The following is a 71,075-nucleotide window of genomic DNA, read 5'->3' on the forward strand; positions in this document are numbered from 1 at the left end:
TTTTGCAGCCATTCTGACATTTTGTGGATGTTGTTGTATCCCATGCATTCGGGCTTTAATCAGTAAATTAATCACCACAGCCATAACCCCCATGGAGAACCGTATGGAGCTGATGTATCCATTACTGTTTGATGATAAAGATAATGATGATGATAATGATTTTGCTTTAACTGATTTGTTTCCTGATCCAGATGATTACGATGTTTAAACTACAACATTCATGTATGACAAATTTACTCTGAGTGTAAATGTATTTGTTTCATAAAAATGATTCTACAGTTAAAAATCGAAATGAAGTGACTGTAAGATGATATGAGAATTTGATAAACAGGAAGGAAATGTTGGATATATTGTAGAAGTTATCATTTATTTGCTTAGCTTGCATTAGTATTATGGACAATTTTTAGAAAGAAAGATGTCTCGCCTTCAAGAAGATGACTCAGCAGGAAACATCTGAGAGAAGGACGTGGCAGGTGTTGGTGCCATGTTTTCACCTTGAAACCCTCCCCTTAGTGTGTTGTGTCTTGTAGCTTAGTACGTTATGTCTTGTAAACTTAGAAACCTCCCTATTTTCAAATAAATGCAGGAGCGACGGGAGAGATTGTTTAGAGCGTGTTGAGAGGCTGTAATCTGAACAATCTCCCATGCGCCCTCCTCATGAGAAAAAGAAACCAGCGTCTTCATTCCTTTTGTGTCTATTTTTTATAATGTTGGGCAAGATAAATCCAACAATAATCCACTGTGCTCGCCAACCATGGCAGGTGCGCCATCCGTAATAATCCCCGTGATTTTATTCCACTTTAATTTGATGTCATGTACGGCGGAACAAACAGAAGCAAATAAATCTTTCCCTCTTGTTTGGTCCTGAAGGCTCTGGAGGTCAAGTAGCTCTTCACGCATGTTCATTTCACTGTCCACTCCTCTCAAAAAAATCAGTAACTGAGCGCTGTCGGATGCATCCGTGCTTTCATCACAGGCTCACGAAAAGAATTCTAACTCCACTCCTTTTGCATCCAACTGTCTCTTAATATCAGAAGAAACTTCTTCGATCCTTCGTGCCACAGTGCTACAAGCCAGGAAAACATTGGCGAACTGTTGCTTTTTCTCAGGACAAATGTTCTCCACCATTTTCATCACACAGTCTTTAATAAATTCACCCTCAGTAAAAGGTTTGCAGTGCTTGGCAATCAGCGTTGCCACCTCATAGCTTGCCTTTGTTGTATTTCCATTTGACTCACTGGCTCTTTTGAAAAAGTGTTGCTGTGCCGTTAAACCAGCTTCCAGTTGCTTCAATTTTTCACTGCGTTCGTTCCCAGTTAGCTTGTCGTAATTAGCATGTGATAGTGCCTCTTTATATTGAACTCCTTGAACACAGCCACAGTCTCTTGGCAAATTAGGCAGACGCAGTTGTTTCGAAACTCAGTGAAAAAATATTCAGACTTCCATTTGTCCTGGAAACGTCGACCCTCGCTATCAACTTTCCTTTTCTTACTTCCAGTTGCCATTTTAGAAATGGGCAAAAAACAGATCATGCGCAAAACGCGAGAGTTCAGCTACAAGTTTACTGCCATCCTGTGGTGAAATATAAAATTGCGCGTGTATTTTGCATTGCCGGGCCACATATTATTGGTTTTATGACAGAGGCTTCGGGCCAGTGGAAATATGAACACGGGCCGGATTTGGCCCGGGGGCCGGACTTTGGGCATGTCTGTGTAAAAGCAAAGTAGTAACACACAGGTCACACAGACCAAATCGTGAGTATATTCAGAATCAGAATCATCTTTATTCGCCAAGTATGTCAAAAACACAAAGCATTTGTCTCCGGTAGTTGGAGCCGCTCTATTACGACAACAGACAGCCAATTGACAGAGAATACTTTTGAGGCATAAAGACATTGAGTAAAAAAAAAAACAACAATCACTGAGCAATAAATGGTTGCTAGTTATCTGGTAATGCCGGTACAATGTTTTATTTATTTATTTTTGACAATTATGCAAAATGATGCAGAGTCCTCTAGCAATTAGAACAGTTTGAAATGACTAATAGAACAATAGTCCGGTGCAATGACCATTGTGCAAAGGCCCCCGAGACTTCAAGAAATGTATGGCGTTTAAAGTGACTAGTAGTGCGATAATCTGGGACAATGTCGATTGTGCAAATGTTGCAGATGCTACTCAGTCGATTGTACAAATGGTGCAGATGCTACTCAGGCACATGAGTGGCCGGTATTGGTCAACAACAGAAATACAAATGGTGCAGCGTGGCGAAACTACTACAGTGAGTGCACGAGTATGTATAATTGGCCCGACAGAAATGTGACAACAAACTCAAGACAAAAAATTAAGGGAAGGAGCTGGAAGAGCTGGTGACCAGGATGTGGAGGGTCCAAGAGGATTTTGCATGTTCTTGCCTGAGTTCAGGCAGCGTGTTTTGATTGTCAGTTGCAGTGGGAGTTTGTCCTTTTTTTGGAGCATCACCAAACCAGACTGTGATGGAAGAACACAGGACTGATTCAATGACCGCTGTGTAGAACTGCCTCAACAGCTCCTGTGGCAGGCCGTGCTTCCTCAGAAGCCGCAGGAAGTACATCCTCTGCTGGGCCTTTTTGAGGATGGAGTTGATGTTGGTCTGCCACTTCTGATCCTGAGAGACTGTAATTCCCAGGAACTTGAAGGTCTCGACACAGGGCAGCTGGACAGCGTGAGGGGCAGCTGTGGCGAAGGATGCCTCCTGAAGTCCACGATCACCTCCACAGTCTTGTTGTTGTGTCGGCCGGACCAAAGCTCCAGCCGCTCCACTTCCTGCCAACACGCCGACTTGTCACCATCTTTGATGAGGCCGATGACTGTGGTGTTGTCTGCAAACTAATTTATTCTTTAAGAGAGCTAGAGAGCTAGCCAAATGTTTTTATTTTTCTTTCCTCTGAGATGAAATACTCATGTTGTATTCATACTGTATCAAAAGGTGTGAGTTTTTCTGACAATAAATTAGATTTGTATAATGTATTGAATAAATAGATATAATAATAATTATTAGTAGTAGTAGTATATAATAATAATTATTATTATTATTCCACGGTGGACGACTGCTTAGCACATCTGCCTCACGGTTCTGAGGACCCGGGTTCAAGTCCGTCCTCGTCTGTGTGGAGTTTGCATGTTCTCTGCTTGAGTTTCTCTCTGTTTCCTCCCACATCCGAAAAACATGCATGGTAGGTTAATTGAAGACTCTAAATTGCCCGTAGGTGTGAATGTGAATGCGAATGTTTGTTTGTCCATGTGTGCCCTGCGATTGGCTGGCGACCAGTTCCGGGTGTCCCCCAGCGCTCGCCCAGATTGATTGGTGGATGCAAAGTGGCCTTGCTAGGATTCAGGACGAGCCTATTCGAACGCAGCCAATGTTGTCCTGGAGCTGCGCAACACAAGCGGAAGTTGCGTCGGGTAACATGGCGGAAGAAAAAGTTGATCGTCCCTCTGCCACTGATTCTCCAGCAACATCCAATTCAAAGCAGTCATCAGAAGATAAAAACTCCAAGTCCGGCAGTTCTGCACTTGAATACAACCCAGACCTTCGAAGCGTCCTTGTTACCAGCGTTTTGAACGTGGAGAAGCTCGACGAAGACCTGTACAGGTAGCTTGGTTGTGGGCTAGTAATACGTCATATGTAAAAGTAATTTTTTATGAAAGTATAAATACAAGCATGTTAATGTGTCGTTGGCTCCAGTTTAAGAAATCTCGTTTTAATAGGTGGCGCAGATTTAGATTTATTGAAAATATCACAAATGGTCAAATACATAGTGTTGTAATTATGGCAAGGCTGATATTAACAGCAGACTCGATATGGAGGTATGTGACTAAAAATTTCAAACCACCTGCATATTGAAATAGAGGATATTATTGGACAGAGGTTTGAAACGAATAAAATGAGCCGTAGTTTGTAAGAATCAGATAAGGATTAAGCATTTTTACAACCCCAATTCCGATGAAGTTGGGACGTTGTGTTAAACATAAATAAAAACAGAATACAATGATTTGCAAATCATGATCAACCTATCTTTAATTGAATACACTACAAAGATATTTAATGTTCAAACTGGTAAACTTTTTTGTTTTTAGCAAATAATCATCCATCCATTTTCTGAGCCGCTTCTCCTCACTAGGGTCGCGGGCGTGCTGGAGCCTATCCCAGCTGTCATCGGGCAGGAGGCGGGGTACACCCTGAACTGGTTGCCAGCCAATCGCAGGGCACATGACAAACAAACAACCATTCGCACTCACAGTCACACCTACGGGCAATTTAGAGTCTCCAATTCATGCATGTTTTTGGGATGTGGGTAATCATTAACTTAGAATTTTATGGCTGCAACACGTTCCAAAAAAGCTGGGACAGGTGGCAAAAAAGACTGAGAAAGTTGAGGAATGCTCATCAAACACCTGTTTGGAACATCCCACTGGTGAACAGGCAAATTGGGAACAGGTGGGTGCCATGATAGGGTATAAAAGGAGCTTCCCTGAATTGCTCAGTCATTGACAAGCAAAGATGGGCGAGATTCACCTCTTTGTGAACAAATGCGTGAGAAAATAGTTGAGCAGTTTAAGGACAATCGTTCCCCAACGTACAATTGCAAGGAATTTAGGGATTTCATCATCTACGGTCCATAATGTCATCAAAAGGTTCAGAGAATCTGGAGAAATCACTGCATGTAAGTGGCAAGGCTATTGAATGCCTGTGACCTTCGATCCCTCAGGCGGCACTGCATCAAAAACCGAGATTAATGTGTGAAGGATATCACCAGATGGGGTCAGGAACACTGCAGAAAACCACTGTCAGTAAATACAGTTCGGCGCTACATCCGTAAGTGCAACTTGAAACTACTCTGCAAAGCAAAAGCCATTTATCAACAGCACCTAGAAACGCCGGCGGTTTCTCTGGGCCCGAGCTCATCTAAGATGGACTGATGCAAAGTGGAAAGGTGTTCTGTGGTTCGACAAGTCCACATTTTAAATTGTTTTTGGAAATTGTGGACCTCGTGTCCTCCGGACCAAAGAGGAAAAGAAACCATCCGGACTGTTATGGACGCAAAGTTCAAAAGCCAGCATCTGTGATGGTATGGGGCTGTGTTGGTGCCAATGGCATGGGTAACTTACAGATCTGTGAAGGCACCATTAATGCTGAAAGGTACATACAGGTTTTGGAGAAACATATGCTGCCATCCAAGCAACGTCTTTTTCGTGGACGCCCCTGCTTATTTCAGCAAGACAATGCCTAACCACATTCTGCACGTGTTACAACAGCGTGGCTTCGGAGCAAAAGAGTGCGGGTACTAGACTGGCCTGTCTCCCATTGAAAATGTGTGGCGCATTATGAAGCGTAAAATACGACAATGAAGACTGTTGAACAGCTGAAGCTGTACATCAAGCAAGAATGGTAAAAAAATCCACCTACAAAGCTTCAACAATTAGTGTGCTCAGTTCCCAAACGTTTATTGAATGTTGTTAAAAGAAAAGGTGATTTAACACAGTGGTAAACATGAGCCTGTCCCAGCTTTTTTGGAATGTGTTGCAACCATAAAATTCTAAGTTCATGATTATTTGCTAAAAACAATAAAGTTTATCAGTTTGCACATTAAATATTTTGTAATTGTAGTGTATCCAATTAAATATAGGTTGAACATGATTTGCAAATCATTGTATTCTGTTTTTATTTATGTTTAACACAACGGGCAGCACGGTGGATGACTGGTTAGAGCGTCTGCCACACAGTTCTGAGGACCGGGGTTCAATCCCTTAACACAAGGTCCCAACTTCATTGGAATTGGGGTTGTACAATATCTTTGTGTTATCCAATGCTCTTGCAGTCGCTCAATATGTTATAATACTGTATGTGTTTAGGCCTGTCATGATAACAAATGTTTTTGGACGATCGATATATATTCCCCCCAATGACAAACACTAGTGTGGTTAGGTTTTATGCCACTGATAGAATGATATTAAAGCATAATAATACAAGTACATCCTTTTTAAGGACAATTCACTTTTAATTCTAAGAATAATGAACATTGACATTGTAATATGGAACTATAAATAAAATATCTTTGATTTAAAAAAACTAATAAATAAATACAAATAAAGCAGACTCAGACAGAAAATTGCGCTAAAACCAATATTAAACATTTGGCACAGAGAGATAAGCAGTCATTAATGCCTTAAAGGGCAATATACTGCAAATCAAGTTTCCAGTTTGTTAAGAAAAAATGCCAGGTAGCAGCATAAATAACAACACAATTATAGGATAGGATATGGTCGAAAATTAAATCTGACGCTCTCACTGCACCCTGAGAGTGCAATGTTTAGAGAGGCAGAGCGCGCTCCATTTTCTATGAATTTAAGTGTGTTGGGCTTTAGCAGGGATACATCAGTGCGTGCGCCATATTGAATGTGTCAGTTCTGCCTGTAAACATCTCTTCCTGCCTGACAGCGGCGGGAGTGGGCTTCGGCACTCCCACAGTTTTGCACTCCGAATAACCGAACGGCACACTCCAACAATGCTCTGAGTTTCCGAACGTTCTGGAGTTTATAGAGCCCGCTTGGACTGAATTTCTGAATGTACACATAGATTCCATTCAGTGCACTTTTAGGATGTTGAATAAATGCTCAAACAACTTCCCATACAGCATGTGAAATGGCTTTACAGTATTTAATTCATGATCCATTTTTCTCCTCAGGGGGACACATCACTGGGTGCCCCGCACTCAGCGCTTATTTGGGGGACAAATCATTGGTCAAGCTCTTGTTGCTGCTGCCAAATCAGTCAGTGATGATCTTTATGCTCACTCTCTACACTGCTACTTTGTAAGAGCAGGTAAGCTGTAGCCTGATATTAATGTGCAAAAGTATATTGTAACTGACGTTTTGGTTCTCCGACAAAAGCGTGGGAATGACAAGACATAAAAGCAAATCATAGTAGCTCCCATTTACCCCGTAGATATGGTTCTAAGTAGTGATAGATCCGGCAACAACTACGCGTCGACTGAGGTGCCGAGCTCTTCGGATGAAACCCCTTAAGAAAGTCACGTGACCAATGCATTACAAGTGACAGACAGTTGGTCAAGAAATATGGCACAAAGAAAGGAGAGCTACAAGCTTAGTGAGGATAAAATGTGAATCTATCAAACCATTGTCTCCAGTTATCTCTGCGAGACTCGCTCCAATCGATATTAGATCACTGTGTCATAAATCAGTGCTGATTAATGATATCATTACAACCCATGATCTCAACTTTTTACTACTAAATGAAACAAAGTTAACAGAAAGTAGCTGTAATACCATTTTAAAAGAGGCGACACCAGCAAATTTTAATTTTATGAACAAGTGTCGTATTGGAAAAAAAGGGCGCTGTTTACACCAATCTAGCGCTAGTGACGTTTAAGTCTAGTTCACCAATCAAAGGACAAAAGAAAGTCACATGACCTCTTACAACGTCTTCTATTGGGCTTCCCAGGCATAGCTATTAACACTAGATAAACCAGCCCGGCTGATCGTCGTGCCTGAATGGCCGCCATTTTGGGAAGGTCGTCGTTACCATGAAGTCAGCGGCGCGCTACTCTTTTTTAAATTTAGATGAACAAAAGCAACAGCTTTCATGTATTGTAGTAGAGTAATTATTTCACTGTGTACGTTTACATCATACTCAAGTATTTTTTTGGAGGACTACTTTTTACTTGAGTAACACTATTGTGGAATAACAGTACTCTTACTTGAGTACAATATTTGGCTACTCTACCCACCTCGGGAGCAGACATCCTCCATTGCTACTCTTACGTTTAAGCAACATTTTTTGCTCGTCAGATCATCCAGTGTCGTATTTGTTGCACTGGTCTTTTGTATTTTCACGTTGAGGCGCTGCGGGTCGTGGCCCTGGTTGTGGTCCCAGCGGACCCGCCAAGCACACATAACGTTGGCGACAAGAGCTGATCCGCTTGTACATCTTGTATTAATGAGGAAACGCGCCTACAATTATCTAATTAGTTTACGGATGTTAATGTGAAATGTATTAAGCGACGGAGCGATGTTAGGGATTATGTCACAACACAGAATGAACTAACTTCAAATTCAGAAATGGCCAATAAAAACAGAAAAATATTGTACTTAATATTTTCCTGGAGGATGCATTTGGGATTAGCCTTTAAAGTTGGTAATAGTGAAAAAGGAAGTGAAACAGACAATTATTTTAGCCAATTATTTTCCAGAATGAGAGTGCTTAATGAGGAGGATGCTATTCATGTGGCACAGTTTGAAGCAGGCATCAGGTGCAGGTGGAGATGGGCCTGGCTCAAGTTGGGGGCCAAAACAAAAAAAGCAAAGAAATGAGGCAAATTTAAATTTGTACATCATTGTACTTGAGCGGTAAAAAGAAAATAATTGTTTTTGATGTTGCCTTATTATCCTCTTCAGAGTCTTCTAGATTGCTTAATTTATGTTAAAATCAAAAACATTCTCTGCAGAGTCCTGGGGGATCTCCCCGGACCCCCTACAATGTTTTTTTTTTTTTTTTGGAACCTTTTTCATGACTTTGGTGTTTGCATGTCTGATTTCAGTGTAAATCAACTATACTGGCTGAATTTAGCTCTTTTGAATATCTCAGTTTTTTTAGTAAAAGGTGATCCAAAGGTTATGTGTATAGTTTTAATTATTTGTTTTATTTTCTGAAGGTTTGTCGCATTTGTTCAACTGACCGTCAAAAGTAAATTCAAGCACCTCCCCGCACAACGCAATCGAGGCATGGAAAAGAAGTCACAAATACAATTAGAATAAACACAAGTGTATAGAGATTTTACATCTTCCTTGTGGCCGCTTTATTAATGATAAATATTTTTCAAAATTAGCCTATTTTATTTTTTAACCTCATGTTTCCAGGAAACCTGCGTTGGACCAGGTAGAGCTCAATCGCATTATGAGCCATCATGTTTTGGAAGGTTTGTGTAGAAAATGTTTAGAGTTTATAAATTTAATTAATATTTTATGTAAATATATATAGAAACCTCTTTTGGCAGTCTCTCCAGTTTTTAGGCACACAAGCCCCATCAATGCTTCGTGTGGGAGAGAGTTCTCCAAAGCTCGAGAATTTGCTTTAAAAAAAAAAAAAGGAATCACCTGAATGCCAAAACACTAGAATTTCTTTTTAATAAACATACAGTATGTGAAAAAAGATTTGCCGCCCAATATCAATACAATACAGTTTGCCCAATGTGCCGTAACACTTCACGAGGCCTCATCTACCCATCACTAGTTATAACGGTCAAATGAGGATGATAGGGATGACATCATATTTAATAAGTGCTATGACTTTGCGGCAATGCCATGGCATCAATGCCTATCCGTATTAGTTTGACTTTGATCTTCTTTTGGCTCAATATTTCAGAATTGACTAATGCTTGAGTTAACAAAAATAATGGCAAACAAGCTGTATATTTAGTTCTTTGAGTTTAAATGAATTGCAAATTGGTCACGCCATTAAAAGGTTGAACATTAAGCCTTTCCTGTTTAGCATAACATTTGGTAAGCTGTGGATGAAACCATGACTCGATGGCCTTTTTTGTTTTGTTTTTTGGGCTGTATTCAATTCAGTCACTTAGTTTGTTCCCAGTTGACATGATCCTGTGTTTTATTTAAGGAGATCCTAAGGTTCCAGTGTTGTACCAGGTAGACCGCACAAGAGATGGTCGCAGTTTTACAGTGCGCTCCGTGAAAGCCCTCCAGCACGGACTTCCTATACTGATCTGCCAAGCGTCCTTCCAAATGTTACAGCCAAGCACGTTGCAACACCAGTTCACCATGCCAGTGGTCCCTAAGCCTGAAGAGCTCCTTACTGCAGAGGCACTTATCCACCTTTATCTCAGGTAGAAAATGTAATTATTAAATTCTACATTTAAAAAAGGGATTTCATGAAGGTCTTGTGCAAAATATGTCCAAAACATATGTGGCGAATAAAAAGCTACAAGGCAAGTACAATGGAAAAGGTGGAGGTGACTGTTATTGTACTTTTACAAAGGTCAGATTCCATTAAATAACATTTCTTTTTAGAAATATGTATACTGTACACTCAAAATAGACATGAATGTTAAGGAAATATTTTAAGTAGAATGATTGAAGTACATGTATACATGAAAACAGGTTTGGTTTATTGTATGATTTGACCAGTTTACTTTTGCAGTAAACCTGGCCTGGCTGAAACTTTAAAACAAGCTCTTAACAAACTGCTGGCAATTGAAGTCCCAATTGAGATCAAGCCAGTCAACCCTCCACAGTTTCACAGGCTTGCTGGAGCAGAGCCAAAGAAACTGTTTTGGGTGCGAGCTAAAGGATACATTGGTAAAGTTGTCTAATCCGTTTGATGATGATCGAAGCAGTTTCAGTGTTCAGTGAATTTAAAGGGAACACTTAATTTGCGTTTTTGTTTGTACACAGGTGAAGGCAACATGAAGTTGCATTGCTGCGTGGCTGCCTATGTATCAGACTTTGCCTTTCTGGCTACTGCAATGCTGCCCTACCCCACCTACAGGGTCAAGTTCTCAGCCTCCCTGGACCACGCCATGTGGTTCCACAACACTTTCCGCAGTGATGAATGGATGTTGTACGAGTGTGAGAGCCCATGGGCAGGTCAGCATTTTCATCGCTTACCATTATTTGTGACTCTGGTGGGCACACTAAATGTATACATGCATTAATAATAATTCTGGTGAACAATGAGACTTTGTGTTACTGCTCTCCAATTAATGAATCACCACACATGTTCAGGAGAGTCCACAACTGCATACTATTTTAGTCAGAAATGTTGCCACAAATGCTATCTCGGTGCTTTATGTAATGGAGTTGTGATTTTCCTCTTTTGTTTCAAGGACATGATACCAATGTTTTTGACTTTTGGTCTCACAGGGGGCAGTAGGGGACTGGTTCAAGGCAGACTGTGGAGAAGAGATGGCGTGCTGGCTGCCTCGTGTGCACAGGAAGGGGTCCTGAGAGTCAAAGTAGTTCCTGAGCCCAGCAAACTATAGGCACCTTTCTCACAAGGTTTTAGACGTATTTGTTGATTTACATCAAAGCAGTTTGATTGTTATTCCCCATTTGTTTACAACATTTTGTGCAGCTACTTTAATTCCAGACAAATATTTTTGTAAAGTATTTATTTTGTCGTGTTTAGTATAACATAAAAGCATTAGCTTGGGAAGTTTTCACTTATAGAAACATGTTTTAGACAAACACTGTAACTGCTGTAAAATATTTCATCAATGGCTCCCAGATTCTAAGATTTGTCAATGGTAAATGGCATTGCATTTATCTTTATACCACCTTTGAACAGACTTGTGAATACTGTACATCACCATTTTTCTTGTCAACCACAATTTAACACTACACAATGCAAACAGTATTTGTAATGCAACACTCCTGATTAAGGGGACGTTTGGCTCTTGTACGGTAACTATAAATTCAGAATGGCAGAAATGAAATGGTGTAGATCAAATAAGTAGGTTCAAAGGTTCCATGCATCATCATGCATGGTGAGCTTTCCTTCTAATGGGTTGTGCTAGGAAATAAAAAAAAAAAAAAAACATTTAAAATGACAGTCACTTTAATGGTTCTACACAAAGGTCCTGATGATGTGAATGTAGTGAAATTATTCTGAATGTTACTGAGCTAAAAAAGGTACACAAAACACATTTATGGTCAAACTTGCGGAGCTAAACTGAGGCCTCATCTATGATTTTGTTTCCTTAAGGTATAAAGTCAACAATGATACCTTCATCCACAGTTGAAAATCAGTAATCTGATTTTAGAGAACTGTCACAGATAACCATTTATATTACCCGCAGAGTGATCACTTATTAAATCTATAAAATAAAGAGATGACATGCAATGTCTTATAAGAATGCATGCTTAAAATTAAGATTTTGAAGTGCCAATTATTTTGACCCCATCACAGTCCCACCTGTTTTGGATTATACCATTTAAAGGGAATGTCAACTTCTTGTATGAGAAGTTTTGAAACTTTAAATATTTTGAAAATCCATAGCGCTGAACACGAATATGCACTTACCAATCAGTTCAGATTTGCTGAGTGATGAAAACAGACACTACCATGACTACACAAATGTGAGGAGGCAGTGTTAGGACCTCAAAAAGGGCCAGGTGTGTCATATTTTAAGAAGTTTCACAATTTAAGTTGAGCAAAATAGATTTATTACCACTTGTTTAAAAACATTCCCCCCTCCCACCCAATTGTAAGTATATATATATATATATATATATATGAAGAGTTGATCGGGTCAGGGAGAAACTTCAGACCTTGAATGTGGCCCACATTGCAGTTTTGGGCTCCACAGCTCTAGGGTGCTCGACTCCATGAAGGGTTTTGGGCTGTTGCCGTCCGGTTTAATCACAGACACATCCAAAGACATTCGAGAGACTGCGAGGTCACTGTATGAGTGGTCCAAATGAGCTTTCTTTTGCACGAGGATGTAGGGAGTGGATGAGTTGACCTGTAATGGCAATAATGGGTGACAATTTTCAGTCTCTTGGGTGTTCAAGTCATTGACCTGAGACAGAGATGTTGGAGCAGTTGACACGCTGAGAGAAGGCTGGATCAATGGTTTGACATCAGATCCGTCAACGAAACCATCAGACGAAACTCTTGATCTTGACAGTTGGTCCAGCGACAAAGTAGATGGAAAACTCTGCTCCCCAAAGAACTTCCTATCAAGTTCCGATGGTGACAAACAGTCAAAACTGCTCATATCTAAAAGAAAAGAAAAAAAGTTACATATCTAATTAGACTACTGAGCTCCACTAGTGAACAAAGATTCTAACCTTACCTTTAAGAAGAACCACTTTTTCCATGTTGGTAGGCAGTGAGTGAGTGCGACATGGGCTCCAGATGGCTCTTAAACTGTTAAGGATACTCGCTAATTGACCCAGCTGGATGCAAAGCAAGTCATCAAGAGGGGGCGGAGAAGAGAACCCTACCCTTAACCAATACTGTACATGGGTCCTTCAAGAATTGAAGGGCAATATAAGCACTGACATTTTTGGGGGGGGGGGGAAATGAGACAATTTTATTTATTTTTTTGTAAAAAAGCGGGTAATTGATCATCAAACGATTTAGTTTGTACAGTTCAACAATCAACCATAAACATGTTATGAGATTTTTTAAATGTGTTATATCACATTTTTGCTCTTACATCTGAAATATATAAATCTTTTCTGATTGAACAAACTTAAATTTTATGTCAATGCTCCAATACTTAATTTTAGTATTACTTTAATTAACGTAATAGGGCTGCAAGTAACAGGGTTGCAAATCAATGCTGAAGTTTGCTCCACAGACATGAAGTGACGACTAGACAAGCCAGCGCGCTATAGCGGCCTGACTAAATGACGTGCCTACATGGCGGCCATGTTGGCAGAGGCGACGTTCCAATCAAAGGCAATGCAGGAACGTTGAAGTTAAGTTGTAACGTGCTCTTTTCGTAACCGATTTTCATGAGGTTTACTATTTTTTTTGTCAATGGCAAACCGTGAGCTATCAATACAGAACATTTAAAATTATGTTTTACCTGTGAAAGATTATTATGTCTTGACAATAGGGTTACGTTGTCCATGCTAGAACAAAATGTTTTAATTACAAGATGTATCAAGAAAAGCCGAATTAAATCTTATTTTATAAAGTTGGTCATCAAGAGGAAGGGTTAAAATAAAAATTGCCATTTGGGTAGTGCTTGTAATATAATATCTAGGAATCACTTTTACTTGAGCGACAGTTACATTTTGTCTCAGAACAACAAGCGCATGTTTCTGTATTTTCTGCATTAATTATTTGGAACTTAATGGGGGTTAGAGTACCAAAAAAACAAATGTCCTCCAATTCTGGAACCTATGTATGACATCGATGGCAGACAGTGAATTTATTCTTTGTTGACTTAAAATCAAATACTTCCAAAAAATGGGGTCGACGGTTTTACAGACGTTTGTGCATGATATGTATTGAATAGTGTAACACTGCTCACGTTTCATGCCAGTATTGTACTTTTTTAATGGTTGCTATGACACCATCATTGTGCAGCCCATCGACGTCCTCTTGGGGATATTAAGAGTTGTAGTCGTAGGAGACGGTTGTGTGTCTGGCTATTTAGTGCAGTTGTCACCTGTTCTTCTCATGTAATAGTTTTACGACGACTTTAATATGATTTTCTAGAGAGATTGTGATTCTCGCCATTTTTATTTTTTTTTTTTTTTTTTTTTTTTATTGCGTTAGTGGGTTTTACGTTTTATTTCTAGTGGAAACTTGAACGGATGTGGATTGTGTAAACCCGGGGATGAGACGAAGAAGAAGCGGTAGCGTACATGGTAACCGATTTCTCCAACAGTTTCTCCTTCTCTAGAAGCAGTGAACTCCTTTGGATACATATATACTTACCGATAAACGCGTGTTCGCGTAAGTGAAACTGTATCGTCGCCGTGTTGATGATTTAGGTGGAATTTAGCAGATACGTCGGTGAGGAGCATCGGAAGCGAACGGATGGTAACCTATTAGCTACACAGCTAATCATGATTTACACTTAGATTTAGCACGGCTTTTTTGTTTTTGTTTTGCTAAACTGTAGCTTTTGCTTCTTGTGGAATGTTCACAAAAAATAATCGAAAGAAAGCTAACATTTAAGCAACCCTTCGCTGGCGGACAAACGTGCTAACTTGATACAGGCTGGCGTTGTATAATAATAATAATAATAATAATAAGCAGTAAAGGTAGAGTCGGGCTTGTCGAGACTCAATTGTGGGTATATAGAGTCGTACAAGAACGAATGTTTAGTGGTCGAACCTTGTTATTATCATCATGGAGAAGGAACAGCACAATACGGTTGTCTTCAACGCGTCAAAAAGAGAGTGCTTTACCACAAACAGTGGATACAAATCCATGCAGAAGCACATTAGGACTCAATGGAAAATTCAAAGGTAAGGGGGTCAGACTTTTGGTGTTGTGTGTAAAACTACTGGCTTGAGTTAATCTGTTTTCTGTGGGAAATGTTTCTTCCAGTATGAAGGAAGAGCTGTCATCAGACAAACTAAAAGGTGTCAAGTTGTGGATAACTGCAGGGCCAAGGGAGAAGTTTACAGCATCAGAGGTGAGATGTCAAAAGAAAACTGGTAATTGATTACACAGTAAACATTGTTTTGCTGTGGGGGGATAGTGGAAATGGTAGGGTTGCCCGCACCAAATTATACTTGCTGCTTGACCTGCATAGGCAGGATCTCACAACTGCTGTCTCATTTTCTTTTAGCTGGAAGTTCTGAAACACTACCTGGATGATGGAGGAACTGTCCTGGTCATGCTTGGGGAAGGAGGAGAAAAGAAATTTGACACAAACATTAACTTTCTCCTGGAAGAGTTTGGAATTATGGTTAACAATGGTGCAAATGAATATAATATTCCTCATTACTGTTGGAATTGTCAGTTGATGTTATTATTAAATACTGGTATGTGTGTTTTTGTTTATTTGCCATATGACAGATGCCGTTTTTCGGACCCGGTACTACAAGTACTATCATCCTAAGGAAGCTCTTGTGTCTGATGGTGTGTTGAACAGGTTAGTTGCTGTTTGATCATACAAATGTATATTGTCTATATCATCCCTATTTATTTGAATGTTATAGTGATAGATGACTTCTCTTGTGACACACAATTATCTGCATTGTTCTTGTTTAGGGAGATCAGCCGGGCTTCTGGCAAATCAATGTCTGGAATAAGTGAAGATGACAATGTTGGAAATAATACACAGTAAATTGTTTATTTTCATATGATTCTTCTCAGTTGAATGCTACATTTTACTCTTTATTATTATTATTTTTATATAACCCTGAGCATTTCTGTATTCATGCAGGGCTCTCTCATTTGTGTACCCATATGGTGCCACCCTGAATGTGATAAAGCCAGCTGTGGCTGTTCTTTCAACTGGCTCTATCTGCTTCCCCCTCCACCGGCCGGTCGTGGCCTTTTATCAAGGAAAAGTCAGCATTCTAAATAGTCATTTTGTACTCAATGCAGTAAATACTCATGTTTTACTTGAGGGGTGACATTAAAACAATGTCTCATGTCTTATTTAGGAGACGGGCAAATTGGTTGTAGTTGGTTCCTGCCACATGTTCAGTGATCAGTTCATCGACAAAGAGGAGAATAGTAAAATCCTGGTGAGTATGGCTGTCTATATACCTTACCATGTATCCTCAAAGAGTGGCCTCTACTCTTGGTAGCACCTCACCTTCAGGTCGAGGAAAAAGGTTACAGGCAGTACCACAAGGTTGCTGTAATTACTTTAACTACGGCATCTTATACATTACACCCGCAAGTCATTGAAGCATACACTCCCTGCACAGCACGCGTCATCTGTACAGCTGAAGTTTACAGTGGAATTTAGGCAGCACAGCGATTTCCAGAGGAAACCTGCCAAACATTCTAACATTGGGCCTCATTCACTAATAAATGCGTAGAAATGTTGTCACTCTGCGCACAAGTTGAACATATACGCAAAGTCACCATCAAATTCAGGACACTTGTGTAGCGGTCCGTTGTCTTTGCACCTCCGTGCATGTTCGTAAATCAGAATTAATTCTAAAGACAAGCTTGTGTCTGCAATCTGCGCAAACCGCTTCTCTCCCTATAAAAGGACACATCTAAGCCAATGTATGGAGGTTTATAGGCACAAGAGATATGAGGCCCCAGAACTTTAATAAATTTCCCAATCATTATCCTATTTAAAAAAGATTGGTATCATTGGAAAGCTTGCGCTAAAAACAGAAACCGACAATATATAATAATAATTTTTAATTCATTCCTAAGTCAAATTAGAGCGTGTGGCACAAAACATACATATACATAAAACAATTTAAGAGCTTAGCATGAACAAAGACAGTATATGTTGTTCAAATGCATAATAGTAAGTAAGCCTGTCACGATAATTACTATCTCGTCTTATCGTTTGATAAATAAAATGCACACGATAGTTTTTCCGCACTCGATAAATTGCCATTGTTGTGGTGAGCCGACAGAGGTGAACGGGTGTGTCATTAGCCACTAGTGGGCTGATGGAACGCCGGCGGACCAGTACACTCTTGGCGGTGTTGGCTCCGTCCAATACTCCACAATTTTGCTCTATGTGCAGCACATAGATTCACCCAACAGAGACACTGAAGGGAAGGCTAACGGTTTGTTATGTTCGCTAGCCTGGCGTGAGCTAACGAGCTAACCTGCAAGCTAAGCCGCTAAACAGCTCGCTGCATCGCGGCAAAGTCGTTTAAAACGTCAACGCCTCTCCGAGTTGTTGTGTGTTAGTCCCCAATTAACACAAACACTCGAATGTTAAAGGTTTATTAAGCATAGCCTCAGTAGCACACATCATTCAGCCAGTAGTTGACTACAGCGAAAATCAACTTATATTTGATTCACAAGCAAAGGGCTCATCTTCAGCGGACCATCCACACATTAGCGGGGTTTACATGGAGACTTTTTTGTCATTCAGATTGAAATCATTTTGATTCAAGATCTCTGTTGAAATTTTTGCAGTTTTATTAAAAAAGTAAAACTGTAAGTATTCAGACCCTTTGCTGTGACACTCATATTTATATATTTAACTCGGGTTCTGTCCATTTCTGCTGATCATCCTTGAGATGGTTCTACACCTTAAATGGACATCAGCTATGTTTGATTATACTGATTGGACTTGTTTAGGAAAGCCACACCTGTCTATATAAGACCTTACAGCTCACAGTCCATGTCAGAGCAAATGCAATTATGAGGTCAAGGCAACTGCCAGAAAAACTCAGAGAGAGAATTGTGGCAAGGCACAGATCTGGCCAAGGTTACAAAAAAATTTCTGCTCCACTTAAGGTTCCTAAGAGCACAGTGGCCTCCATAATCCTTAAATGGAAGACGTTTGGGACGACCAGAACCCTTCCTAGAGCTGGCCATCTGGCCAAACTCCGCAATTGGGGGAGAAGTGTCTTGGTGAGAGAGGTAAAGAAGAACCCAAAGATCACTGTGGCTGAGCTCCAGAGATGCAGTCACGAGATGGGAGAAAGTTCTAGAAAGTCAACCATCACTGCAGCCCTCCACCAGTCGGGGCTTCATGGCAGAGTGGCCCGACTGAAGCCTCTCCTCAGTGCAAGGCACATGAAAGCCCGCATGGAGTTTGCTTAAAAAAATAAAAATAAAATGCCTGAAGGACTCCAAGATGGTGACAAATAAGATTATCTGTCTGATGAGACCAAGATCGAACTTTTTGGCCTTAATTCTAAGCGGCATGTGTGGAGAAAACCAGGCACTGCTCATCACCTGTCCAATACAGTCCCAACAGTGAAGCGCGGTGGTGGCAGCATCATGCTGTGGGGGGTGTTTTTCAGCTGCATGGACAGGACGACTGGTTGCAATCGAAGGAAAGATGAATGCTCAGGATCTCAGACTGGGCCGAAGGTTCACCTTCCAACAAGACAATGACCCTAAACACACAGCAAAAATATTGGAGTGGCTTCAGAACAACTCATTGACTGTTCTTGAATGCCAGAGCCCTGACTTAAACCCAGTTGAGCATCTCTGGAGAGACCTGATAATGGCTGTCCACTAACATTCACCATCCAACCTGACAGACCTGGAGAGGATTTGCAAGGAGGAATGGCAGATGATCCCTGAATCCAGCTGTCAAAAACTTGTTACATCACTCCCTAAAAGACTCATGGCTTCATTAGCTCAAAAGGGTGCTTCAACTAATTACTGAGCAAAGGGTCTGAATACTTATGGCTGTGTGATAGTTTTCCTTTTTAATAAATCTGGAAAAATTTCAACAGTTCTGTTTTTTTCTGTCAATATGAGGTGCTGTGTGCACATTAATGAGGGGGAAAATGAACTTAAAATGATTTTAGCAAATGGCTGCAATGTAACAAAGAGTGAAAAATTTTTAGGGGGTCTGAATACTTTCCGTACCCACTGTATACTTTATGTACAGTACATTTAATCAGAAGAACCATGAGACATGCACACTTCGTCGCGAACGTCACGTCATTTATCAAGATGGAGGTCTGTGCTCTATTCAGCACAGTCGCTGGGATTGTTTTTGTTTATTAAAAAAAAATGCTCGGTGAAAAAGTGTGTTAAGTGTTAAAAACAAGATCTCAATTGCACACGAGGTCGGTCGGGAGCAGCCATATTTACACCGTGTGTAAACGATGACATCACTGCATTTACGTCTAGACGAAGCATATGCTGACAGCTTTTTCTTTTTAATGTTTTCAATAAAGATTGGGGGAGCTTTTCCAAGCTCTTCCGAATGACTCTATACATGGCAAATACTTCTTATTGGTTTGGCAAAAGGAATATTTCGCCCCTGTGAAACCAAATGAAATTCCATTTGGATTCGGCCCGTTTATTCCAATTAAAGTGTTTGATATGGAGCATTTTCGTTTGGTGTGGGATTCTATACGGATTATAATCAGAATTGAAGGCTCCATATAAACCAGGCTAGTCTTGCAGGGCTTTATTCTTCATTTCAGACCCAGGAGGATCCATATCACAGAGTAAAGAAGTACAATTTAACAGAGAAACGAGAGGAAATTAGAACAACAATAATAATAAAAACAACAATACTGATTTAAAAGCAAAAAAAAAATGCATAAAAGATAATAATGGCGGGCCTTATTTTTCATGATTTCAGAGGCATTAAAAACATATATCCATCCATACATTTTCTGACCGTTTATCCTCACTAGGGTCGCGGGCGTGCTGAAGCCTATCCCAGCTATCTTCAGGCGAGAGGCGGGGTACACCCAGCCAATTGCAATCATCTTGAAAAATAAATTCTCGTGACAGGCCTAATTATTTTATTCCTTACTACTAGTAAGGAATAAATATAGGACAGCAGCAAAGCATTTGTAGTTGATAAAGTTCATGAAATTTGTGTTGGACGTGACAGAAAATAGATGAGCCATGCCGATTTGAGTTACGTCACTAGCAACCACGGCAGTGGCAGTGTGTGCCTGAATCGATCTATTTACACACATCACATTTGCACATACAAAGTCAAAGAAAAATATATCCTAAATCAGATTATTGTAGGGATTTGAAAGAATAAATGGATGAAGCCTTGGATATACTAGGGAATGCAAGCGGTCGCATTTCCTGCTTGTTGAGAGACAACATCGTATCGCACGCAGCATGATAGATCAATGCACATACAAGCACTTGAACGGAACATGGGTAAAGGTTTAACAGTTATTTAGGACGTTAGTCAACTCATTAGCAAAGTCCTAGTTTAAGTCATTGTCATTAAAAAATATTATTATAGTTTTTATAAATGACTGTAGTTTCAATACATTGGGCATCTTGGATAAAAGATGTTTGACGTTTTTTCGAAAGCTGATCCTTCATTGTTTGTGCATATGCATGATCTGAGGAGGTTCTAAATTTGGTCGCAGACAACGCACAAATACAAGTTTGAACATATTGATGAATCATGTATTTCTGCATCAAACGTGCGTACGTCCACAAATCTCTGCATACGCACTGTTAGTGAATGAGGCCCATGGACACAAAAATAATTAGGAATTGGTAAATCCAAACAACCACAAGGAGAACATACAAACTCAACAGAAAGGCCAGGGATGAGATCTGAACCCAGACATACATTCAAACCACAACCCTCTGTGCTGCTCCACATCCAAACTCCTCACACAGACATTCCAATGAGATTCAAACATGGATCTCCTGACTTTGTGACAGACGTGCTAATCACTGTATCACTGTGCTGCTGCATAATATCGATATTATTTTAATTATTTATTATTTGGCTGCGCTGCAAAAAACAAACTTTATTTATTTATATATTATATTATATATTATAAATATATATTATTTATTTATATATTATATTATATATTTTTTTATTATTATTTATATATTATATTATATATATATATATATATATATATATATATATATATATAAAACTCTACATTGTCACTGCAGGGTGTTGTGCTCCAGTGGCTCATGACTGATACTATTCAGCTGAATCAGATTGATGCAGAAGACCCAGAGGTGAGGCTGTGCAATTTAGTGGAAAAGGGCACTGACAAGCAAGTAGACCCTTTAAAACAGCTGTTCTTTATACTATCTAGATCACAGATTACACCATGTTGCCACACATTGGGTGTTTGTCAGAACAACTCACGCAGTACTTCCAAGAGGGTGACGAAAACCCCAGGGACTTCACTTCTCTTCTGGATGTTTCTTTTTTCAGTCTGTCAACAGACACTTTACCCCAAGTCCTCAGGTAAAATGGTAATTCATTGGGGAGCATTACAGTGTTAACAGTGTTACAGACTTCCTTTTGTCTTTGTTTTCCTTAAGGATGTCCTGTTTTCCACAGTGTGTATAAGCATCTTAATGTCAAAGATGAACCACTGCAGCTGATCGCACCACAGTTTGAGACCCCCCTGCCTCAGTTGCAACCTGCTGTAAGTATCTGTTCTACCTTCCTCTGTATTATTTCACAACAAATAAAATCAAATAAAAAGCCATGGCTTAATCTCACATAAGTTTTATTTCATGAATAATGATTCAATGTACTGTACACTTGAAAAATAGACAGCATAGCCCTATTTTAAGGTATTGGGAAAATCCTACCTCCCAGTATGCTCTTGCAGTGGTCCTCAAACTTGTTACACCAAGTACCACTCCAAAGAAAATGATTGGCTCTCCAAGCACCACTATAATGACCAACATTAAAATATAAGAGCATAGTTGGCCCAAAATATTTATCAAAAAGGTTTTATTCCTAAAGTTTTAATATTAGAAGATAAAAAAGCATTTCCAAGAATAAAGTCCAAATTTAATGTGGAAAAACTTAAAATTACGCATAGTCCTAACATTATGACAAAAAAACTAAGTATGACAAAAATGTGATATTATGGGGGAAAACAACACCACAAGGTTTATAGAAATAAAGTGAAATAATTATGAAAAACATATGAAGATGGGATACTATAAGAAATATATATTTTTTAAATTACAACAATAGAAAAAAATTAAACAACCAGAAAGTCATATTACATGAAAACCATTTGTAATTCATGAGCAATGACCTGTGTTTACAGACGTGTGCATGTATATACCTACTCGTAGGGCACAGCACCATATCAAATTAGCACATGGGGAACATCAACAACAGTCTAACGACGTGTTTGTGTCCCTATGTGTACTGTCTGCCTTCCTCCCACACACACAGATGCGAAATAAGTAAGTCAATTTGCTGGTTAAACCTTATCACCCCTAGGTGATAAAAGGACAATTACTTGAGACAGAAACTACAACTTGCGCGCTTTGAATTTGATTAACTATGATCCTGAAGCTCACTAACTGCTCAGTTTATCTGGCATTTTCCTGGAATTATTTATAAAGTGTGTGTCTGTCTATCAATCGGTTGGTCGGTGGGAATAAAGTTTCTATTGCCGTAGCGCTACCTCTCTAATCTGGTGTTTTGTTGGTTGCGCCCTTGGCCTCCAACTATGGAACTGAATACCAAAGAAATATCAGGCTGCAATGGTGCTGATCATGTTCAAGTGGAACCACAAGCCACTTTTTAGGAAGACTTTTCATGAATTAAAATTGATTTTATGTAGTTTCCTATGTTTGCTATTTTTTTTTTACACTGTTGTATTATGCACTTTAATCATGTCATCGTTCATTAAGTGCCCGACTCAATAGTAGTGAAGTATTTTTCTTGTCCTAGATAACTAATAATTGAAAGTTGATGTTTTTTTAATTGAATTGTGTCATATAACATTTTTAGCAAGGCAACAGTTTTAAACTACAGTTCTACTTTCCAGGTCTTTCCTCCAATCTTGAGTGATTTGTCCCCACCAATGCTGGACCTGTTTGATTTAGATGAAGCTTTCTCTTCAGAGAAAGTGCGCCTAGCACAGCTCACCAATAAATGTAAGTTCAGTCTTTGAAATAAAAGGAGTGGACGGTTTATGTTTAAGGGATAATCTTGACATTTTTGCCTGGCCCTTCTTACAGGTACAGATGATGACCTTGAGTTTTACATCAGGAAATGTGGTGAAATTCTGGGCGTGACTCCCAAGTTGGACAAAGATCAGAGGGATGCAAAACACATATTGGAACACGTTTTCTTCCAACTTGCAGAGTTCAAGAAACTGAATCAAGTGAGAACTCTTAAAAATATAGATTTACTCTACATTAATGTATTCAACTAAATCTAAATTATTTTCTTCCAGGAGCATGATGTCAACACTGAGGCACGGTTCATCCCATCTTGACTTGCATTAAATATTACTTTTAATATTCCAGACTTTTTGATAAACACTACCATTACTGTCCTGATGTTGGCATATTTGTTGTCAACTGCAACAAGCACGATTATAATGTTTTTGGAAGAGCTCAATATTTTATATATATTAAAATGCTCACAATGTTGTAAATATATTAAGTCATTGGTACATTCCATAAATCCTGAAGAACATTTTGTGTTGAACTCCTTTCTCATATTTAGCTTTTGATGTCAAACACAAAGCAGAACATCCATCCATCCATTTTCCGAGCCGCTTCTCCTCACTAGGGTCGCGGGGGTGCTGGAGCCTATCCCAGCTGTCATCGGGCAGGAGGCGGGGTACACCCTGAACTGGTTGCCAGCCAATCGCAGGGCACATAGGAACAAACAACCATTCACACTCACAGTCATGCCTACGGGCAATTTAGAGACTCCAATTCATGCATGTTTTTGGGATGTGGGAGGAAACCGGAGAGCCCGGAAAAAACCCACGCAGGCACGGGGACAACATGCAAACTCCACACAGGCAGGGCCGGGGATTGAACCCGGGTCCTCAGAACTGTGAGGCTGACGCTCTAACCAGTCGGCCGCCCAAAGCAGAACACTACAGCAAATAATAAACACAAAGCAAACACTGCAGCAGAAATAATGGCATAGTCACTGTCCAATTTTTTTGAAGAAAAATGGGTACTGTAATAACACTGAATGTGGTCAAATCTGTGTTTTTCCACTTGGTACCAGATAGTCTGCATGAAGAACACAGGCACAGCACTCACAATTCTATGGAAAACCATTTGAGCATTTATTCAATATCTGAAGGTACCATGTACTTGTATGCTCTTTGTCCTAAAAAAAAAAAAAAAAAAAAGCACAACACTAATAAAACGATGATGGCGCTCTAGATATTAGAATGTCTTCCTTACTAGTAATATTTTATCCAATACTACTGCCACTTTTGGCCTACTAGCATGCAACTAAACCTTTTTAGTAGACTACTGTGCTGTACTAGTAATATTACTAGGCCCATCTAGCGCCTCGTGCGCTAATAGCCTCCTTATCGAGGTTATTGAATTATAACAAAAAGTAATAAAAAATATATTGCGCATTTATTATGAGATAGCCTTGATATTATAGACTAGTATGCTCTTTGTCCTCACTAGTTGGAAAACTTTGGCATATTAGTAGGACACCTGTTACTTGTGAGGCAAAACTGCACTAGTTGACAAATGTGTGCTACCAGTACTAGAAATTCAGAAATTCTGATAGGAAACATCTTGCTGTTCTCTTCTTTTTGGCTTGTCCCGTTGGGGGTCTCCACAGCACGTCATCCTTTTCAATGTAAGCCTATCTCCGGCATCATCCTCTCTAACACCAACTGCCCTCATTTCTTCCCACACTACATCTATCAACCTTCCCTTTGGTCTTCCTCTAGCTCTCTTGCCTGGCAGCTACATCCTTATTATCCTTCTACCAATATACTCACTATCTTTCCTCCAGATGTCTCACTTTCAACTCCTCTGTCACACCTACAACTGTTGTGCTGCCCTCTGTCAAAGGCTTTCTCTAGCTCAACAAAGACACAATGTAGCTCATTCTGGCCTTCTCTCTTCTCCATCAACACCCTCAAGGCAAATCATGCATCTGTGGTACTCTTTCTAGGCATGAAACCATACTGTTGCTTGCAAATACTTCTGTCCTAAGTCTAGCCTCCACTTCTCTTTCCCATTTGCTATTGGCTTTAATTGCTTGTGCTGGGACCACTAATAATAACATATATTATATTAAGATATCAACTCACAGGTTCTTACAGGTGTTTAGACACGATAAAAGCATCCCACAGCCCCACTCATCAGTAGCACTGCCTTTCTCATTTCCCACATCCTGTCCTGTACTCCCTTTTTCTGTCTTTTCCCATCTTGTTCTGTTGGTTAGTTGTTGCATCCCCCGACCCCCCCATCCACAAATATGAACACGATTTGACTGCTGACCACGTTACTTGTGGTCAAATATCGATTGTTCTGCTGTGGTTCGCGCCCCTATTCCCCTTGGCCGTTCTATCCCTCTCTCTGTCCCTTAAAACCTTTTTCTGTCCACCTGCATTTTCAATAAACAGAATAATTAAAAATTTAAAAAAAATAAGCAGAAGGAGTATTTCAAAATTCCCTGCTGGACAGCAAAAATGTTCCAGCACAAAAGGCATAAAGAGCCACCATTCTGCATGGCCGTGCAGCTGAACAGGACAGGTAAAAAAAAAAAATAATAAATAAAAAAAAATATATATATATATATATATTAGCTATCGGATATGAATATATGATATGATATGATATGATATTATATTAATAAACGCTCAGATGACTATAGAAAGCCGTTTGAGCATTCATTAAGGAGGCTACTTGTGTGTTAGTGCTAGTTGGGCATGTTACAAGTGCTGCTTTACTAGTCATGTTTAATTGCGCAGTCTTTAGCACTACCACAGTACTAGCGTTCCAAAAGTAGCACTAGTAATAGGAAAAACATTTTACTATTAGTAGATAGCAGTAGTAGGAGATAGGCCTTCAACTGGGTACACTGATACGGAATAAATGCTCAAACTGCATTCTTTCAATTCTGCTGTTTGCCCAATATGTAAAGCGCTCAGTATTCAGTCCCCTCCCACCTCAATATTTCTACAGTTATTTCGCTGTTCGATAGTAAGATATAGTGGGCCAGATGTACTTTTATTTTGAAAACAATTATGGCATCCGGTAGCAGCCTCGCGCTTCCGGTATGACGATCGCGGTGAGCGGTACGGCGAGGGAACGCCATGGTGTCGACGCGCATATGTACTGCGCAAAGACGTCACTTCGCGAACGACGACGAGGGAAAGGCGCGAGATAGAAATCCAGGAGCGCGGACAGAGACAGGCGGGCGGAGGTACAGCTGGCTCGTTGCTAAAAGGCATTAGCAAAACAGCACCAAGCCTAAATCACAACAACATCCGACCGCTTCATCAAGGCAGTGCATTCCAAAACAACCGGGACATTTACGCACATGACGTGCAAGGGCAGCATAACAAGCCATCGGGTCCTAAACAACAGAAAAACGGGGAGCAATGTCCTGTTGGCCGCGCGGGTAAGATGCTGCTCGTTGTTATTTACATTAACCGCAGAAGCGACATTATTTGACCTCACCTAATTGTGTCGACGTTACAAGATTTACGACATCTGACTGACTAACGTAAAGTTTTGGTTTCTGTTGGAGAATATTGGACTTCATTGACTGTTGTGTATGCCGCCTTTTCCGGCTGGACCAGCAAGTATAACAGGCTCTCGTGTTGTACATTTCCGCGGTGATTCTTCTGTAGGTTCACAGAATTGTAAACCTTTGAACCTGTTTTTTCTTTGAAGGTGTTTGATTCAGTTGATCCCCCCCCCCCCCCCCCCCCCTTTAATGTTTTTAGAAAAAGTAGTTAGCCAGATCAAGCAGCAGATTCTCCTTTTTACTCTGTCCCTCCTCTCATTTTTTTGGTTGTTTATTTTTAAAAGGAGATTTTCCCTAGTACAGTGGAATCGGTTTTGGCTATTGAAGCAGTCTGTCATCTGGTGTTGTTCCCCAAAGTTTTAAACGTGCTATGGTGCAACCCCTGCTCAAGAAACCTGGCCTTGATTGTAGCGTGCTATTACATTTTACACGCATCTCAAAGTTACCTCTCATGTCAAAAATCCTGCAAAAAGTCGCACACACTCACTTGAAGGCATTACTGGATGAACTTTATGTCCTGAAGATCTTCCAGTCTGGGTGGTTTTAAAATGCTGCATACCACAGAGTCAGCTTTATTCAGAGTTTTCAATGACATTGTCCTTCCAAATAACTGAGGCCTATGTGTGTCTTTGTATCAGAATTTTTTGGGTGAAAACACTGTACGATCACACTGTGATTAATATAGATTTTTTTTTTGTGATATTATAATAGATAATTAATTTTGTTAATATGGTCAGCCAGAGCTGCGAGGAATGCAAAGTTATCAATGTCATTTCACCGTCATTCCCGTCATATTGTGTTGCCTGTTTTTGTTTTCATTTCTCATTAAAAAAAAACACTATTCAAACAACAAGTTTTTCCTCATGTTTTTCAGATTGTAAGGTGAAAGCTGCAGCTGGCTACTAGTGTGGACTGAATGGGTGGCAACATATTGGGGTGGGGGGGGGGGGGAGAACGACGAACTAGTTCGTTTTTGGACCGGCGAACTTACTATGAATTGAACTAGTTCATTTTTGGAACAATGAACTGAAATTTGAACTATTTTGTGTAGAACATGAACTTTTCCAACAGTGATCCTGTATTATTTCACATCGCAATATATATCGAAGGTTTAAAAAAAAAAACTCTTTCCAATATCGTGCAGCCTGAATCCATATGCGCCTGTCGTGTGCCTCTGACCAGCTGCTCAAGGAGGATCCAAAGTCTAAGCGAAAGCTTAGAAGGGATAGAGCCTTTTCCATTGCTGGTCATAAACTGTCATAAACTGTGGAATGACCTCCGAGTGCACATCAGAGAAGCGCCCGCACTGCCTATTTTTTTTACTGTTCCTAAATTATGTGATGATGAATTGTCTCATGTTCGATTTATATTTATGTACAACACTTTATTTCAGCTACATTTGGTCATAAAGTGATGTGTGAATAAAATTTTGTTGAGTTGAGGTCTGTCTGGTGCTTTTGTTTTTTCAGTGAGGAGGGGGAAGACAATCAGCATCCTGACACTGATTCGGATGTTGCAGAGCAGAAGGATGGTGGGAAAGTGAAAGTGAGGTGGACACAAGACGAGGTGATTTGACACAGCGTTTTCATTCTATGAATGGATTCACATCTTACTACAGAATTTAGGACTCTTTTGTGAGACTAAACATTCTTGATTCCCTACAGGATGACAAGTTGAGGACACTGGTTCAAAAACTGGGACAGAATGATTGGAGAAATGTTGCCATCCATATACCAGTGTGTTTGTCAAACATGTCTATTTAATACTTTTTTTTTTTTTTTAACACCATAGCCATTAGCCAATATTATTTAACGTGTGCAAGGTTTAGCTTGACATTTGGATCACTTTTGTCATTTCTTGTTTAGAATCGAACTGAACACCAATGTCAGCATCGTTGGCTGAAGGTTTTGGATCCAGAATTAATTAAAGGTCCTTGGACAAAAGAAGAAGATGAAAAGGTAGGTTGGTATTTGGTACACAGTTTGATGTCAGAAATAGGGATGCCTCGATCACCTTTTTTGCACCCAAGTCAGAGTCTTTGATTTTAAATATCTGCCGATAGTCCCAACCCGATACATTTAACTACCAAAACTCAAGTTTGAATATTAAAAAGATCAACCAAAAAATTAACTAGTAACAAGTAAAATAATATTTAAAAATAGAAAAAAAACAATATATATTTAGCAAATATAGAATAAAATTTGGTAATCCTTTTTGACCTAAAACGGGAAATTTCTGTCTGATTTCATGTCAGTCATTCAGAGGGTAAAAATCTGCTGTTTCTGCTGTGCGCGCCGTGGTCGCTAAGGTGCAGTGTGGTGCGATGCAAGCATGGAGCTTCACGTTTGTAGTAAAAAAGACTAGAAGAAGAACGTCGCAATAAAACAGTTTAACTTGTTTTATACAGATTAGGAAGAATATATGCCTGTAAGTATTGTTATATTACCGGTCTGTATGTGTTACTATGGAGTTTGTGTATAAATATTCGTTATTTGAAGGTAAATCCCACCAGTGATCTCATGCTAATCCTAGCTAGCACGTCAATGGGGGTTTGCATTGACTATTAGCATTAAGCTGGTGATTTCTCAAACGATGTCTGTCTTGTCTGGGGTGTCGTTAAACAGTTTAAAGCACGCTCTGGGAGGGCATAGACTGTGTTTGTGTCATGCACACATGCACCCACAGAGTCTGTATGTCACTTTCAGTCACTTATACGGTGGCCCTGAAGTGTAAAACACAACAGCAAATACAAAAAACAAGAACAAATAACTAAACGCAACAGCAAATCAAATAACTAATCACAACAACAAGTAACTTAACACAACAGCAAATGAAAAAACAAAAGGTGGTCGGGGGTAAGACTCATCGCTAATTGGACGAATCTACAGGAAGAGGTAGGTACTGCTGAGGGAGATACCTGTAAGACTCATCACTGATTGGACAAAAGAGAGAGCTGTCTGTGTAGCCCAACCTCTTTTAAATGCGTTGTCAGCATGCAAATAATTATTTGAATGTCGTGATTTAGTCCTGAGCATATCTAGCCACTATCACTTCATATGTATGTGTAACGGGAGCAAGCGAGGGGGTGCGGATGTACAACCCCAATTCCAATTAAGTTGGGACGTTGTGTTAAACATAAATAACAACATAATACAATGATTTGCAAACCATGTTCAACCTATATCTAATTGAATACACTACAAAGACAAGCTATTTAATGTTCAAATTGATAAACTTGATTGTTTTTAGCAAATAATCATTAACTTAGAATTTCATGGCTGCAACACGTTCCAAAAAAGCTGGGACAGGTGGCAAAAAAGAGAAAGTTGAGGAATGCTCATCAAACACTTGTTTGGAACATCCCACAGATGAACAGGCTAATTGGGAACAGGTGGGTGCCATGATTGGGTATAAAAGGAGCTTCACTGAATTGCTCAGTCATTCACAAGCAAAGATGGGGCGAGGTTCACCTCTTTGTGAGCAACTGCGTGAGAAAATAGACGAACAGTTTAAGGACAATGTTCCTCAACGTACAATTGCAAGGAATTTTAGGGATTTCATCTACGGTCCATAGTATCATCAAAAGGTTCAGAGAATCTGGAAAAATTACTGCATGTAAGCCGCAAGGCCGAAAACCAAAATTGAATGCCCGTGACCTTTGATCACTCAGGCGGCACTGCATCAAAAACCGACATCAGTGTGGAAAGGCTATCACCACATGGGCTCAGGAACACTTCAGAAAACCAGTGTCAGTAAATACAGTTCGGCGCTACATCCGTAAGTGCAACTTGAAACTTTACTATGCAAACCAAAAGCCATTTATCAACAACACCCAGAAACGCCGCCGGCTTCTCTGGGCCCGAGGCCATCAAAGATGGACTGATGCAAAGTGGAAAAGTGTTCTGTGGTCCGACAAGTCCACATTTCAAATTGTTTTTGGAAATTGTGGACGTCGTGTCCTCCAGGCCAAAGAGGAAAAGAACCATCCGGACTGTTACGGACGCAAAGTTCAAAAGCCAGCATCTGTGATGGTATGGGGCTGTGTTAGTGCCAATGGCATGGGTAACATCTGTGAAGACATACATGTTTTGGAGAAACCTATGCTGCCATCCAAGCAACGTCTTTTTCATGGAAGCCCCTGCTTATTTCAACAAGACAATGCCAAACCACATTCTGCACGTGTTACAACAGTGTGGCTTCGTAGTACAAGACTGCGGGTACTAGACTGGCCTGCCTGCAGTCCAGACATGTCTCCCATTGAAAATGTGTGGCGCATAATGAAGCGTAAAATACGACAACGGAGACCCCGGACTGTTGAACAGCTGAAGCTGTACATCAAGCAAGAATGGGAAAGAATTCCACCTACAAAGCTTCAACAATTAGTGTCGTCAGTTCCCAAACGTTTATTGAATGTTGTTAAAAGAAAAGGTGAAGTAACACAGTCGTAAACATGATACTGTCCCAGCTTTTTTAGAACGTGTTGCAGCAATAAAATTCTAAGTTAATGATTATTTGCTAAAAATGAAAGTTTATCAGTTTGAACATTAAATATCTTGTCTTTGTAATGTATTCAATTAAATATAGGTTGAACATGATTTGGAAATCATTGTATTCTGCCCCGACTTCATTGGAATTGGGGTTGTACGTTAAGAAACCCCACTTCCCAATCCTGAAAAGAAGGTGACGCACGGGCACTCGTCTCCCAATAGATTATACGGTGGCAGCGTGGGTTCAAACCCCGGTGTGGTCGACTGCGCAGGAAGTGTCGCTGTAGTTATGTAATGCAGAGCCACAAAATCAATAGGTTTGAATCACCAGTAACGCTCATTTCAAAAACCACGCCAGACGTGGAATAACTTCCTGGTCAAAGCATCCAATCAAGTCCTCCCTTTTGTCCAATCAGCGATTAGTCTTATCTCCCCCACCAGTACCTACCTCTTCCGGTAGCTTAACTTAATTTTGTTTTATTTGCGGTTGTTGGTTTTCATTTGCTGTTGTTTTTGGATTTGCTGTTGTATTTAGTTATTTGTCATTGTGACTAGTTACTTACTGTCGTATTTTTTAACTTGCCGTTGTGTTTAGTTATTTGCTGTTGTGTTTTGCACTTCAGGGCCACCGTACGTATACTGATACGAATAATACCCCGAAAAGTTACGTTGTTTAATATAAAACGAAGCTATTACTGTTCTATTTGGTAAGATCTTTGTACCTTTTGGATTATTTTGTCACTTAGTGACATTTAAAATGAATAAAACCGATCTCTTTCACCTGATCTCAATCAGCTGAACATCACATGATCGACCCCAATTTTTTTTATCACATGATCGGATCGGGACATCCCTAATCGGAAAGATACTTAGTTACAGTCCATGCATTGTTTTCCTTTAGGTCATAGAGCTTGTAAATCTCTATGGTAACAAACAATGGGCAGTGGTAGCCAAGCATCTGAAGGGTAGGGTTGGGAAGCAGTGTCGAGAGCGTTGGCACAACCACCTCAACCCCTGTGTGAAGAAGTCTTCATGGACAGCTGAGGAGGACCTCATCATCTATAAGGCTCACTGTATCCTTGGAAATCGCTGGGCTGAGATAGCAAAGTTATTGCCAGGAAGGTAATTTTGCTGTGATCAACAGGGGCTGAGTTTTTGTCATTTGAAAAGGTGCTTTTACATACTCTATGGACATATTTTCTAACAGGACTGATAACGCGGTGAAGAATCACTGGAATTCAACCATTAAGCGCAAACTGGAAATGGGCTTCTATTCAAGAGAGGATTTTACACCAAGTGAGCTTGAAGAGGTGTTAGCCCATGTTAAAGATGTGCAGGTGGGGTGTTATCCTAAATTATCCCCTGTGTTCAGTGTAATGACTACATTATTATACATTTAGTCCATACAGTATTGATATCCTCCTCATGTTAAGATTTTTTATTATGCAGATACCCAATTGCTCTCAAGAGCCTGCTGACCTGGATTCAGAGCAGGAAACACATCCCCCAGTAAGCAGCTATTCTTACATTTTGTTTTGTATTTTAACAGCTGTCACTTGAATAAATTCTGTATTATAACTGTAATTCTACAAAATCAATCTGCACTATGTTAATTATAATCATCATCATCATCATCATTATCAGTATATATACAGTAAATACTGTCAGTGCTCTAAGTGTCTATACCTCCATAAGTTGCAGGAAATGCCAGACTCAATCACTGTGAATGGTGATGACGAGGCAGGTCCTTCCCGGGTTGTGCCCTCTCCGAAGGAAAGTTCAAGCCCTCTGTCAGAAGCAGACCATACGGGAGAGATGAATTCTACGAACTGGGTTGTGGACAACTCTGGCTTTCTCTCCCCCACGGGACCAGCATTGAGGGAGGTCCTGGACATGGTGGATGGGGTAGGAATACTCAATGTCCAGCAAAATAGTAAAGCAGAGCAACACATGTTTACACAATGTTTAAAGTATCAATCTCTGATTCCAAATTCTCCCATTATAAAGTTTGCCTTTTGTTGTTTATGAAGCATTTAATGAAATTAGTCAGAAAATATACCGCACTAGTCTTTCATTATTATTGTTTTAAAGGTGCCATTCCATCCATCAATCCATTTTCTGAGCCGCTTCTCCTCACTAGGGTCGTGGGGGTGCTGGAGCCTATCCCAGCTGTCATCAGGCAGGAGGCGGGGTACACCCTGAACTGGTTGCCAGCCAATCGCAGGGCACATACAAACAAGCACCCATTCACACTCACAGTCACACCTACGGGCAACTTTTAGAGTCTCCAATTAATGAATATTTTTGGGATGTGGGAGGAAACCGGAGTGCCCGGAAAAAACCCACGCAGGGAGAACATGCAAACTCCACACAGGCAGGGCCGGGGATTGAACCCGGGTCCTCAGAACTGTGAGGCTGACGGTCTAAACAGTCGGCCGCAGGTCCCATTCCATCTTATAAAAAAAAATAATAATAAATAAATGTAGTCTTTAACGTCCGTTTATCGGGTTGGCAAGAGTATTTGCCCCGGACGCCCTTTTTCAAGCTATTGTAGTTGGTCTTTTATGGCTGGCAGTTGAAACAGACAGATTTTTCATTAATAAATAATATGTAATACAATTGTATCATTGATCTGATGGCGCCGGCATGGTGGGTGACTTAGCACATCTGCCTCACAGTTCTGGGGACTGGGGTTCAAATCCCGGCCCCGCCTGTGTGGAGTTTGCATGTCTTCCCCGTGCCTGGGTGGGTTTTCTCCGGGCACTCCGGTTTCCTCCCACATTCCAAAAACATGCGTGGTAGGTTGATTGAAGACTAAATTGCCCGTAGGTGTGAATGTGAGTGCGAATGGTTGTTTGTTTCTATGTGCCCTGTGATTGCCTGGCGACCGGTTCAGGGTGTACCCCGCCTCCCGCCAGAAAATAGGTGGGATAGGCCCCGGCAGCCTGCGACCCTAGTGAGGAGCAACGGTAAAGAAGATGGATGGATGGGTGATCTGATAGACGTTACGTGTCCTTTTTGGGACTATTTCTGACTCGGTAGTCGTTAGCATCTTCTCCTCCATGCTGTCTCTGCACAACAAGATCTTCCGCGGAAGTCTCGCGGCGCAACGAAATCTCACGGAGTAGTGAAAATTATAGAAAATAACATTGATGATCCACTTTTTCATAGTGGGCATTAATAAAATATTGATCGAATCGAACTTCATGATCTACGCCCAGCATTCGTGTTGCACCCAATACCGATACCAGTACCGTAACGAGGTATTTTGACATAAAAAACAGCACGGTACGACTTTTTCTTAGTTCTCGTATTTAAAAAAAAATATATAATAATTATGCGACAGCACTCAATTTATACGGAGTCTTAAAGGCCAGTACCCAAAAAGCTGATAGTCAGCCAATGCCTTCAGACATGTTGTGTGCGCCCGACTGTGTGGGAGCCGGGAAAATGAAATGGCTTCAAACTGTTCACTAACTCCCGCGGAGAAGTTAACACGCGTTAGCCACGGGGACGTAAACTCAAGAGTCGGCAGCTCACAAGGCTATCTGAGCAAAGTCAGTGTTCTATGCAGTGGATTCTCCTGTGCTGTTAGGGAAACTGCATTCAATCCACACGAGAGTCATTGTTACCAGCAGGAGATCGATAGCATCAATAGCATGAGACGACTTCGCACGGGTGCGCGCAGCACGGATACCCAGCTTTGAGGGCTCCAACCCAGATACAAGCTAGACTCCTCATCCGAGACCAGTACGGAAATCGGGGAGTTCGAGAAGAATAAATGATATATGATAATGCAGGAATTTATCTCATTTAAAAATGACGAATGTTAAGAACAGACTGATTCCATTATTACATACGTTGTCATTTTTTGAAGATTATCGTAATGTTTTGAATGAATAAAAATAAATCCAAACGTATTTGAAGTTGTTTTGTCAGTTTTTAATTGCACTGCTTTTGACGTAAAAATTTTTTTTTGTGGTATCATTTTTGTGGTATCATTTCAATACCGGTATCGAGGTACTTTATGCAGGTATAGTAACCAAGTCAGAATTTTGATATCGTGACACCACTGCCCAGTGCTACTATGTTATGCATAAAACAGTAGAACATTTTTTTTTTTTTTTGATGGAATGGGACCTTTTAAAAATTTTTTTAGATCAGCCATTTTGACAAAGGAAACAGTAGAACCTGAATAGAACGGCCTAATAGGGGCAGGGGGTCGTCCAATATCGCCGATTGTCCAGGACATTGAAGCACTTTTTCTTATAGGCTATATGCACCCATATTACTGTAGAGTACGAAATTATTGTTTTGTAGCCCAGTTTTTTGTGGCCCAATACAGTACAAAGAAACGCTTGAATGTTTGAAAGTTTTACGTTTTGTCAAAAATTACCACGCCGGTGTGCTTTGTCATGGTGACATTGCTCACATACAGTACGAGGAATTAGTGTGCTTCCTAGTTCCACATCCGTTGCCAAAGCCAAACATCTTGACAAGAAAAATTGTTACTGTACCAAAAATAGCATATTCCAGACTCCAAAGACTTGTTTTGTAACGCCGCAGCCTTGCCGCTCTCTCTCTGCCAGTGCTCTAAGCACAATAGACAATAAATAGAACCATCATCCCATGACTGCCACGTCAATACCACCCACATTCAACATGGCCACCACATAGGCATGGGACGCACGCTTTTAGAATTGGATATAGTCATACTGTATATTTGTGACCCGGAAATACGTCAGTCCCATTCTCTGCCTGCATTACCCCACAGCACCAGGAAACAACAACGCCCAATTCTGGAACTAACAGACTTTGTCAACGGCATTTTAAGTGACAAATGCAAACTATTTTTAGACACATTGTTCAGTCCCGGCGGTCCGTTTTATCCTATATCCATTATATCGGGATCCGTTTTATCAAGGTTTCACTGCAGTACGACAGATTATGTAAGAAATACAAAATTGATTTCCAGGAAACTAGTGGTGTGCCACGTGGTTCAAGGAATAACCTATGCGATTTAGGACATGATCTGGATCAAGGTGTGGAATGTACATTTGTTTTCTTCATTGAAGTCACGATCCCATGAGTGGACCACTTGTGTACTCATCTGTGAACCAGAAAGCAACCTGCTAAACTAATAAAGAGATGGACAACAAATGCAAGGCGCGACAATTATTTTTTTTTGAATTTTTGCGTACAGTTCAGCCTTTTGATTTTACATCGTTTAGAGCAATGACTTGAAATGTTTGCATAATATTGTACTGTGTTCCTAAATGTTTACAGTATATGGAATTTTTTTTTTTGTATGGTAGGACCTCGATGGCTGGTGTAACCTAGCAGCATTTGACTTGGCTGAAGAGAGCCCAAGCCCAGAACGCCACCAGTTCCGCCTTGAAGGCAGCGCCCTGCAGGAGTTGAGCAAATGCAGCAAAGGAGAACTCATACCGATCTCTCCTGGTGGGGTCACACCTTCCATACTGAATCATCGAAGTCGGAGACATTTGTCTCCTGATGGTAATAGCTTAATGACACCGAAGAGCACACCAGTAAAGATATTGCCCTTTTCACCCTCTCAAGTAAGTGTTCTCCTCTGGCAATGGTTCTGCCAATGTCCATTAAGGACATCTCTTAACTTCCAAATGTTGGATCAGTTCCTGAACATGTGGACAAAGCAGGATACTCATGACCTGGAGAACCCATCGCTCACATCCACACCAGTGTGCAGCCAGAAAGCCATCGTTACCACACCTCTACAGAGAGACAAGACCCCAATCAATCTAAAGGAAAACTCAGTGTAAGGGCTCTGATCTGATGCGCTATGCTGAGGTGGTCTTTGTTATACATTTGTTAGTGTCAAGTATTCAGAGTTTGTCTTCGTGTAGATTCATTACACCCAACCACAAGTCTGAGCTTTGCACGATGCCACGCACTCCAACACCGTTCAAAAATGCCATGGAGAAATACGGCCCTCTGCAGCCTCTGGTAAGCTTATGTCGCTGGGGTTTCTGTGACATTTTAACTGAAAACTGATTTTAAAATAAATAAATACATAGTTTCATTCTGACCTTTAATTTGCATGACACCATAGCATTTGGAGTAAAAAATTCCAAGATATAGGTATGTTTTAAAAATATATACAGTGTATATATTTTGACTTTCTGTGTAAAAGCTACAAACGGTAGCCTGTGGAACAGACACAGGCACGTGTGTGTTCAGTATTAGGTCTGGGCATCTCTGAATATGTTATGTTACCAAAGTGTATTACTATGCCATTGCTACATTTAGCTGAGTGGTTAATTTTCTATATTTCCAGATGTGCCAAAAAGGCTATTCTAAAGATGGTTTAGGATAGGACCCGTGAGGACACGCAGTTAATGGGCATGTGTATAGTGTTCCTGTATAAAGGGCTAACTACTGGCCTGGCATGCATATTATGTTTTCTCTTCTGCTGCCTCAGCCTCAGACTCCGAACCTTGAGGAGGACATTAATGAAGTGATCCTAAGAGATGTGGGGATTGACATGGCGGCTGAACTTCCAGCTGTTCCTGAGCAAAGACGCAAAGCAATGGTAACTTTCATAGTTTTATTCCATCATATACTGTTGTTATATTTTATGTGCGTGCGTTAAAGTGCCAAATTCATAATAATCAGGGGTGGGCTACTATTGTCACGTCATATGTCTGCTTCATCATTTTCAGAGGTATATTCAGGTTCAGCTGTTTGAGCTGATGGAGTACCCTTTTCAGAATATATATTCTATATTTCACACGTATAGAATATAAGTAAAAGGTCCACACACCTCTGTTCGAATGCCAGGTTTTTGTCATATTAAAAAAATGATACAGAGAACAATCTTGGTCTAAATTTCAAAAAAAATTCCACCATTAATATGAACTATAACTTCTGCAAATCAATTAACTAAACAAATCTTTTATTGAGGGGAGTAAAAATAAACAGCTGAAATGAAGCGGTTGCAAAAGTGTGCAGACCCTCTTATAACTGGGCTGTGGCTGTATTCAAAATTAACTACTGACATTCAAACCCGTGTTAAGTGGGAGTCAGCGCACAGACACAGGCACTTTAAATGGTGGCAGGTGTCTGCAGACTCATATTTAACACGAGTTTGAATGCAACATCCCAGTTACAAGAGTTTGTTTTCACTGTTGAGTTGTACAGGTCGTACTGTAGGTTGTGACCGACAGTATAACCTCTATACCTCAGTTATTAATGATAGAAAAGGCTTTAAAATGATTATCTTGGTCTAATTTTTTTTGTATCATAAGAACTTGGCATTTGAACAATGTTGTGTAGACAAATGACATATTGGTCCTCTAGTTTTTGTCGGGAGTCACTTTCATGAAGGCAAATGAGCGTGCAATCCTCATTTATACAGTATGCTCGTATACAGTGGACCCACTCATATTCAGGGTTAGACATTCAAAAATTCACCTACTTGTTTATTATTTGGGTGGGTATATCCCCCGTTATTCAAGACCTCTTACTTATTCATGTTTTTTTTTTTTTTTTTTTTACTTTGTTGATCATTTTGACTTGATTTGATTTTGTTCACAGCATCGCCCACCTATAAAGAAAGTACGGAAGTCATTGGCACTAGATGACTGCCAGGTGATGCCCAAGTCCAAACGCAAATCTAAGACTGAAGCCAGAAATTGCTTCAAGGTGACTACTTAAAAAAATAAAAAAATAAAAAAAAATCCTGAAAGTGTTTTTGACATAAGTATACTTGATTCATGGTTTTTCCCCCCCACCTTGCTCACAGGAAGAACCTGTGACTGTTCATATAAGCTCCTCATTTTGTCCTAAAACCCATGAAAATATTTTGGATCAGGGATTCCTTTTGGGGCCAAGTGACAGCGCTATTTTTCCTAGTGTGGTGCCCCCAATTCCGGCAAGTTACATCTTCAGATACTTTCCTTTTTCTTCTTCATTGGAAAGGTATTTGCTATGGCCTCATGCTATCATTATCTTTTTCATTCTTGCTAGATGTCCAAAGAATGGGAGACCGTTGCATGTGGACAAACGAAAGATCAGCTCATTATGACAGAGAAAGCTAGGCGCTACCTGCGCTCCTTAAAAGCTCGCACTCCAAACAGAGCTCTGCTGTTGTCCTGAGACTACTTGCACCTTTGTACAAAGTTGTTACACAAACACAACAGAATGTTCTGTTGTTTGCTGTTGTGTGGTTGTGAAGAAAAGTACTGTATGCGCCTTGTGAATGTTATAAACATGCTTTAACAATTTATTAGTATTCTACATGTTTTTACAGTATAGTTTAAATTGATAACATCTGCAGGGACACATTGAAATATAAGTGCTTTTAGATTTTTGTCTAATTCTAAAAGCCACTTAAAGGCCTGAAACCAGTTTAATTAGATTTCATCAGAATAGCAGTCAAACATCTTTGTAAAGAAATATGAACGTTCAATGAAGAAAATCATGCCTGGATACTTTTGCAATAAATGAAAATGTTTTTAAATTGCATATCCGCATGCATCTGTAATTTTTCTATTCACTTGTGCAAACTGGTATACAAAGGTTGCAGTTATCCAGAAACATTTGGTTTTGTATGTGGCTTAAATGCTAATCCATCTAAAATAAAAACTGGGACATGACATACTGTACATGAAACACATTGAACAAAGTTCATGCTGCAAGGAAGGACTGGCTTTTTAAAGTCATTCATAGGTTTAAAATTGATAGCAATGATTTTGTCATATTCACAAGTTGTTGTTTTTGTGTGCTTTATTCAACAGTTTTGTGACAATAAGCCTGGAAGGCATGGCCCACCCAGCCAGTGAAATAACCTGAATACACAATATCCCTTTTATCAGATAAAACCCATCACTGTTGTTTGAGTGTGTGCGTGTTGAGTGTGGCCGGGGGTCTCTGAATGACTGCACCGCAAAAAAAATAGCTATATAACCTGGACTTACTATCTTAAATCTAGCCAAAAATGTATTTTTTTATCATGTTTTGAGAATAATATACTAAGCAAGAGCAGAATTTGTAAAATGATTAATATTGTTTCAAGATTTGGCCTTTATTTCTTAGATTATAAATCCTACAAATAGTTATTTTATACGGAAAATATGATACATTTCTCTAAAATGCCACAATTTATCTTTTCAGACCATTTAAAACCTTGTTTCAAGACCTAGTGACAAGTGATATACTTGGTTGGACCCTGGTCCCATTATTGTAATGCATGCAAACATCCACACGTTTATTTACAAAGCTGTAGTAAAGTGTAAAATTACAGGTTATAGAATACAGAAAGTAACAGCACAGCTATTACATTAAGGTTATATTTCACTAAAACAAACACTGCTTTTGAAACAGTAAGATCACTGAAATGTTCAGCATTTCAATTAAGTTGCTTGCGGGGCAAGATAAGGTACTGCAATGTCATAGGCTAAAGGATCTTTATTCAGTCTTAAAGTCTGGTATTCAAAATAATACAATAAACAGTCAACCACGTTATTTATTTATTTATTTTTAACTATAGCACAGACAGCCATTGCCTCTTTCACATTGGTGATTATTAAATACCTGCCACTTATGTACTTGCTCCCATTGAGGATAACCCACTTTGACAACCAATTCCTTCTCATGCCAAAAATAAAAATCAGATGCTCTCTGCCCATATTTTTTTAGTTTTATTTTTTACATTTAGAAATGTTATTTTTTACATTTAGAAAGCTGATTATGGTTGACAATTGCTTTACAGATGTTTTTGTAGTTCAGATTAGATGACCACTGTTTAGAAAAAGAGTGCTTTGACTCAAATCTCATGCACATATGCTTTATCAAAGAACCAAGACAGAATTTGAGCATGGAGATGCAACAGGTAATGTTGCTTAGGAATTATATTCTTCTCAGGAAAAAGTAACTTGTACTGCTTCAGATGCATTTCAATTAGAGTTGTGTTTGAGTAAAAAATAAATAAATAAAAAGGTGTAAAAATGATCTGAACTATCAAGACCAAGTCCAAAACAAAATTATCATATTTAGTTTTCTCCAGAATTGTTCTCATTCACTCCCAGTCCTCCATGTTAACATGGATATTTGAATTCAACACTGGTCAACGGCAGTGAATGTGTCACAATCGGCAATGCCGTAAGGGCAGATCCCAAAGAATAGACTCCAAGTTAGAGGTCCGAACAATTTTAATTGAATGGCCGAGCAGGTGATGGCACGACAAACGCAGGGAGACACGACAAACGGTCCGTGTGGTATAATCGGAGTGAGCCTAAATTTGGACAGTGGTCAGAACGGCGGCAAACACGGGACAAAAACGAGTGAATATTCCGACGCCCACACACTGTCACGGTGCCCCCTAAAAAGGCTGATGATTGCAATGCATGACAGGTGTGTCACCGATGTCCACGCCCACCTTCGCTCACCCAGACACTGCAACACAAAGAAAAACAACTTGAAACACAGGGCCATGACAGTATCCCCCCCCTCAAAGGACGCCCCCTGGCGGACCACCCGGCTTCTGCGGGTGGAGAGAGTGGAAGGCCCGGAGAAGGGACGGATCTAGAATCCAAGAGCGGGGAACCCAGGAATGCTCCTCAGGGCCGTAACCCTCCCAGTCGACCAAATACTGCACACCCCTGCCCCTTCTTCTGGAATCCAATAGTTCACCCACCGTGTACACTGGCTCACCATCAACCACCCGCGGAGGAGGAGGAGGCACCGCTGGAGGACACAGAGGGCTGGAGGAAACCGGTTTAAGCAAGGAGACATGGAATACAGGGTGAACTTTCATAGTGGGAGGGAGCCGAAGTTTAACTGCCACCGGGTTAACAACAGAGTCAATTTCGAAAGGACCAATATACCGAGGACCCAGTTTTTTAGAACCCCCGGCTAAATGCAAATCTCGTGTGGACATACCAGACCTTCTCACCAGGACGGTCGGGAGGAGCTGAGATCCGATGACTATCAGCTAACTGCCTGTTGCGGGCCTCAGTACGGGACAAGGCCGCCCTTGCATCCCGCCACACCTGATGAGCCCTTCGGAGATGGACCTGTGCAGATGGGACGACCACCTCCCTCTCTTGAGAAGGGAACAACGGCGGCTGGTAACCGTATGCAGTCATGAATGGCGACCGTCCAGTGGCAGAGCAAACGAGGGTGTTATGCGCATATTCCACCCAAGGCAGGTGAGAAGACCACGAGGAGGGGTGCTGATGGCAAACACAGCGAAGAGCAGCCTCCACATCTTGATTCGCCCTCTCAGCCTGGCAGTTGGTCTGCGGGTGGAAACCGGATGAACGACTGGAGGACGCCCCCAGCGCTTTGCAGAACAAGCTCCAGACCAGAGAGATGAACTCCGGCCCCCTGTCCGACACCAGATCAGCAGGAATACCATGAACTCGGAAGACATGGTCGACAAGGAGATTAGCAGTCTCAAAGGAGGACGGCAGCTTCGGCAGAGCAACGAAATGGGCCATCTTGGAGAATCTGTCGACAACACTCAGGATGACCGAGTTCCCTCCGGACAGCGGAAGGCCTGTGATGAAGTCCAAGGCGATGTGGGACCAGGGGCGGGAAGGAATGGGCAGTGGACGAAGAAGACCAGCTGGAGGACGATGGGACATCTTGCTACGGGCACACACTGAGCATGCCGAAACATACTCTTTAACGTCCCTGCGTAGTCCCTGCCACCAGAACCGTTGGGAAATGAGGAAAGGTGTCCGACTGACCCCAGGATGGAAAGCGACTCTCGACGTGTGTCCCCACTTCAACACCTCTGGACGTAAAACGACCGGAACAAATGCCATCAGGAACACCTCCTGGGGCCTGGACGTCCCTCCCCGCCTCCACCACCTTCTTCTCAACCTTCCACTGAAGCGCTCCCACCACCCGGGTTCCAGGTAGAATGGTCTCCACAACAGGCTGAACAGCAGCCGGGCCATGCAGTCTAGATAAGGCATCAGGTTTGCCGTTCTTCAACCCAGGGCGGTAAGTGATGATGAAATTGAAACGGGTAAGGAACAGGGCCCAACGTGCTTGACGGGGGTTGAGTCTTTTAGCAGTGCGGAGGTAAGACAGGTTCTTGTGGTCGGTGAAAACTTGAAAAGGTTCCCTTGTACCATCCAGCCAATGCCTCCACTCCTGCAGCGCCAGGACAATGGCCAGCAGCTCTCTATTTCCCACATCGTAATTGGCCTCTGCAGGGCTCAGGCGCCTAGAGAAGAAGGCGTAGGGGTGCAGCCTTTGGTCGACCGGGGACCTCTGGGACAGGACCGCCCCCACCCCTGAATCAGATGCGTCCACCTCGACAACAAAAGGAAGGTCAGGATTAGGATGATGTAACACAGGAGCCTTCACAAACAATTGTTTCATATGATCAAAAGTCACTTCCGCCTTAGGGGTCCATACAAATGGTATTTTATTGGAAGTGAGTCTTGTCAGAGGTCCCACTTTAAGGCTGTAATCACGTATAAAACGCCTATAAAAATTAGCAAAACCCAAAAACCTCTGCAACTGCTTCCTAGACGTTGGAGTTGGCCAATCAACCACAGCCTGGATCTTGGCCGGATCGGCCCGAAGCTGGCCCTTCTCCACAATGAACCCCAAAAACTGTACCGACTCCGCATGGAACTCACACTTCTCAGCCTTGACGTAAAGACGGTTTTCCATCAAGCGCTACAACACCATGCGGACATGTTGGTGATGTTCACGTTGATCACGGGAAAAGATTAAGATGTCGTCCAAGTACACAAAACAGAATACATTTATCATGTCCCAGAGCACATCATTAATAAGACACTGAAACACAGCGGGAGCATTCGTGAGTCCAAAAGGCATGACTAAGTACTCAAAATGACGTAATGGAGTATTAAACGCCGTCTTCCACTCATCTCCCTCCTTCATCCTCACCAGGTGATAGGCATTTCGCAGATCTAATTTTGTGAACACCTTTGCAGACTGCAAAGGTGCAAACGCCGAGTCCAACAGCGGGAGAGGATACTTATTTTTTATCGTGATGTCGTTAAGACCCCGGAAATCGACACAGGGTCGCAGGGTCCCGTCCTTTTTATCGATAAAAAAAATCCGGCACCCACTGGCGACGATGAGGGACGAATCAACCCAGCAGCTAGCGAAGTCGAAATATAATTCTTTACTTACTGAACACTAGTTGCAAATCATGATACTCAGCCGGTACTTTAGCCAATTCGATGTGCTCGTCTTGAACACGGGGGGTGGTAGTCGACATGGCAGACTGCAGACAATGAGAATGACAAAATAGGCTCCAATTCACAATCTGTAGTTGATCCCAATTAATATCTGGATTATGAAGTTTTAACCACGTTAATCCCAGCACAACTGGAGCAGATTGACAGGGCATTACAAAAAATCGCCGCGACTCGATGTGGTTACCGGAGAGCTTTAAACACAGAGGAGCCGTAATATGTGTTGTAACTGCCAGGAGACGCCCATCCAAATCAAGAACTTTTCTCGGTTTGCTAAGTCTATACAGTGGACAATTTAGAGTCTCTATCACACAGGAGTCCACAAAACACTCATCAGCTCCGGAGTCAATCAACGCGGAAACCTTCACACTGCCGCCAAATCCCGATACTTCGCCCGGCAATTGCAGTCTCCTGTTGTTCGATCCAGTTCTCAATTCACCGGGTACCAAGTCTTCATCAAAATACTCACACGATGAGACGTTCTTTCCGGAGGCAGAAGGCGCTGTCACCCCCACCTGGGCGCTCTGCTTGGAACGCGTAGCGTCCCTTCCCCGTGAAGGTCTTGCCATGCAGGTGGATACCTTGTGTCCTGGTCAGTTTGTGGTCGCAAGCTGGGTTCCATAGTGGTCTCCACAAATCAATCACCTTTTGACAAAAATCTAGAAGAGTGAAATCTGGAAGAAGACCAACAATACAACCGTCTCCTGTGACCCACAGCACGTCACTCCACATGCAGCACTTCTGCGCACCCCTCTTCTCCTACCTCAAGAGCAGCTGCCTCCCTCCCACACCGCCTGGACTTGCGGAATGTACTTAACAACTAATGGACAGCAAAGCATCGCTGAACCCGATTTGAGGAGGTTGAGGCCGGATACTGGACAAGGGAGGGGACGAGAAGGGGGTGAAGATGCTTCCATTGTGGAAAGAAGGGACATTGGATGAACACTGGATCAGAGACTCTCCGAAGAAGATAAATAAAAGGGCAAGACATTTGCACTCATGGTGGCGATCGATGGTGGGGGACCCAGTTCGTCTGACCTCTGGCTGACTCCCGGCGGCCCCAAAGACAGAGCGGAGATATACAGACACACATATTGCATTCAACATTGTTGTTTCTTTTTGTTATTTTTTGCAATGAAGACACGCTTGGCACTGATAACACTGCTTCGCTTAGTCTAGTTATTTAATTTACAGTCACCACCAGACATTCATTTACACACTTATGGAGTTAATGTATGCAACTATGAAGTATAATTGATCGATCCCTTTGAATAAGAAAGATGACCTCCCATCACAACAACCATGACTAATGCAGATAAGAATATTGAACTATCTGAAATGTAGAATCATTACTTGTAATAGTCTGAGGATCTATTCCCCGTGTAGATGTTTGGTCTAGGACATAAGGTGTAGCAGGTTGGAACTGCTAGAACAAATCTACAAAACCACTATTTATTTGCACTCATAGATTTGACAGTTTTGTTTGAAACAATCTTTCTTTTAACTGCTGTCAAATGATCAAAGCAAATTTATTTATCTAGCACCTTTTATACATTACAAATGTAAGACCAAGTGCTTTACAGACATCAAAATGACAAGAAATGCTTTAAAGGTATTTGACAGGTCTTTGATAAGACTATCTGACTGACAAGACGTGTTCAACCTATGGATGAAAACAAGTTTGTGTGAGTAACTGAGCGTATGGGGTGCCGTTTGTAAAGCGGCTCGCTCTGGAAATAACACTTTGTCACATTTAGTCTCAGTGTTTGAAAAAACTGGTGAGAATTTTCGAGTCACTTTTCTGCACATTTAGAACTATATTTGTCAACGCTATTGTTTGCAAAAGCATTGGTGATTCAGTCGTAGAATTCTCTCCTGCCACACGGGAGGGTCCGGGTTCGATTCCCGGCCAATGCAGCTTGGCTGTTAAATGCAGCCCTATGGGGGGCACAAGCCAGTGCAAACAGTATTCCCAACCCAGAATAAATGCAGAGGGTTGCGTCAGGAAGGGCATCCGGCTTAAAACTTTGCCAAAAAATATGAGTGTTCATCCAAAGAATTCCATACCGGATCGGTCGTGGCCTGGGTTAACAACGTCCGCCACCGGCGCCGGCAACCTCCATGGCGCTGTTGGAAATTCAGCTACTGTGGTTCGAAGTCGAAGAAGAAGAGGTCGAAAGCGGGTTCTTCGGCAGAAAGAGAAGAGGAAAGCTCAGAGCCTAGAACTGAATTTGGGGACTATGACAGGAAAATCTCGGGAGTTGGTTGACATGATGATTAGCAGAAAGGTTGATATATTGTGTGTCCAGGAGACCAGGTGGAAAGGCAGTAAGGCTAGAAGTTTAGGAGCAGGGTTTAAACTATTTTACCATGGTGTAGATGGGAAGAGAAATGGAGTCGGGGTTATTTTAAAAGAAGAGTTGGCTAAGAATGTCTTGGAGGTGAAAAGAGTATCAGATCGAGTGATGAGGCTGAAACTTGAAATTGAGGGTGTTATGTATAATGTGATTAGTGGCTATGCCCCACGGGTAGTTGAAAGAGAAATTCTGGAAGGAGCTAGACCAGGGGTGGCTAACTAGTCAGAGACTAAGAGCCACTTTTTTTTCTGTGTTACTGCAAAGAGCCACATCATACACATGGGTACACATGAACATCATCTTTTAATCATGTATGCACGCATACACAGACCTCTGCTCACCCAGATCTAATGAAAATAACCACGCCAACATGATAATATCAGTAATTTTCAACAGTTAACATTGTGTCCACTGTCTCACACACACGGACTCTCAGTTCATTTTTGACGCATGTCATGTGACAGCTCCTGAAGAGCCGCATGAAACTAGTTAAAGAGCCGCATGAGGCTCGTGAGCCGCGGGTTGGCCACCCCTGAGCGAGACGAAGTAGTTCTGAGCATCCCAGACAGAGAGTTGTGATTGGTGCAGATTGTAATAGACATGTTTGTGAAGGAAATAGGGATGATGAAGAAGTGATGGGTAAGTACGGTATCCAGGAAAGGAACTTGGAGGGACAGATGGCGACTTTGCAAAAAGGATGCAAATGGCTGTAGTGAACACTTTTTTCCAGAAGAGGCACGAACATAGGGTGACCTACAAGAGCAGAGGTAGAAGCATGCAGGTGGATTACATTTTGTGCAGACAATATAATCTGAAGGAGGTTACCGACTGTAAGGTAGTGGTAGGGGAGAGTGTGGCTAGACAGCATAGGATGCTGGTGTGTAAGATGACTCTGACGGTGGGGAGGAAGATTAGGAAGACAAAGGGAGAGCAGAGAACCATGTGGTGGAAGCTGAGACAGGACGAGTGTTGTGCAGCTTTTCGGGAAGAGGTGAGACAGGCTCTCGGTGGACAGGAGGAGCTTCCAGAAGACTGGACCACTGCAGCCAAGGTGATCAGAGAGGCAGGCAGGAGAGTACTTGGTGTATCTTCTGGCAGGAAAGGAGAGAATGAGACTTGGTGGTGGAACCTCACAGTACAGAATCAGAATCAGAATCATCTTTATTTGCCAAGTATGTCCAAAACACACAAGGAATTTGTCTCCGGTAGTTGGAGCCGCTCAAGTACAACAGACAGTCAATTTACAGAACACTTTGGAGACATAAAGACATTGACAAAAAACAATTGTGCAAAAAGATGCAGAGTCCTCTAGCACTTAGAGCAGTTCGAATGACTAATATTGCAATAGTCCGGTGCAATGACCATTGTGCAAAGGACGCTGAGACTTCAAGGAGTGTATGCGGTTTAAAGTGACGAGTAGTGCGATCATCTGGGACAATGTTGGTTGTGCAAATGTTACAGATACTCCTCAATCAGTGTGCAAATGGAGCAGATGCTACTCTGGCATGAGTGGCCAGTATATGCAAATAGTGCAGCATGGCGAGACAACTACAGTGAGTGCACGAGTAATACATAATTGGCCCCACAGAAATGTGACAATGAACTCAAGTCAAAAAATTGCCAGCTTATTGTAATGGAATTATAGGTTAGGTGTTTAAGAAGTTGATCGCAAGAGGGAAGAAGCTGTTGGAATGTCTACTCGTTCTAGTTTGCATTGATCGGTAGCGCCTACCTGAGGGAAGGAGCTGGAAGAGCTGGTAACCGGGGTGCGGAGGGTCCGAGAGGATTTTGCATGCCCTTGTCTTAGTTCTGGCAGCGTGCAAGTCCTCAATGGTGGGTAGGGGGGTACCGACAATCCTTTCAGCAGGAAATCATACAAGGAAAAAAGGTTAGCTAAGAAGAAGTGGGACACCGAAAGGACCGAGGAGAGGCGAAGGGAATACATTGAGATGTGACACAGGGCAAAGGTAGAGATGGCAAAGCCCAAACAAGAGGCATATGATGACATGCATGGCAGTTTGGACACTAAAGAAGGAGAAAAGGATCTATACAGGCTGGCCAGACAGAGGGATAGAGATGGGAAGGATGTCCAGCAGGTTAGGGTGATTAAGGATAGAGATGGAAATATGTTGACTGGTGCCAGCAGTGTGCTAGCTAGATGGAAAGAATACTTCGAGAAGTTGATGAATGAGGAAAATGAGAGAGAGGGGAGAGTAGAAGAGGCAAGTGTGGTGGACCAGGAAATGGCAATGATTAGTTACGGGGAAGTTAGAAAGGCATTAAAGAGGATGAAAAATTGAAAGGCAGTTGGTCCTGATGACATTCCTGTGGAGGTATGGAAGCATCTAGGAGAGGTGGCTGTGGAGGTTTGACCAGCTTGTTCAATAGAATTCTTGTGCGTAAGAAGATGCCTGAGGAATGGAGGAAAATTGCGCTGGCGCCCATTTTTTAAGAACAAGGGTGATGTGCAGAGTTGTGGGAACTATAGAGGAATAAAGTTGATGAGACACACAATGAAGTTATGGGTAAGAGTAGTGGAGGCTCGACTCAGGACAGAAGTGAGTATTTGTGAGAAACAGTATGGTTTCATGCCTAGAAAGAGTACCACAGATGCATTATTTTCCTTGAGGATGTTGATGGAAAAATACAGAGAAGGTCAGAAGGAGCTACATTGTGTCTTTGTAGATCTAGAGAAAGCCTATGACAGAGTACCCAGAGAGGAACTGTGGTACTGCATGCAGAAGTCTGGAGTGGCAGAGAAGTATGTTAAAATAATACAGGACATGTACGAGGGCAGCAGAACAGCGGTGAGGTGTGCTGCAGGTGTGACAGATGAATTGAAGGTGGAGGTGGGACTGCATCTAGGATCAGCCCTGAGCCCCTTTCTGTTTGCAGTGGTGATGGATAGGCTGACAGATGAGGTTAGACTGGAATCCCCGTGGACCATGATGTTTGCAGATGACATTGTGATCTGCAGTGAAAGCAGGGAGCAGGTGGAGGAACAGTTAGAAAGATGGAGGCATGCACTGGAAAGCAGAGGAATGAAGATTAGCCGAAGTAAAACAGAATATATGTGCATGAATGAGAGAGGTGGTGGGGGAAGAGTGAGACTACAGGGAGAAGAGAAAGCAAGGGTGCAGGACCTTAGATACTTGGGGTCAACCGTCCAGAGCAATGGTGAGTGTCGTCAGGAAGTGAAGAAACGGGTCCCAGCAGGTTGGAACGGGTGGAGGAAGGTGTCAGGTGTGTTATGTGACAGAAGAGTCTCTGAAAGGATGATGGGCAAAGTTTATAAAACAGTGGTGAGGCCAGCCATGATGTACGGATTAGAGACAGTGGCACTGAAGAGACAACAGGAAGCAGCGGTGGAGGTGGCAGAAATTAAGATGTTGAGGTTCGCTCTCGGCGTGACCACGTTAGATAAAATTAGAAATGAGCTCATCAGAGGGACAGCCAAGGTTCGATGTTTTTGGAGACAAAGTTAGAGAGAGCAGACCTTGATGGTTTGGACACGTGCAGGGGATAAATAGTGAGTATATTGGTAGAAGGATGATGATGCAGCTGCCAGGCAAGAGAGCTAGAGGAAGACCAAAGCGAAGGTTGACGGATGTCGTGAGGGAAGACATGAGGGCAGTTGGTGTTCGAGAGGAGGATGCAGGAGATAGGCTTACATGGAAAAGGCATGACATGACGAAAAGGATGACACGCTGTTTCTGCTTGTCCCTAAAGGGACAAGCAGAAAGGAAAAGAAGAAGATTGTTAAATCCAAATATTAAATGTTGCACCGAAATTTTAAATTCAAATGTTAAATATCAATTTAAATATATAATAAATATAAATGTTAAATATATCTAAATATAAATCTTAAATATAAATGTTAAATACGTATTTAAATCTTAACCTTAATTCTAAATGTTAAATATATATGTAAATGATCAATGCTAAATCTAATTGTTGAATATAAATGTTAAATTTTTTAGTTAAATGTTAAATCTAAATGTGAAATATATATCTAAATGTTAACTATATCTAAAGGTGAAGAACATTTCTCAATGTTAAATGTAAATGTTAAATCTATATCTAAATGTTGAATGTAAATGTTTAATATATAGCTAAATGTTTTATATATATATATATATATATATATACAAATATATATATATATATATATATATATATATATATATATATATACAAATGTTCAATCTATATCTAAATGTGAAATGTTAAATCTAAATGTGAAATGTTAGATCTAAATGTTAAATCTAAATGTTAAAGCTACATGTTTCTGGTGGAACTTAATATTTAGCTAAAATGCAAATCAAACTGCCGACAGGCGGAAGTACCTAAATAAAAGCTCAACGTCAGAGTGTGTCTATAGTCCCAAAAAAACAAAAAACATATAAAAAACATCTTATCTGAGGAAATGGACTATTGGACACAGATGATAGTTATAATAACTACATGAGAAACTTTATTTGACATGTAATTTTAGTGTTTGGCCGTCACTTTTAAGAACGGCTGCAGTATTTAGGACACGTGGGAGCCTTTGCCGGCCACCTCCACCGGGCGACAGGTGCTGTTGGCCAATATCCATGCTGCTCATTCTGCAAACATGTCTGCTGAAACGGCGTTAGCAGAGAACATCGGCAGAGCCCTTTTGGCATCAATACAAAGTTTTTCCATGGTGACAGCGACAGCAACGACCACAGGGCTGCCGCAGACCACCTCGGTAACACCTCTGTATTTCTGCAAACTTGAATTGAACTGATGTCAAATCTGTTGTCAACTGAACCGGATGAAATGTTTCACCCCACAACACGAATGCCACATTGCATACACATACACTTGAAACATTCGTTACAGGGATTAAAGAGGATGGGCGCGCGACAATGCAAAGCGGAACAATGGTCTCGTTATCTTAAATCCAATAATTAGTTTTTTTTTATTTCACTGGTTTTAAACCTCAAATTATACTAAATTGAAATGTGATTCTAGAGGCGCGGTCTCCCTTCCATTTGGTCAAAAGGGGCCGGCCTCGCTCTCTGAAGCGGATAAAAAGGCCGAACCCCCTTTGTTTCTCTCACTCGCGCTCTCTCTCTCTCATTTATTTTAATTGAATCACTGGTTTTTCTTTTCCCATATTTAAGCATAGTGTTAATGTTTAAACTATGAATAATACTACAATAGCTTGAAAATAATATTAAATTGACTTTTTAGGAATTAAACCTTAAACCTAAATCTTGTTTTTGATTGATACTTGGGCCTACAGTACTACACTAAGGTCAGAATCAGAATCATCTTTATTTGCCAAGTATGTCCAAAAACACACAAGGAATTTGTCTCCATAAGGTATTATGCTAGTCGTGATGGTGGTACTTGGAGGACTAGATGGAACAGTCCTTAAATGGTTGAGGTCCTACCTGGAGGAAAGGAGTTATTTTGTAACCATTGGAAGTGTTCAATATCATCGAATGGCAATGGCCTATGGGTTCCCTCAAGGATCACTTCTTGGACCCCTCCTGTTCAGCCTGTAAATGCTACCCTTGGGTCAAATTCTTCAGAACTTTAATTTTGACTATCATAGCTATGCAGATGACACAGTTATATCTAGCAGTGTCTCCAGATGACTACAGTTCAATTGAGGTGTCACTGTCAAAAACAGATAAATAACTGGATGAGCCAAAATGTTCTTCAATTCAACCACAACAAAACTAAGATAATTGTTTTTGGCAATAAAGAAAAGAGGATGGGTGTTAGTACATACTGGAGTCACTCTCTTTAAAAACCAAAGACAAATTCTGAAACCTTGGTGTACTGATAGATTCCGACCTGACTTTCAACAGTCATATCAAATCAATTACTAAAACTGCCTCCTACCATCTGAAGAACATATCCAGAGTGAAGGCTTGTATGTATTAACGAAACCAGTCAAGCAGACTCATCCATGCTTTTATCTCAAGTAGACTTGACTACTGTAATGGTCTTCTGACTCAACTCCCCAAAAAGAGTATTAAAAAGCTGCAGCTCATTCAGATGCTGCAGCTCGGGTTCTGACCAGAACAAAGAGGTCAGAGGCTATCACTCCAATTCTAAAGTCTTTACACTAGCTCCAGATCAGTTTTAGAATATATTTTAAAGTTCTGCTACTGGTCTATAAATCACTAAATGGTAAATACATGAAAGAAATGCTAATGGAATATAAACCCAGTTGGGCTCTGAGATCGACAGATTCGGGTCAAATAGTGGAACACAGAGTCCAAAGCAAACATGGTGAAGCACCATTTAGCTATTATGCTGCACACAAATGGAATAAGTTGCCAACAGAAGTGACGTCAGCCCCAAGTGTGAATGTTTTTAAGTCCAGGTTAAAAACTCCTCTTTTTTTCTCATTCTTTTTTGAGCATTTCCACTTTTAGATTATATTTCTTGCACTTTAAACTGTTTTAATTTTCCTTTTATTTTTCCTCTTTGTTTTAAATGTTTAAAAGCTTTCTTTTTTAATGCTTTTTAAAATCTAAAGCATATTGAGTTCCCTTGTGGATGAAATGCGCTATACAAAATAAATTTGCTTTGGAGAGCTACAGTGTAAGGTTTTTTTAAAGGTGGTAGTTGGTGTACAAAGTATGAGAACCACTAATTTAATGTAGTTGTCTTCAATCATCAATTGAGTGTATTTATTGAAAGATAGTAATTACTATTTTTTGACTAGCCCCAACAGCAACAGAAATTCATCCATCCATCCATCCATTTTCTGAGCCGCTTCTCCTCACTAGGGTCGTGGGCGTGCTGGAGCCTATCCCAGGTGTCATCGGGCAGGAGGCAGGGTACACCCTGAACTGGTTGCCAGCCAATCGCAGGGCACATAGAAACAAACAACCATTCACACTCACAGTCATGCCTACGGGCAATTTAGAGTCTCCAATTAATGCATGTTTTTGGGATGTGGGAGGAAACCGGAGTGCCCGGAGAAAACCCACGCAGGTACGAGGAGAACATGCAAACTCCACACAGGCGGGACCGGGTATTGAATCCGGGTCCTCAGAACTGTGAGGCTGACGCTCTAACTGACGCTCGTTTACTGATTGTGCTGTGGATTATTGACCAGTTTGTGACCGCGAATATTGGAAAATCCAGCTCTGTAACACTTTTTGATACAAATATATCACTTACAGCACCTATGTATGGTTCAGTTGAAGAGGGACTGTCAGTTAATTGAAAAAAAAGAGAAAAAGAGCACTGTGGGGTATTGTAATTCAATACCTGGGACAATCGACTTTCTTTCCTGGATATTGATGACAAATCCAGCTGCACGTCTGGTAAGATTTTCTTCTGATGCACCAGCTCCTCCCTATACCTGTACCTGCATGTTACTATGAGAGGGAAAACTGGAAAATGAAAATAAGCTAATAAAACAAAATATTTACGGATGGTGGTTTCTGACAATTTTTAAAAAAATATTTGTATTTTGTATTTGTACATACATGATGTGGTATGATACGATATGATATGATTATGCAAACCCATGAAGCCTAAACATCGAATAAGTCATCTTTGTTCGCTCTTGAAGACGTCTTGTGTGAAACTACGTTTTATATTCATTTGTATATTTATTTATATTGTATATTTAAAGAAACCCGGGAAAATGTTATTTGACCTATTGCTTGTGCAGAACGACTATTTCACTTGTTTATAGCTTAAATCTTCTCAAGCCAAGAATAGATTTCTTAAATTTAGACAGTTAATCTTTTGCAGTATTGTGTGGCGACCAGTCCAGGGTGTTGTCTGCCCTTCACCCGAAGTCAGCTACGGAACTCTGCAACCCTGAACAGGACAAGCGGTTATAGAAAATGGATGAATATTGTCAAATGAAGACAGTCTTGAATTGTATGAATGCTCAAAAGTTACCATTATTGTGGAAGGTCAACCGGATATTACATCAGTCTTGATAGGTTGGGCTCTGCACCGGAAGTAATCGTCGGTTTCGGTGACGCGGCATTAAGACTGCTAGACATGGAACTGTTCAGTGAGTGAATGAGTCGTTGTTTTATTATACATACCCTTATTTTTTCTTCTTCTTCATCTTAATGTCCATTCTATTGGGTATGCAATGTGGCGTTGCATTGCACTGACTATATGAGAAAGTAGCTCACGGCGTCTGTATTAGTGTGCAGCTTTCCTACTCATGTGGTCGCGAGCTAGCTAGCTTTTACTGTGTAGTGAACGTCTGCAATGAAAGCGCGACTAAATGGAAAACATAAATGTATCGATGAAGTCAAAACTGTAACGGTCAATACTAAGCATATCTTTAAAACGCACTCCCGGCCAGGTACAGGGTCAACCTTTATTTCCCTCTGTTCACAGGGCTTGTCGGGTTGGTCTTCCTCAGCCTAGCTCTGACTGGAGCTCAGACGCTCTCGCCAGCTCACTATCTTTCCCTCTCTGATATTGCTCGACTTCAAAACGTCTTCAGTCAGACCTTCACAGACCTGGAATCGGCATACTATTCTGTTGTCGGTCTCACTAAACTTGGAACCACTGTTCCAGATCACAAGGTACGTAATAGCTTTATTTTATCCTCTTACATATCCATCCATCCATTCATTTTCTACCTCTTATCCGAGGTTGGGGTGGCGGGACCAGTAGCTTTAGCAGGGACACACCCAGACTTCCCTCTCCCCAGCCACTTCATCCAGCTCTTCCGGGGGGATCCCGAGGCATTCCCAGGCCAGCCGAAAGATGTAGTCTCTCCAGCGTGTCCTGGGTCGTCCCCGGGGTCTCTTCCCGGTGGGACGTGCCCGGAACACCTCACCTAGAGAGCCAGCTTCTGTAGCCGGGGATCGGATCGACAAGGTTCCCGCCTTCGGCCACCGCCCAGCTCGCACTGCACCTGACCCCTATGGCCCCTCCCACAGGTGGTGAGACCATGGGAAGGGGGACCCACGTTACCCTTTCGGGCTGTCCCCGGCCGGGCCCCATGGGTGCAGGCCCGGTCTTCGAGCCCCACCTCCAGAGGGGGGCCCTGGTGACCCACGTCCGGACAAGGGAAACCTGTGTCCATTTTTTGTCGTCATCATATGGGGTCTTTGACCCGTGCTTTGTCTGGTCCCTCCCCTACGACCTGTTTGCCATGGGTGACCCTGCCAGGGGCATAAAGCCCCAGACAACTTGGCTCCGAGGATCATTGGGACACACAAACCCCTCCACCACGATAAGGTGATGGCTCAAGGAGGGGCTTACATATCCAATACTGTTCTATCCTGAAAGACTGGCCTAGGCTTTAGCTATGTGGCTTCAGATTGTACACATTTGTTGTTTGACTTGGCCTTGATGTAAATCAATTAATGGCTATTTTACAGGATGTATGCCAGTTCCTGAATTCCGAGCTTGATCCCACTAATGTAGACTCAGTCTTCTTTGCTGCAGAGACAAGCCAAGCCATATCCGGATGTGAGGTATGACCACAGGGCACACAATTTCCAATATGACGCCTTAAAGATGTCAATCACCTTATGAATTTTAAATTATTATTTTTTTTTTAAATATATTTTTTGTAGAATTCACATACTCAAAAGTGCAACAAAAAAAATCACTGTAGAATACAAACACATAGCATCATAATGGTGTAATAACTTAGTTTTGTGTATTGTTGAACTATTTATAGTGAGACATTCTCAGTCATATAGGTCTGTGATGATTTTTGAGTTGTGGGGGAAGCGGTGTCTTGCTTTGAAGTGCATACATTGGAACTGAAGGCATGAGTCAGGGTTTGCGCTGCCCTCACCATTGGCTAATTTAAAACCTGATGTAGCGACGCGAATATTGCCCACGTTCGCCACGATGGGGAATCAAAAGTGCCTCCGTCAAAACTCAAAATCCTTTTGTGATAAAGGTTCATGTGAGCAAGCTCATTCTGCCATGTGTGAACCGTGTTAATGTCCCCCCCCAAACCCCCTTCCCCGCTTCGTAAAAGGCGTTTTGTCGTCCAGCCGCTGCTGGCTAACCAGTCCGGGTCATGGGCTTTTCCAGCTGCAGGGATCGGTGCGTCGGGGAAGACGAGACCCAATGCTGCTTGGCGCTAAATTGAAGCATGCATATTTATTATCGTGATGTACATTTGAAGTGTCGATGGTCAATGTGTCCTGCAATTCACATTTGTTCTCGCAGCTACCTAGCTGCCTTCTTCATCAATGCACGATCTGCTAATCCCACTTTGGTTGGCATGCCGAGCAGTGACGCTGACTCGAACCGGGACATACCTAGCTTTTCATTTGGGGAGCCCAAGGCAAACACAGTCACGCCCCCTCCAATCTTATGCAATTTAGACCACATTGTCCTCCTCCTGAAATCTGTTAAAACGATCTCACAGCTGAAGTTAGCCTACTAATATTTACTACCAAAGAATACTGATGGGTACTTTGATTCAGACTCCAACTGTGTCCACAGTTATGAGATTGATCTAATAAAAACAAAATAAAAAATATTGAAGCCATAATGTATTAACGATTATGTCTGGTGTCGCACAGAAATTTTCTTGACAAAATTTAGAAAATATGGAAATTCAGACAAATTTGAACAAATTGTTCTGGAAGTGAATTTTTCTAGGTTCGTAGCTTTGCAGTGGTTTGAATGTGTTTGCCCCTTTCCTGATTATTATTATTTTTACTTTTGCATGTTTGTCACACTTAAATGTTTCCCATCATCAAACAAATTGAACTATTAGTCAAAGACAACACAAGTAAATACAAAATGCAGTTTTTAGATGCCTTTTATTATTAAGGGAGGAAAAAAATCCAAACCTGCATCCGCCTGTGTGAAAAAGTGAGTGCCCCCTAAACCGAATAACTGGTTGGGCCATCCTAAGCACCTCTGTTCTATAGTCCCCTCCAAAAGTATTGGAACGGCAAGGTCAATTCCTTTGTTTTTGTTCTATACTGAAGACATTTTTGTTTTAGGTCAAAAGATGAATATGAGACAAAAGTTTAGAATTCCAGCTTTTATTTAATGGTATTTGCATCTAGATGTGTTCAACAACTCAGGACCGATCACCTTTTGTTTGAACCCACCCACTTTTCAAGTGAGCAAAAAAGTATTGCAGCAAGTGACTGATGGCTGTTTCTAGTTGCTCAGGAGTTGCCTTTTAGATTGATTCCTTAAACATTAGATCATGCTTGTTTTTGGCTTTCGGTTTCACCTGTGAAAACTGCATTTGCTGTTAAGCAAACATGAATACCGGAGAGCTGTCTATGGGAGAAAAGCAAACCATTTTGAAGCTGAGAGATGAGGGAAAATTCATCAGAGCTATTGCGCAAACATTGGGCATAGCCAATGCAAAAAATGTTAATGTCCTGAAAAAGAAACTAACTGCTGGTGTACTGAGCAACAGACATTGAACAGGTCGCCCGAGGGTATCAACAGCAGTTAATGACAGAAACAATGTGAACGCTGTGAGGAAACCCAAAGACTACAGTCAGTGATATCACTGCCAACCTCCACGGGGAAGGGGTGAGGGTATCACAATCCACTGTTCGAAGAAAACTTAAAGAGAAGAAATATACAGGCCATACCACAAGATGCAAACCCCTCATTGGCAAAAAGAATCATATGGCCAGATTTGATTTTGCAAAGAAGTACAGAGATTAGCCACACAAGTTTTGGAACAAAGTTTTATGGACTGATGAGACCAAGATTAACCTCTACCAAAGTGATGGAAAGGCCAAAGTATGGAGAAAGAAAGGATCTGCTTATGATACAAAACACAGAAGCTCACCTGTGAAGCATGGTCTGGAGGTAATGTCATGGCTCAGGCAAATTAAAGAAAAATCCATCCAAACTAATTGGGAGAAGTTTCATCATGCAACAAGACTGACCCAAAACACACTGCCAACACAACAAAGGACTTCATCTGGGGAAAAACTGGAAGGTCCTAGACTTGCCAAGTCAATCACCAGACCTTAATTGCATGCATTTTACTTCCTGAAGAGGAGACTGAGGGGAGAAACCCCAGAAACAAACAAGAACTGAAAGAGGCTGCAGCCAAGGCCTGCAAAAGCATTTCAAATGAAGAATGTAACGTGTTGTCTGGTGAAGTCAATGGGTCGCAGGCTTGATGCAGTTACTGCAATTAAGAGTTATGCCATCAAATATTAAACGTTATTCACTCTTAAGTTAATTTAATAATGTCTGTTCCAATACTTTTGCTCACTTTAAAAGTGGGTGGCTTCAAACGAAAGGTGCTCTGCCCTGACTTGTTCAACACATCTAGATGTAAATACCATGAAATAAAAGCTGTAATTCTGAACTTTTGTCTCATATTAATCTTTTGATCTGAAACCCAAATGTCTTCAGTATACAACAAAAACAAAGAAGTTGACCATGCCCTTCTAATACATTTGGAGGGGACTGTATGTTTTTGTCATTTGCTGTCACTGTCATCTGCTGTCACTGTGGTTCGCTGGAGTCCCAAAGCTTCAGAAATGGCTTTATAACCTTTTGCACACTGATAGATCTTTCCTCCCTTAATAATCAAAACCTTCATTTAAACACATTTTGTGTTTACTTGTGTTGTATTTGACTAATATTTACATTTGTTTGATGATGGGAAACATTTAAGTGTGACAAAAATGCAAAAAATAAGAAAATCAGGAAGGGGGCATACACTTTTTCACACCACTGTATAATGTAAACCTGTGGACGACCTAACCCTTTTTCGTCACTGCTTAGATCCATGTGACCAATGAAACCAGGGATATGCTTTTGGCTGCTGTCAGTGAAGACTCCACCATGACTCAGATTCACCGTGCTGTGAGCGCGCTTAGCTCTTTGGGACTTCCTCTGACCTCTCAGGAGGTCGTTGGTGCACTAACAGCTCGCATCAACAAGGAGGACAGTGTCATGGCGTAAGTTGTGTTGGAAAAATAATTGGTTGGATTTTGTACGTGTGTGTTTGGGACCAGATTGTTTTTGTGCTTACGATTAACTTTTTGGACAGCATTACTTCAGCTCTGCAAACAGCCACTCGTCTGTCTCAGCAGGCAGAACTTGGAAGAATACTTGAAGAAATTGAGGTGAGGTCTTTAACCTCCACCAGGTGGTGCTGTGACACTTGTCTCTGACAACACCAGCGTGCCATTTTTTTCTCTCAGGATCTGACAGCACGTTTAGATGATCTTGGGGGGATCTACCTCCATTTTGAAGAGGGACTTGAGGCCACTGCCTTGTTTGTAACTGCTGCGTATTCCCTGTCAGATCATGTGGATATGGAGCCCCCCCTCAAACAGGTAAGATCATTTGCTTTGTTGAATGTCATATCCCAAGGGTGGATAAAATGTTTGTATTTTATTTGTTTAACCTTTATTTATCAAGGGAAACCTCCTTGAGATAAAAACAAAAAAATCTATTTTACAAGAGTGTCCTGGTCAGGACAGACAACAAAGACATAAAATAGGTTTGATAGTACAAGGTAAAACATTCAATCTCATAATACAACAATCAGCAAGTCAGCTTATCAAAATCCAAAACCAAATAAAAGTGCAACCAAGCTCATTTTCATGTTTTGTTTTTAAATGCATTAAATATATTTGAAGACAAGTGCTGAAAAAAATTACAAAGACTGGGAACAATATACTGTAGTACTGACTTGTTGAGGTATGTCTTAAAACACTTATTCACCTTATACAGGGTTTCCCCACATCTACATTTAATTGTGGCGGGCCACAAAATTGATTTTGTCTTTTGCTGCACGAATTTGTGCCTTGATGTGCTCCTTCTGTGTGTCTGTTGGTGATCCATACCATCCGATTGTCTTTCTAATATGATCCTGAAAACACAGCCCCTAAAATGACTGAAATATCAAAAGTATCGATATTTAATTTTGAAAATCGATCTTCTGGTATCCGCGGCATCGACATTTGAGACAGTATTGATCCTTCCCCACATTTGGGACGCTGCTCCAGCCGGCGGATAATGGGGCCTCGTCACAGCACATTCTTTGCTGTTTTTGTTTGTATTGGTGTGTATTTTCGCTTGGAAATGGCACTCAATGTTGGGAAAAGCCTACGTACAGTCGTCAGGACCTTTAGGGTTTAGGATTATGCAGCGAAAAGACAATGACAGGAAGCAAACTCACGCTGCAGCGCTGAGCACGGCAAGTTCCCCCCATGCATAACCTAACTCCGTTGACTCCTTTATCCACAATTATTCATTTTCAAATTTATGTAAACAATCTTGTGAAACAAATAAGGATAGATATGCAACTGTGAACGTCAGCGTCCCACTTCATACTGCCACGGCACTCATTCTGTAAACCCACAAGTTAAGTTCTTCAGCAAAATAATTTTGAAAAGGTTCCAACAAAAGTAGGTACTGTATTTTCACGACCATAAGGCACACTTAAAAGTCTTAAATTATCTCCAAAATGGACGGGGGCACCTTATAAGACGGCGCGCCTTATGTGTGCACCGAGTTCCAACATCTATAAATGTTGTTGTGTGATGAGCGCTGCGCTTAACTGACTGGGAGAATTTCCTGACGATGCTGCTTATACAGAGGAAAAGCGGATGATGAGGAAGGAGCTCCATATTAAAAATAATGTTTCACCAGCTCAGTGCAGATCTTGGGTACAGTTAAAAGCATGCGGGCCTGGGCTCGAGTGCCATAACTGCCACAGTTTTTCCGGCAGATGTACAGTGCTGTAAAAAAGTATTGGGCCCCTTCTCAAATTCTTATATTTGTGCATATTTTCTCCACTTTGTTCAGTATCATCAAACAAATGTAAATATTAGATAAATATAACCCAAGTGAACTTAAAATGCTGTTTTTAAATGGTCACCCTGAAGGCAACTGCGTGCTGCTCTTGTTTACATTTAGACGAACAAAAACAACAGCTTTCATGTATTGTAGTATTTGTCTAGCACTGTCTGCCCAAACGCGGATATTTCAGCTCACTTATAACTTTAGAAAACACCATGCAGTAAATTGCAGATGTGTTGTTGTAGTTTTGACTGTGCATACATACACGCACACAAACTGCAACATCAGAATTTGCGCATTCACATTTTATTTTGTAATTAAAAAAAAAAATTATGTTCATGCTGTGGTGAAATTCAGAAGTTACTATTTACCCAGTACTTGCGTAATAATTTCACTGTGTAGCTTTTACTCGTACTCAAGTCATTTTTTTGTAGGACTATTTTTACTTTTACTTGAATCACATCATTGTTAAGTAACAGTACTCTTACTTGAGTACAATATTTGGCTACTTTATCCACCTTTGGAGCGGACATCTTCTATTGCTACTCTTATGTTTAAGCAACATTTGTGCTCATCAGATCAGCCAGTGTAGTATTTGTTGCACTGGTCTTTTGTATTTTCGCGTTTAGGTCATGCGGGTTGTGGTCCCGGCGGAACCGCGAACCACACGTAACATCAGTGACTATTTGATCCACGAGTGCATCTTGTATTAATTAGGAAACACTGCTACAATTATCTAATTAGTTTACGGCTGTTAATATTAAATGTGTTAAGCGACTGAGCGATGTTAGGGATTATGTCACAACACAGAATGGAATAACTTCAAAGTCAGAAATGGACAATGAAAATGGAAAAATATTGTACTTAATATTTTGCTGGAGGGTGCATTAGGGAATAGCCTTTGAAGTTCGTAACAGTGAAACAGGCAATGATTTGAGTCACTTGCTTTCCAAAATGAGAGTGCTTAAAGAGGTGGATGCAATTTATGTGGCACAGCTTGAAGCATGCATCAGGTGCAAGTAGAGAAGGGCCTGGCTCAAGTTGGAGGCTAGAACAAAAAAAACAAAGAAATGAGGCAAATTTCATTTTAATTTTAAAATTGCACAGCATGTACTTGAGCGGTGTAAATTAGCTTGAAGAATTATATTTTTTTTACCTTATTGTACTCTTCAGAGTCTTCCAGATTGCTTAATTTATGTTAGAATCAAGAAAACTCTCTGTGGGGGCCCGGAGGACCCCCCCCAGTCCCCCTCCCCACAATGTTTTCTTTATTTTTTGGGTCACTTTTTTCATGCCTCTGGTTGCATGTCTGTCATCAACAACTGAAATCAAGCACACTGGCGTGGTAAGTTTGGATACAATGTGAAACTAAAAATTTTTAAGCTTTCTTTATATTTACAATAACTGGGCGTTTTAGGCCATGAAAAAAACTACAAAACAATTTTGTACTATACAGTAATATGGGTGCATATGGCCTAAAAGAAATTGTGCTTCAATGTAATGGACAGTCGGCTATATCAAAATGTAATTTAATTAGAATTAATTACCGAATTAAAGAATGGAGCAGGGTGTATGTTGCCTGTGGGGTTTATTTTGCCCACTCCTGTTCTAGCCTGTCACTGAAATGTTTGGGTGACATTGCCTGTGGGGCTTATTTTGTTCACTCCTGTTCTAGCCTGTCACTGAAATGTTTGGGTGACTTTGTTCTTTTCACAGGATCAAGTAATTCAGCTAGTGAACTCCATTTTCAGCAAAAAGTCCTGGGATTCTCTGGCTGAGGCCTTCAGTGTGGCAAATGCTGCCGCTACCCTCTCCAACAACCGTTTCCATGTTCCAGTGGTCGTCAACACTCATGGCCCGCCCACCGTGTCACACAGCCAGCCAACCCTGCAGGTATAAATGCAGGATGTCACCTCAGTATTTATGTGGACGGCATATGGAATTATTTCAGTCATTCTGGTTTTCTTTCTGATTCTCAGATCCTAGTTACTGACGTCATGTCTCAGCCTCTGGCCTCAGCTAATGTGCAGCTGGATTCTGCATATGCAGTGGCCACGAAGAGTATAATTCTTGGCCAAGCACAATTCACTCTCAATGAGTAAGCGTCATAAAGAACTAGCTTACAGTACCATGAAAAGTATTTGCCCCCTTCTTTTTGCATAGTTTCCCACTTTAAGGTCATCAGACAAATATAACCCAAGTGAACTAGAAATGCTGTTTTTAAATGGTGATTTCATTTTTGTTGCTAATCACAATTTTTGGTTAATTTTCACCGATCAGACCCAAGCCTGATTAACTCCAGACCAGAATCTGTCCCAACCAAATCAAGTCTGACATAAAGCTTTAAAAAAAAAAAAAAAAGAAAAGCTGCAACATAATGACTCGATCCAAAGAAATTCCATAACAGTTGAAAAATAAAGAAATTGACATCTAACAGTCTGGAAAGTGTTACAAAAACCTTTTCTAAAGCTTTATGATTCCACCGAACCATAGGGAGAGCCATTATCCTCACATGGAGAAAACATGGAACAGTGGTGAATCTTCCCAGGAGTAGGCGGCCTACAAAGATTACCCTGACAGAACAGCAATAACTCATCCAGGAGGCCACAAAGGAACTCAGGACAACTTTTATATATAAAGAATATATAATTTGAGAAGGGGGACAATACTTTTTCACGCCACTGTAGCTTTATTAGTAATTCACCAAAATAATGTCTCATGCATAACATGCAACGTTGATCACTGATGACGGGCACAAGAGTCCGTAGACGAGTAAAGAATCATTTACTATTAACAACCAATGCCCTGGACAGCATGGTGGAATATCCAGTTGAAATGACTGGAAGGTCACTTTATTACACACAGCCTACACTCAGGGTTCGATCATGACATAGTGCCAGAAATCAACCATAAATGTGAAATAAGCATAAATGTTAAATAACACATTCAGCAAACTACTAGTAACATATACACGTTTTAATAACTTTATTACTTTAATCAAATTTGCATGTCGCGATAAATTATGGGAACCGTGTGGGTTTTCCGTCATTATGCTAGTTGGCTATTAACCCAAACGGAGTGCCCCTATTGTCGCCCAACCTTGCTGGTTTCTGCTGTTCGGGTAAGCTGAACACGAGTTGAATGCTATTTTGAGGCAGCCATCCTCAGCTACAGTGGTGTGAAAAATTGTTTGCCCCCCCTTCCTAATTTCAGATTTTTTGTGTGTGTTAGTCACACTTCAATGTTTCCAATCGTCAAAAGAATTGAAATATTAGTCAAAGACAACATTAAGACAATGTGCAGTTTTTAATGTTTTTCTTTTTATTAAGGGAGGGAAAAAAAACCTACATGGCCCTGTGTGACTGATTGCCCCCCTCATTAAAACCTAACTTAACTGTTGTTTATCATACCCGAGTTTAATTTCTTTAGCCAAACCTAGGCCTGCCACACCTGTTCTCAGTGAAGAAATCACTTAAGTAGCACCTGCCTGATGAAGCGAAGTTGACCAAAAGATCCTCAAAAGCTACACATCATTATTAATCAGTTTATTTGAAAGGGGACAATGCAATTTCATAAAACACATGAAATACACATGGTTAAAAAAGCCAGAATTAGCCAGAAGGCTAGTTTTCATCTGTAGTCCCCTGGCCATGATGTAAAAAAGCAGTAAAATACATCTACAAGACAATATAATATAAAACAGGATACATAAAGACTTACTATTAAGAGAGAATCATCATGCCGAGATGTAAAGAAAATCAGGAACAAATGAGAACGGAAGTAATTGAGCTCTGTCAGTGTGGAAAAGGTTATAAAGCCATTTCTAAAGCTTTGGGACTCCAGCGAACCACAGTGAGAGCCATTATCGACAAATGGCGAAAGCATCAAACAGTGGTGAACCTTCCCAGGAGCGGCCGACCGGCCAAAATTACCCCAAGAGCGCAGCGACGACTCATTCAAGAGGTCACAAAAGACCCCACAACATCCAAAGAACTGCAGGCCTCACTTGCCTCAGTTAAGGGCAGTGTTCATAGCTACACCATAAGAAAGAGACTGGGCAACAATGGCCTACATGGCAGAGTTCCAAGATGAAAACTACTGCTGAGCAAAAATAACATTAAGGCTTGCCTCAATTTTGCCAAAAGACATCTTGATGATCCCCAAGATTCATGAGAAAATACTCTATGGTGTGATGAGACAAAACAGATTTTTTTGGAAGGTGTAATTCCCATTACATATGATGTAAAAGTAACACTGCATTTCAGGTAAAAGCTCATACCCACAGTAAAATACGGTGGTGGTAGTTTGATGGTATGGGGCTGTTTTGCTGTTTTAAGACCTGGAAGACATGCTGTGATAAATGGAACCATAAATTCTGCTGTCTACCAAAAACTCCTGAAGGAGAATGTCCGGCGATCTGTTCGTGACCTCAAGCTGAAAATAACTTGGGTTCTGCAGCAGGACAATGATCCAAAACACACCAAGTCCACCTCTGAATGGCTGAAGAAAAACAAAATGAAGACTTTGGTGTGGCCTGACTCCTACTGAGATGCTGTCGCATGACCTTAAAAAGGCGTTTGATGCTTGAAAACCCTCCAATATGGCTGAATTGCAACAATTCTGCAAATGGGCCAAAATTCCTCCACAGAACTACAAGTTATCGCAAACGAGGTTGGCCCAACCAGTTACTAGGTTTAAGGGGCCACACAGGGCCCTGTAGGTTTGGATTTTTTTCTCCCTTAATAATAACCTGCATTTAAAAACTGCACTTTGTGATTACTTTTTTTCTCTGACTAGTATTTAAATTTGTGTGACGATGGGAAACATTTAAGTGTGACAAACATGCAAAGAAAAAAATCAGGAAGGGTGCAAACACTTTTTGACACCTGTACCTACGAGCTACAGCTAATGGGCCTAAATATGATACCAAGTGCGGAGGCGAACTTGCGCATTGCGTCCGTTGTCAATGCAGCATAAGTCATTAATCATCGCCTCCATGACAGCGAATAAACTACACTTTTAGACAAGTATGGTAATAATGAAGGACGGGTGGAGAATAAGACAAGAGAAAGACGGTAACACCATGCACATCGCTCAGCTATCACATGAAGTCGCAAAACACCAAAATATGTGATTGTGTGGTTCACTGCATTAGTCTAGGTGAAAACTCGTTATAGCGGAGATCAGTCAACTTTGAAGAGCAAAATAGCAGACAAATGGTACGCCTTTATAGAGGAAAATACTGTAATATACGATAACACTAGAGAGCTACATAAAAGGAGGGACCGGAAACAAATTAGTACGTCACCGCTGTTATGTTGCTTGAGAAAAGGAACCTATAATTTAAAAGTACTTTTTAAAAGTATTACTATAATAAATCTTTATAATATAACTTTTATCAGTCCCACTATGGGGAGATTTGCATCATTTCAGCAGCAATAGTGGATATAGGAAATGCAGATGGATGGATGGATGGACTTTAATAACTGTTCCCATGATAATGCTCTTGACATAATTTGGAAAATATGGACATTCAGACAAATTGTTCTGAAAGTGAATTTCTATAGGTTCTCAACACTGCAGTCGAAGCCATAAATGCAGTTTCACTTAATTGGTTTAGTTTAATCTTTAATAATTGGCAGGAATGATTTTTTATAATATATTGTAATTAATCCAAAGTGTTTTGTTTTGCATTTTTTTCTATGAAAAAAGCTTACAAATCAAGTTTGATTGATTTATAATTTCTTCCGGTCTCTTGGTTTTCAGCCTGGGGGTTTTCAGTTTCGTTCAAGAATTTTCATTTCGGTGCATCACTAATCCATATGTCACCAAACTTAAATCTACAGTTTGTCTTTGTCTTTTACATTCATGGTTTGGATGGATTTATTTTAAATTCATTTTAGTGTTAATTATGGTAGGGTCTGTTGGTATGTAATCAACTTTTGACTGTGAACATATTAAATAAGATTCATATTTCTTGCTTTTCAGTGGTGTCTTTGAACTGAACTTCATGTCCCAGCAGCCAACCAGTGGCTATTACCAGTTAACTGTTTCTGTGACTGGTGATAGCCGATTGATTGCTAATCATGTTGAGGTGAGTTTCCATTTAAAACAATTATTTATTTATTTTTTATATATAAATCTTACTATCCTTGAGGCTCAATTAAAGTTACCTGCCTTTTCAAAAGTCTAAGTCTTTTATTGCCACTCCACCATTTAAACCTGTAGCAGTTGAAATAGTTGATGCTGATATGTATGACAATGGAAGCGTTTTGCAAATGAAAGGAAAGTTGTATTGTCTCTAAAGATGGCTTTTACAACCACCTTAGTTTAAAGAGTGTGGAGCGGCTATCTTGCAGTTCACTATATCTTTAAACGTTTTGCAACTTTTGACTCTCACAAAATTGATATGCTAAGTTTGGGTCTGTCACAAATATTCCATATTGCTTCAGTTAAAATGTTATAATGCGAATGGAAACTGTCCTCAGTAGTTCTCGCTCAAATTTTTGTAAAAGGTAGGCCTTTCCACTTAAGTGTTAATACTCAGTGTTTTGATTTACAGTATTGTATACTCCATTGATTTATAATTAATTCATAATGTCCCCTTTAAATCTCAACAATCATTTGTGTATGGTCCTAATACTACTTTCAATCACTTTGAAGTCTACATTTGGTGCATCGACGGCTGTAAACTCGACTTCCTTTGCTATTTTGCTTTGATGCTGGTCCACCTGTAGCTCAAAGTGAAAGTGTCGACTGAGGTGGCGGTTACCAATATGGACCTCTCTGTGGTGGATAAGGACCAGAGCATTGGCACAAAGACCACCAGGTTTGAAATCAAGACCGTTACACCTTTTATTGACTGGTAGTGAACGACTAAATGTTCTTTTCAAATGATCCAGGGTCGACTATCCATCCAAGGCCAAGAGCTCATTCACCGCTGATAGCCACCAGAACTTTGCCATGGCCTTCCAGCTGGTTGATGTCAATACCGGCGTTGAACTTACCCCCCACCAGGTATGAAATCAATACAGGATGTGAACATTTCAGCTTCCTAAGCCCATAAAGCTCTGATTTGTATTCTCTTTTACAGACTTTTGTCCGGCTGCACAATCAGAAAACTGGCCAAGAGGTTGTTTTTGTTGCCGAGCCCGATACCAAGGGTCTGTACAAGTTTGAGTTGGACGCAGCAGAGCGTAAAACAGAATTTGCCCTCATCTCTGGTACCTATTTGCTGTATCTCATGGTTGGGGATGCCACACTGGAGAACCCCATCTTGTGGAATGTGGTTAGTGTCAGCATCGTGCGGTAATTCTTCTCTTCCAAATGATGCCTGACATTAATATTCGCCATTCATCTTTTCTCAGGCTGATGTTGTGCTCAGGTTTGTTGATGAAGATGCCCCAGCAACAATTCAACCAAAGACTCTTTACATACCCAAACCAGAGATCCAAGTAAATCTTTGTTGCATGCTCTGCTCGACAAGGTGAAATCAGACATTTTATAGTAGATTGAAATGTTATCCTGCCTCTGCAGCACTTATTCAGGGAACCAGAGAAGAAGCCTCCTACGGTTGTTTCCAACACATTCACTGCACTCGTCCTGTCTCCCCTCCTGCTTTTGCTTATTCTGGTAACAATGGACTCCATATCTTATTTTCATATTTATCAAGTAAACATGGAAAAATCTGTTATGGACCTGAGTTATTGCTGAATGCCCTATTGTCCAGTTGTTTTCCCCTTACAAAATCAGCTCAACAATGTTTTTTTATTTGTTAATAAATTGAAGATTAATTACAATACTTCCTAAATTTAAATCTCAATCTTTTTCCTAGAATATGTAGTACTCAGTAGTCGTTAATTGTTACCGTCAGGTGTTGAACAATTTTTTCCAATGCCTTGTTTACATCCTTTCAATACAAGAAGAATGACACGCTCTTTCTGTTCTCTCTTTGCAGTGGATTAAGCTTGGAGCAAACATTTCCAACTTTAGCTTTTCTCCCAGCACCATTCTCTTCCATGTTGGCCATGCAGGTTGGTCTCCATCTGTACAATGTTAACTATAGATCGTTGTTCAGTCCCTCTTTTTCGTATGTGGCTGTCATAAATCAGTGACGATACTATGCCTAATTTAATCAAGCTTCTATTGAAATCTTAGTAGGGGCCAAACCCAAAAGTGTTGTCTCCTTTTTTATTTATTTTTTCTCTCTAAATGTATGACATTTACTGTCATTTGTGTATTGAACACCCACGTATATATACTTGAAAAAAGGAATATTCGGCTTTCCAGTGACATTTCAGGATGAACATTTATCAACTTTTGAATGTATGTATCGAACTGTTCAATGTTTCATTACTTTTTGCACAACCTCTGCATCCTGTTGATGATACTCTGACACTCTAGGCTCAGGTGGGAGGAAAGATTAACCCTTTAAGTTTCTTCAATTTCTGCCTAAATCATTCATAAAATATAATCTGATCTTCATCTAAATCACAGGAATAAACGGGAGTGCTCTTAAAACTAATACCACAGAAACAATTATGTTTTCATATTTTTATAGAGCATAATGTAGAAATTCAGCTACTGTGGATCAAAGTCGAAGAAGAAGAGGTGGAAAGCGGGTTCTTCGGCAGAAAGAGAGGAGGAAAGCACAGAGCCTAGAACTGAATGTGGGGACTATGACAGGAAAATCTCGGGAGTTGGTTGACATGATGATTTGGAGAAAGGTTGATATATTGTGTGTCCAGGAGACCAGGTGGAAAGGCAGTAAGGCTAGAAGTTTAGGGCCAGGGTTTAAATTATTTTACCATGGTGTAAATGGGAAGAGAAATGGAGTCGGGGTTATTTTAAAAGAAGAGTTGACTAAGAATGTCTTGGAGGTGAAAAGAGTATCAGATCGAGTGATGAGGCTGAAACTTGAACTTGAGGGTGTTATGTATAGTGTGATTAGTGGCTATGCCCCACAGGTAGGATGTGACCTAGAGGTGAAAGAGAAATTCTGGAAGGAGGTAGACGAAGTAGTTCTGAGCATCCCAGACAGAGAGAGAGTCGTGTTTGGTGCAGATTGTAATGGACATGTTGGTGAAGGAAACAGGGGTGATGAGGAAGTGATGGGTAAGTACGTCATCCAGGAAAGAAACTTGGAGGGACAGATGGTGGTAGACTTTGCAAAAAGGATGCAAATGGCTGTAGTGAACACTTTTTTCCAGACGAGACACGAACATAGGGTGACCTACAAGAGTGGAGGTAGAAGGACGCAGCTGGTTTACATCTTGTGCAGACGACGTAATCTGAAGGAGGTTATCGACTGTAAGGTAGTGGTAGGGGAGAGGAGAGAACCATGTGGTGGAAGCTGAGACAGGACGAGTGTTGTGCGGCTTTTCGGAAAAAGGTGAGACAGGCTCTCGGTGGACAGGAGGAGCTTCCAGAAGGCTGGACCACTGCAGCCAAGGTGATCAGAGAGGCAGGCAGGAGAGTACTTGGTGTATCTTCTGGCAGGAAAGGAGAGAAGGAGACTTGGTGGTGGAACCTCACAGGACAGGAAATCATACAAGGAAAAAGGTTAGCTAAGAAGAAGTGGGACACTGAGAGGACCGAGGAGAGGCGAAAGGAATACATTGAGGGCAAA

The 71,075-nt window shown here is 41.0% G+C and overlaps 4 protein-coding genes across 6 annotated transcripts in view; all 4 read left to right on the plus strand.

The window, feature by feature from the left end:
• The first annotated feature begins 3,436 nt into the window (after positions 1-3,436).
• On the plus strand, positions 3,437-11,582 carry acot8 (acyl-CoA thioesterase 8). The gene is made up of 6 exons (XM_061687972.1): positions 3,437-3,630; positions 6,725-6,861; positions 9,673-9,898; positions 10,213-10,370; positions 10,467-10,658; positions 10,935-11,582. Exons 1-6 carry the CDS (start codon positions 3,446-3,448, stop codon positions 11,051-11,053), a joined length of 1,017 nt encoding a protein of 338 aa, XP_061543956.1. The 5' UTR covers positions 3,437-3,445; the 3' UTR covers positions 11,054-11,582.
• A 2,705-nt stretch (positions 11,583-14,287) lies between these two features.
• ift52 (intraflagellar transport 52 homolog (Chlamydomonas)) lies at positions 14,288-23,575 on the plus strand. Of its 2 annotated transcripts, XM_061688807.1 has the most exons (13): positions 14,288-15,005; positions 15,088-15,175; positions 15,332-15,461; positions 15,562-15,637; positions 15,757-15,828; positions 15,932-16,058; positions 16,155-16,238; positions 21,061-21,129; positions 21,210-21,364; positions 21,461-21,548; positions 22,920-23,028; positions 23,113-23,258; positions 23,331-23,575. In XM_061688807.1, the coding sequence occupies exons 1-13, from the start codon at positions 14,887-14,889 to the stop codon at positions 23,370-23,372; spliced, it is 1,305 nt and encodes a 434-aa protein (XP_061544791.1). In that variant the 5' UTR covers positions 14,288-14,886; the 3' UTR covers positions 23,373-23,575. The 2 variants fall into 2 exon arrangements, with proteins under 2 accessions (XP_061544791.1, XP_061544792.1); XM_061688808.1 differs by lacking the exons at positions 15,088-15,175; positions 15,332-15,461 and having other exon boundaries at positions 14,343-14,399.
• A 2,779-nt stretch (positions 23,576-26,354) lies between these two features.
• Positions 26,355-39,592, plus strand: mybl2b (v-myb avian myeloblastosis viral oncogene homolog-like 2b). Its single transcript, XM_061688025.1, has 15 exons — positions 26,355-26,497; positions 28,096-28,192; positions 28,291-28,362; positions 28,492-28,584; positions 32,015-32,235; positions 32,321-32,450; positions 32,563-32,622; positions 32,809-33,018; positions 36,429-36,692; positions 36,768-36,910; positions 36,999-37,098; positions 37,574-37,684; positions 38,689-38,796; positions 38,897-39,025; positions 39,121-39,592. The coding sequence occupies exons 1-15, from the start codon at positions 26,478-26,480 to the stop codon at positions 39,247-39,249; spliced, it is 1,887 nt and encodes a 628-aa protein (XP_061544009.1). The 5' UTR covers positions 26,355-26,477; the 3' UTR covers positions 39,250-39,592.
• Positions 39,593-54,660: 15,068 nt separating this feature from the next.
• rpn2 (ribophorin II) overlaps positions 54,661-71,075 on the plus strand; it is a 23,435-nt gene continuing 7,020 nt past the window's right edge. For both annotated transcript variants that reach the window (XM_061688698.1, XM_061688699.1), the window contains exons 1-15: positions 54,661-54,722; positions 55,061-55,251; positions 56,056-56,151; positions 59,420-59,595; positions 59,688-59,763; positions 59,842-59,976; positions 63,164-63,340; positions 63,427-63,545; positions 67,436-67,541; positions 68,185-68,276; positions 68,350-68,464; positions 68,541-68,735; positions 68,815-68,901; positions 68,984-69,079; positions 69,405-69,480. In XM_061688698.1, coding sequence (XP_061544682.1) covers positions 54,710-54,722; positions 55,061-55,251; positions 56,056-56,151; positions 59,420-59,595; positions 59,688-59,763; positions 59,842-59,976; positions 63,164-63,340; positions 63,427-63,545; positions 67,436-67,541; positions 68,185-68,276; positions 68,350-68,464; positions 68,541-68,735; positions 68,815-68,901; positions 68,984-69,079; positions 69,405-69,480 — 1,750 coding nt within the window. In that variant the 5' untranslated portion in view covers positions 54,661-54,709. The remainder of the gene's footprint in view (positions 54,723-55,060; positions 55,252-56,055; positions 56,152-59,419; positions 59,596-59,687; positions 59,764-59,841; positions 59,977-63,163; positions 63,341-63,426; positions 63,546-67,435; positions 67,542-68,184; positions 68,277-68,349; positions 68,465-68,540; positions 68,736-68,814; positions 68,902-68,983; positions 69,080-69,404; positions 69,481-71,075) is intronic.

The sequence above is a fragment of the Phycodurus eques genome, chromosome 10, assembly GCF_024500275.1.
Source record: "Phycodurus eques isolate BA_2022a chromosome 10, UOR_Pequ_1.1, whole genome shotgun sequence".
In the NCBI taxonomy this organism is placed as follows: Eukaryota; Metazoa; Chordata; class Actinopteri; order Syngnathiformes; family Syngnathidae; genus Phycodurus; species Phycodurus eques.

Excerpts from the sequence above, each read along its gene's own strand:
- mybl2b (XM_061688025.1), top strand. The coding sequence starts at position 26,478 with ATGTCCTGTTGGCCGCGCGG. Across the intron at positions 28,193-28,290 it reads TGAGGTGGACACAAGACGAG|GATGACAAGTTGAGGACACT; the intron begins GTGATTTGACAC and ends GATTCCCTACAG. Across the intron at positions 32,451-32,562 it reads CCCATGTTAAAGATGTGCAG|ATACCCAATTGCTCTCAAGA; the intron begins GTGGGGTGTTAT and ends TTTATTATGCAG.
- ift52 (XM_061688807.1), top strand. The coding sequence starts at position 14,887 with ATGGAGAAGGAACAGCACAATACGGTTGTCTTCAACGCGTCAAAAAGA. Across the intron at positions 15,462-15,561 it reads TGGAATTATGGTTAACAATG|ATGCCGTTTTTCGGACCCGG; the intron begins GTGCAAATGAAT and ends GCCATATGACAG. Across the intron at positions 15,638-15,756 it reads TCTGATGGTGTGTTGAACAG|GGAGATCAGCCGGGCTTCTG; the intron begins GTTAGTTGCTGT and ends GTTCTTGTTTAG.
- acot8 (XM_061687972.1), top strand. The coding sequence starts at position 3,446 with ATGGCGGAAGAAAAAGTTGATCGTCCCTCTGCCACTGATTCTCCAGCA. Across the intron at positions 6,862-9,672 it reads CTGCTACTTTGTAAGAGCAG|GAGATCCTAAGGTTCCAGTG; the intron begins GTAAGCTGTAGC and ends GTTTTATTTAAG. Across the intron at positions 10,371-10,466 it reads GCGAGCTAAAGGATACATTG|GTGAAGGCAACATGAAGTTG; the intron begins GTAAAGTTGTCT and ends GTTTGTACACAG.